The sequence below is a fragment of the Petromyzon marinus genome, chromosome 59 (assembly GCF_048934315.1).
Source record: "Petromyzon marinus isolate PM22_M1 ecotype Great Lakes invasive population chromosome 59, UKy_Petmar_22M1.pri1.0, whole genome shotgun sequence".
Lineage (NCBI taxonomy): Eukaryota > Metazoa > Chordata > Hyperoartia > Petromyzontiformes > Petromyzontidae > Petromyzon > Petromyzon marinus.
In genome coordinates, this window is record NC_133725.1 from 8,729,030 (window position 1) to 8,798,323 (window position 69,294).

The following is a 69,294-nucleotide window of genomic DNA, read 5'->3' on the forward strand; positions in this document are numbered from 1 at the left end:
CACCTGCGATGTTTACACCTGTGATGTTACACCTGCGATGTTTACACCTTGATGTTACACCTGCGATGTTACAACTGCGATGGTTACACCTGCGATGGTTACACCTGCGATGTTTACACCTGCGATGTTACACCTGCGATGTTTACACCTTGATGTTACACCTGCGATGTTACAACTGCGATGGTTACACCTGCGATGGTTACACCTGCGATGGTTACACCTGTGATGTTACACCTGTGATGTTTACACCTGTGATGTTACACCTGTGATGGTTACACCTGCGATGTTACACCTGCGATGTTACACCTGCGATGGTTACACCTGCGATGTTACACCTGCGATGTTACACCTGTGATGTTTACACCTGTGATGGTTACACCTGTGATGTTTACACCTGTGATGTTACACCTGTGATGTTTACACCTGTGATGTTTACACCTGTGATGTTTACACCTGTGATGTTACACCTGTGATGTTACACCTGTGATGTTTACACCTGGCGTCTTTTAAAAAGTCCTAAGATTAATTTAAATAGAGATATCATGCATGCATTCATGTAAATGGACGTCACTTTTAACCTTTGTTAAAATAAATATAACAAACCAATGTGATTAGTTAAAATAAATATATTATTCCTGTGTCCTGACTTTTGGGCCATGCTGCATATAACACGAACAAAACAAAGGTCTCCCGGGAAGCCTTAACAGACTGTAGGGGCAAGTGCTGTTAGCCAGCACCTATGAAGGCCGGCATGGCACACGAGGAGGTGGGTGACCAGCACCACGCCCAGACGCCTTTGTCTCCCCAGTGGCGATGTTTACACACCACTACACCAGGTACTCATTTGAGGCTGAGTCATCCTAGGGGAGGCCCAGGACCGGTCCAAATGATCGTCACCGGTGTTGACCGTGAGCGGAAATCGAACTCGGGTCGCCGGGTTCGTAACCGCTACACGAACCGCTCCCCAACGTAAAACGTCTCTCACACGCGTGCGTGCGTGCGTGCGCGTGCATTGGGCGGACATGGTTCTGAGCACCGCATTTCCCCTGCGATAATGAAGGAACCAGGTTGCCCATTAGCGTCGACCAAGACATCATCGTCGCCAAAAGTCCACGTTGGCCGAAGCATCACGTCTCAATTCGTGCATCCATGGCTGCGACTCCCACTTCATCGATGGCGAGGCAGTTTCATTGATGGCGAGGCAGTTTCATGGATGGCGAGGCAGTTTCATCGATGGCGAGGCAGTTTGATCGATGGCGAGGCAGTTCCATCGATCGCGAGGCAGTTTCATTGATGGCGAGGCAGTTCCATTGATGGCGAGGCAGTTTCATTGATGGCGAGGCAGTTTCATTGATGGCGAGGCAGTTTCATTGATGGCGAGGCAGTTTCATCGATGGCGAGGCAGTTTCATTGATGGCGAGGCAGTTTCATCGATGGCGAGGCAGTTTCATTGATGGCGAGACAGTTCCATCGATGGCGAGGCAGTTTCATCGATGGTGAGGCAGTTTCATTGATGGCGAGGCAGTTTGATCGATGGCGAGGCAGTTCCATCGATGGCGAGGCAGTTTCATTGATGGCGAGGCAGTTTCATAGATGGCGAGGCAGTTCCATCGATGGTGAGGCAGTTCCATCGATGGCGAGGCAGTCCCATCGATGGCGAGGCAGTTTCATCGATGGCGAGGCAGTTTCATTTATGGCGAGGCAGTTTCATCGATGGCGAGGCAGTTTTATTGATGGCGAGGCAGTTCCATCGATGGCGAGGCAGTTCCATCGATGGCGAGGCAGTTTTATTGATGGCGAGGCAGTTCCATCGATGGCGAGGCAGTTTCATGGATGGCGAGGCAGTGTCATCAATGGCGAGGCAGTCCCATCGATGGCGAGGCAGTCCCATCGATGGCGAGGCAGTCCCATCGATGGCGAGGCAGTTTAATCGATGGCGCGAGGTCCTTGAGCCAGAAGACGGCGGCCTGCAACCACAATCTTCTAGGGGACCGTCCATAAATGACGTCACGCACCTGGGAGGGGGTGTGGGGGGGAGTCAGACATTTGTGACGATGTGTGACGAGGGGGGGGGGGGGAGGTTTGAGAAATGTGATGTCACATCTAAATGCGCAACTTTAAATAAATACAGACAACACGTTCTACTTAAATTTCGATTTAAAGCTTTCTGGACTGCAAGGATTCATCTTCTGTGGTTCTTTCGGTAAAGTCACCACGTAGAATGAGAATAAAATAATAAATTTATAAAATAAAATAACACAATAAGAATTGTATTGTGTTGTTCAATTCAATAAGAATTTTATTGTGTTATTTTATTTTATCAATTTATTATTTTATTCTCATTCTACGTGACTTTACCGAAAGAACCAAAGAAGACGTTCTACTCAATTAAATAGACATTTTAATAAATGTTTTCTCCTACAACATCAGAGTGCAGCGCCACATTAAACACGCACTACAATGACAATAGTTTAAAGCGATTTGAAGCATGTTTTATTTTTTAAATATATATATATTTTTTTGGGGGGGGGTGGGGCAGAGCTTTGTGACGTTTATATTTGAGGGGGGGGTCTGACTTTTTGTGACGCCGTGTGACGAGGAGGGGGGTGGGGGGTCAAAAATCGTCCAAAATCGCGTGACGTCATTTATGGACGGCCCGTTAATCTCGCCTCTGCCGCGCCTGTCGAACCCCCTTCCATGCGGCACGGCTCCCTATTGGCTGTGCGGTTGATGGGTTCTGAAGGAAATTGCTTCATTTCGTTTCGTCCGGAGGTAGAAATTACGTGACGGAGACAGCGCCTTGTGTTATTCAAACTCTCCAACAACGACGTCAATGATGATTTTTTTTTTTGAAGTGCGGCATGAACACACAGCACGTGCCCGTTGCAAGTCACGGGGCTCGTCCGACCGATTTGAAACGGACGACCTCTGGTGGCGATTTGAGCGTGTGGGCAACACGACGACTAATGGCGAGGTGTCGTGCTCAGATTGTCAATGTTGGCTCTCCAACACGCCGGTGTGTGCTGGAATTCGTCACCAATTGGTCACGTTCTGTTTGCACGATATCATGGGGGCCGTCCATAAATGACGTCACGCACCTAGGGGGGGGGGGCGGGGTCATCGGACGATGTGTGACGACGGGGGGGGGGGGGCGGTGTTTGAGAAATGTGACGTCACATCAAAATGCGCAAAACTTTAAATAAACATAGACAACACGTTCTACTTAATTAAATAGACTTTGTAATAAATGTTTTCTCCTACAACATCAGAGTGCAGCGCCACACTAAATACGCACTACAATGACAATAGTTTAAAGCGATTTGAAGCATGTTTTTTTTTGGGGGGGGGGGCAGAGATTTGTGACGTCATATTTGAGGGGGGTCTGACTTTGTGACGCCGTGTGACGATGGGGGGGGGGGGGGGTCAAAAGTCGTCCAAAATCGCGTGACGTCATTTATGGACAGCCCCTAAGCCGTACTAGTTGGCTGTGTTGCGTGTTGGCGGGTTTAACGACACATTTATACACATTTATATATTTTCGCGATCTAACCCAAAATACCTCTGTTATGGATGATAATGGTCACGAAAGCCTCCTCCGTGTGAAACTGCGATGTTGTGTCCTGCCGTCTGTCCACAGGAGGGTTCATGCAGGACCCAAACCCTGGGCACCCTAGATGGTCCCACGTCACACAAGTGGATTGCGCCTTGGATAAAAAAACCGCCTTATTATAATCCTTACTCTTTGGTTCTTTCGGTAAAGTCACGTAGTAGGTATAAAATAAAATAAATCGCGACGTTTCGGGCGCAACACAAGCGTCCATCATCAGGTGGGAAAGCCTTGGTCTGCTGCTAAGGCAGACTGTTTTACTGGTAGGAACCTCCTGGTTCCACCAGCCCATAGGGGATTATTGTGTCCGTCCGTCCGCCGTGCATCCAAAAATGGGAGGGGTGGGGCTGGGTGGAGAGGGGAGGGTGGGGAGGGGCTGGGTGGGGAGGGTGAGGAGGGGCTGGGTGGGGGTGGGAGGGGTGGGGCTGGGTGGGGAGGGGCTGGTCACCCCGTGGTGCCCTTATAAAACTCAACGTTTCACCTACTCACGCCGGCTTGTGCCCGCCCTCACAGTCGGGCATATTGTGCTGAATACACCACGTGGTGCCGCCGTTGACCCTGGCCATTGACCGAGCAACCCAACGTTCCTACCAGCTCCCTCCGCAGGAATGTGTTAAAAGGTTTGAAATGGGTGTAGCTCAAGGGTCATAGAGAAGTGGCCGGGGCTAGTGATGTTAATGTGACAAATTAGCATGTTAATGTGAGAAATTAGCATGTAACGGCTAATGCCCCAGTCACCTGGTATTCTATCGCTTCAAAAATATTCTTCCATCTGGGTGGCAGGCTGGTGGGCATGCAGTGGCGACGATCGTGCCTCGCAGCAAGAGGCCCCTGGGTTTGAGTCCCGACTCGAACGCCCATTCTGCATGGCGTTTGTACGTCCTCTCCTCCTGTTCCTCTGAGTGCGTGGGGAGCAGTGGTGGCATGCTTCGTGTACTGCCGTACGAAGCCAGCGACCTGAGTTCGATTCCCGCTCACGGCCAACGTCATTGATACAACTTTGTGAAGGCTATACGAGGGATCTGATATTTTGAGTGCAAGTGAGTTGAGCGGGTGGCGTTTGTGTGTTGTCTCCACGATTTGCATGGGAGTCCCCCTGGGTTTTCTGGCTTCCTCCCACAGCTAAACACGTGGACACAATGTCATTGGTGTTGGCCAAACATTCCAATGTTAGCAGGACCCTCCTGAAAAAAGAGTCTACGGATTCAGTGTGGCTGTCCCGGGTAAGCCAGTGGTTGTCTAAATCACAAGGTGATGCCGAGCTGTGGATTCTTTGCGACATCTTTATTTGCTTTAAAGCTTTCGTGACTGCAGGGATTCATATTCTTGGTTCTTTCATTAAAGTCACGTAGAAGGGAAACAATAAAATAATTTAAAAAATAAAAATATTAAACAAAAACATTATCACGACGTTTCGACTGAAATATACAAACACAGAGACAATTTCAACCGAGAAGATGGATTCTGGCTTAGCAATCATTGGAAGGATTTGATAAACCATTTCGGGTCTTAATTGATTGATCATGCTTAAGGTGGCTTCAGACCGCATCCATTATTTTTCGTCTCCCCCCTCTTTTCCGAGCATAGATGGACTCGTCCATCTGAACAAACTGTCAAATCGCTATCCGTGGTGCTAACGTTAAAAATAACCGCCACTTTTTTCAAAATTTTCTTGTTGTGGTTTTCACATCTGATGATGACTGCTTGTGTTGCAGTCGAAACGTCGTGAGAATTTTATTGTTTTATATTTATATATTTTATTATTATTATTTTATTGTTTCCCTTCTACGTGACTTTACCGAAAGAACCAAGAATATATATCATTGGAAACCTCATTTGCCAGTAACAAAATATGATAATTGTTTTTTTTTGGGTTCCGACCGCAGGTATTGTGGTCAATGTAAGCATGACTCCTTGTAAAAAAGGTGGCAGTTTTGTTGCCAGATGAAAGGGTAAAAAAAACAATTATAAGAATATATATCTTTATTTGCCATATATCCCCGTCTGTTTGCACGGCGCAATAATCACTCTCGTCTCCATTCTCAACGGCTCCGTGACTTAACTTTACTGTGAATGTTTTTCAAGCGATTTGTCCGACCCAATATTCGTTGCAAGAAATGTATTTAATGCAATGCTTATTCGTGCGTGCGCAGTATTTACGATCTGTTTTGTTGTGCATTTGTTTTCGTGCTGATTTCCTTTCGCTTGTCTTGATCTGTACTTTGTAATGAAGTCATTGTTTTTTTTTTCATTATTCTGGTGACCCAATTGGGACTCGTCCCGGTCTCTTCAGTTCACACCCGGTTTAATAAGACAGACATGCGACCTCAGCTTGATGTGGACTGACATTCATCGTTGTGGTTGCTAACGAACACGTAGCTTATTTCACACGCCAAACAAATTAAGTAAAACAAGATTCAGGCCAATCAACCAATTGACCTCCTGGGACAACAATTCCCAGCAGCAACTTTGGTCGAGATTTATTCAAGTGAATGGTGTTGCTGCCACTTTGGTGTAATGGTTTGTACACTGGACTTGCAATACAGAGCTCACTCAGTTGATCTACCCCCGCGTGGCAACTCAGGCACATATGGCAACTAAGGCCCACGTGACAATTCAGGCCCATGTGAAATCACAAGGCCCACGTGAAACCACAAGGCCCACGTGAAATCACAAGGCCCAGGTGAAACCACAAGGCCCACGTGAAACCACAAGGCCCACGTGAAACCACAAGGCCCAGGTGACAATTCAGGCCCACGTGAAATCACAAGGCCCACGTGAAACCACAAGGCCCACGTGAAATCACAAGGCCCACGTGAAACCACAAGACCCACGTGAAACCACAAGGCCCAGGTGAAATCACAAGGCCCACGTGAAATCACAAGGCCCAGGTGACAATTCAGGCCCATGTGACATCACAAGGCCCACGTGTCAATTCAGGCCCACGTGACATCTCAGGCCCATATGACATCTCAGGCCCATGTCACATATTAGGCAACTAAGGCCCATGTGACAACTCAGGTCCATGTGAAATCACAAGGCCATGTGACTACTCAAGCCCATGTGACGTCTCAGGCCCACGTGACATCTCAAGCCCACGTGACATCTCAGGCCCACGTGGCATCTCAATTCCACGTGACATCTCAGGCCCACGTGACATCATAAGGCTCGCGTGAGGTCACAGTGGCGCTGTGTGCTCTTGCTCACTTTGCTTACAGAGCGGAGCACGTGTGCACAGTCCGAGATCCTTCCACATGGACGCCTCCATGGACGTTTTCGCCGGCGGTGATTTCCGCAGAGCAGGCCCTCAGCTGCAGCAGCGATTTGTGAACCACGCGGCCGGAGACGGCGGTGTGGACATTGGGGCTGTGGCCGGCGCTGGCGCCTGGGTTGATGCCGGCGCTGGCGCCTGGGGCGGTGCTGGGGCCGGGGCTGGCGCCAGGGCTGGCGCTGTTGTCGGTGCTGGCACTGGTGACTCATGGCGCAGACGTCGCTGTCGCCCTGAATTTGGCGTCGCGCTGCGCAGAAGCATGCGGGTCGCTACGATGGCGCTGCGGCGCAACCTGCGTCGTTTCCAGCATCAGCTACGGCAGCGGCAGCAGATGGGGCGAGCATAAGTGCAGCATCCACGGTAACACCACTGGAGTGTTTTGTCCAATTAGCTTCATCATTTATGTTTGGTTTAGTCCGCGTGGTAATGATTGGACCAAAAATATGCGAGGTGAAAGCCTCCACCACCCGACAGTTAAAATATTACATTGTCGCTCGGTACACAAGCGTTGAATGACGCGCCAATTGCTATCATTTCAGCTCAACTCACCGGCGAGTGAGTTTGTGAACAATCCTCAACACCAAACTTAGCAAACGTAGGTATTTTAGCACGAGCATTGCTTCTCCAGCAATGAGTGACAACTTATTTTGTTTGGCTGTCGGGTGGTGGAGGGTTTCATGCTACAAATTGGCCAGATCACTCCTACGTGGCCAAGACTAAAAACAAAATCATGAATCTTAATATTAGCGACGAAAACGGACGATGTGTTCAGTCATTTATGTATACGATTGTAGTTGTAGTGGTTGTGTGGAGTTGATTGTTTTTGTGGTACTGATTGTTACTGCCCTGTGTTTCATTCAGAGCCTGTCGAAAGAAAGAATACGAACACAATTTCCCAGACCTGTTGATGATAAATACAAAGATACCCCGTATAGCCTTTAACGGACTGTTGGGACGAGTGCAGTTCGCGAACACTTCATGAAGGCTGGAATGGCACACGAGGGGGTGGGTGACCAACTGCACGCCCAGCCACGAACACTACACAATACAAGTAAACCCACAGTCCTCCCAACCCACACACACCCACATGTACAAAAGTGGTCAACTGATTTAACTAAATAAACTTGAAAATGGAACTTGATATGGACTGTCATTCACTGTCGTTGATAATGAACAACATTTACACGGGGCAAGAGTTCTGTTTTATTTCCTTCTGACCAAAATAAATTACACAAAGCCACATCGAGGTGCATCAGCTAAGGGCCCTTGAGGGCGAATAACTCCTAAGAGCAACTTTCCTTGAGATTAAGTCAACAGGATTCTATTCTACAGTGTTCTTGCACACGATGGCCGCAATATGTTCAGGAGCTAAACGCCAACGTCTGCTGGCCATGACGAGAGGGCTTCCGCGAGGGAGTTCCGTGTCGTTCTCATGTTCCTCTTCCATTGAAGGAACAGCAGACCACAGTGATTCACTTACGTCAGGGGTGGGGAACGTCCGGCCCGCGGGCCGTGTAAGCCCCGCGAAATCATTTGGTGTGGCCCTGCCAAGGCAACCGCAGGCGGGACTCGAAATTCAATAAATCTAGGTAGAGCAAACCTGGAAAAGCAGTTGCGAGTAGCAACAACATCGTCAATACCGGCTAACATCGCCACACGCCTCGCCAAAGAGAAGCAGTCCAGCCCATCGCATTAGGGGCGAGTTAATTAAATGTTTGACCAAATATAACGGGCTTTTTTTAAGTTGATAATTTTGTATGGCCCGCGAATGATGTTATATAAATATCCAAATGGCCCTTGGCAGAAAAAAGGTTCACCACCCGTGACTTACGTGGTCAGGTTGGCTAGCAGCAATCCCTCGCCAACCGTGGGGGTTAGGGCCCTGAAACCCCTGGCCCCGCCCCCCTGCGGTTGGCAAAACCGTGGTTGGCAAGACTGAAGGCTGATGGAAAAAAGGGGGTTAGGTTCCACAGCCACTATTAACTCTCTTATCGAAGCCTAACTACCGCATCCTACGCATTTAGTAAACTTGAGAAATATGTCCAGTACTGTAGAACACACAGTGACTCTGTATGAACAAAATGCAATTTTAATATTCATCGTGAACAAAAAATAATTTAATAACCATTAATATCAATAGTGAAGTCCAGATAACGTTAAGAGTGACGCTGCCGATGATGATGATGACGATGACGTTAGGTGATGGGGGGGGGGGCACTCCGCTCACACAGCCCAGATGCCGCCCTACCGACGCCACAGTCTCTCCACGCATGAGACGATCGAACAAACTCAACCACAACCCTCTCATTGCCCTCTTCACATTACGCGTCACCTTCACCACCATTACCACCACCAGCTTGAAGCTTATGGGGGAGAGGGAATGATCATGGGGACAAAACAATAGTGGCATTGCACAGTAGTTACGGTACAACTTTCACGAGGTAGAAAATACATCACTACTACGCTCTAACTGAATGACGTGGACAAGTACTGTGGCATTCAGGGCAAGCGTGATGGGTAACACGCGCTTGATGCACCCCTGGTGTGGTAGATGCGTGAACAAAACTGGATATTTGAAAGATACATCGAGACATAAACCCAGCGCCGCCTGTTGGCCTAAAATCACGCCACCCCTTCTGGATCACATCAGAAGCCTCACTCCATGCCACAAATACATATGAAGGCGAGAGACGGAAGCAAGTCTGGACTGCGTCCGGCATAAAAAATAAACATCTCTCGCACAGTGATCTTATCGTCAAACCGCCCGGTTTCAACTTTCTGCACCGCCAATGGTCGACCATTAACCGAATCAGGACCGGGACACGTAGCCGATGCGGCCACCTGATGCACAAATGGTGCATCAAAGATTCGGTGTCCTGCGAGTGTGTGGTCACGAATCCCAAACTATTGACTACATTGTAAACACTCTGCAGCTGCTGCTGTCTTTACTCCTTTGAAGGAGGAATGGACGAGATCCACTCTACTTCTGAAAAGAGAATTAAGTGGATAACAAATCTGAAATATGTAAAATCACATCTTTAATCCAGGGTAGCTGGGAAAACCAAACCGTGGTTACGCGAATCAGTCAACCATGGTTAGAAAAAATGGCATACGTAATATTGTGCGTGGATACTTGAAACCGTGGTTGGCAAAATTGTAGTTGGCGAGGTATTGCTGTCCTGTACGTTGAACTTATTTAGCACTGTACATAGTTAACCATGCTAATAGGAGGTGTGGAGGAAGGACAACAAGCTAAATGCAGTTCTAAAGAAATTAGTTTTCAATGAGATTTAAAAGTGCATAGCTCCAGTGGCTTCATAATTTTGTCGCTGTGCTCAGGTTGATTGGAGCGCAACTTCGTGTTAATGACTTAACTAACATGAATGCCCACTAAATAACTTAACGAACATGGACACTCACTAAATTAGTTATTTAGGGAATGGAGGAACTGGTCTCTTGGTAGAGGAACTGGACTCTTGGTGGAGGAACTGGACTCTTGGTAGAGGAACTGGACTCTTGGTAGAGGAACTGGACTCTGGTTAGAGGAACTGGACTATGGGAGAGGAACTGGACTCTTGGTAGAGGAACTGGACTCTTGGTGGAGGAACTGGACTCTTGGTGGAGGAACTGGACTCTTGGTAGAGGAACTGGACTCTTGGTGGAGGAACTGGACTCTTGGTAGAGGAACTGGACTCTTGGTGGAGGAACTGGACTCTTGGTAGAGGAACTGGACTCTTGGTGGAGGAACTGGACTCTTGGTAGAGGAACTGGACTATGGGAGAGGAACTGGACTCTTGGTAGAGGAACTGGACTCTTGGTGGAGGAACTGGACTCTTGGTGGAGGAACTGGACTATTGGTAGAGGAACTGGACACTTGGTGGAGGAACTGGACTCTTGGTGGAGGAACTGGACTCTTGGTGGAGGAACTGGACTGTTGGTGGAGGAACTGGATTCTTGGTGGAGGAACTGGACTCTTGGTGGAGGAACTGGTCTCTTGGTAGAGGAACTGGACTCTTGGTGGAGGAACTGGACTCTTGGTGGAAGAACTGGACTCTTGGTAGAGGAACTGGACTCTTGGTAGAGGAACTGGACTCTTGGTAGAGGAACTGGTCTCTTGGTAGAGGAACTGGTCTCTTGGTAGAGGAACTGGACTCTTGGTGGTGGAACTGGACTCTTGGTGGAGGAACTGGACTCTTGGTAGAGGAACTGGACTCTTGGTGGAGGAACTGGACGGTTGGTGGAGGAACTGGACTCTTTGTGGAGGAACTGGACTCTTGGTAGAGGAACTGGACTCTTGGTGGAGGAACTGGACTCTTGGTGGAGGAACTGGACTCTTGGTAGAGGAACTGGACTCTTGGTAGAGGAACTGGACTCTTGGTGGAGGAACTGGACTCTTGGTAGAGGAACTGGACTCTTGGTAGAGGAACTGGACTCTTGGTGGAGGAACTGGACTCTTGGTGGAGGAACTGGACTCTTGGTGGAGGAATTGGACTCTGGTTAGAGGAACTGGACTCTTGGTGGAGGAACTGGACTCTTGGTGGAGGAACTGGACTCTTGGTGGAGGAACTGGACTCTTGGTAGAGGAACTGGACTCTTGGTAGAGGAACTGGACTCTTGGTGGAGGAACTGGACTCTTGGTAGAGGAACTGGACTCTTGGTGGAGGAACTGGACTCTTGGTGGAGGAACTGGACTCTGGTTAGAGGAACTGGACTCTTGGTGGAGGAACTGGACTCTTGGTGGAGGAACTGGACTCTTGGTGGAGGAACTGGACTCTTGGTGGAGGAACTGGACTCTTGTTAGAGGAACTGGACTCTTGGTGGAGGAACTGGACTCTTGGTGGTGGGACTGGACTCTTGGTAGAGGAACTGGACTCTTGGTAGAGGAACTGGTCTCTTGGTAGAGGAACTGAACTCTTGGTGGTGGAACTGGACTCTTGGTGGAGGAACTGGACTCTTGGTGGAGGAACTGGACTCTTGGTAGAGGAACTGGACTATGGTAGAGGAACTGGACTCTTGGTGGAGGAACTGGACTGTTGGTGGAGGAACTGGACTCTTGGTAGAGGAACTGGACTCTTGGTAGAGGAACTGGACTCTTGCTGGAGGAACTGGACTCTTGGTTTAGGAACTGGACTCTTGGTGGAGGAACTAGACTCTTGGTAGAGGAACTGGACTCTTTGTGGAGGAACTGGACTCTGGTTTAGGAACTGGTCTCTTGGTGGAGGAACTGGACTCTTGGTGGAGGAACTGGACTCTTGGTAGAGGAACTGGACTGTTGGTAGAGGAACTGGACTCTTGGTGGAGGAACTGGACTCTTGGTAGAGGAACTGGACTCTTGGTGGAGGAACTGGACTCTTGGTAGAGGAACTGGACTCTTGGTAGAGGAACTGGACTCTTTGTGGAGGAACTGGACTCTGGTTTAGGAACTGGTCTCTTGGTGGAGGAACTGGACTCTTGGTGGAGGAACTGGACTCTTGGTAGAGGAACTGGACTGTTGGTAGAGGAACTGGACTCTTGGTGGAGGAACTGGACTCTTGGTAGAGGAACTGGACTCTTGGTGGAGGAACTGGACTCTTGGTAGAGGAACTGGACTCTTGGTAGAGGAACTGGACTCTTTGTGGAGGAACTGGACTCTGGTTTAGGAACTGGTCTCTTGGTGGAGGAACTGGACTCTTGGTGGAGGAACTGGTCTCTTGGTAGAGGAACTGGACTCTTGGTAGAGGAACTGGACTCTTGGTGGAGGAACTGGACTCTTGGTAGAGGAGCTGGACTCTTGGTAGAGGAACTGGTCTCTTGGTAGAGGAACTGGTCTCTTGGTAGAGGAACTGGTCTCTTGGTAGAGGAACTGGTCTCTTGGTAGAGGAACTGGACTCTTCGTAGAGGAACAGGACTCTTGGTGGAGGAACTGGACTCTTGGTAGAGGAACTGGTCTCTTGGTGGAGGAACTGGACTCTTGGTGGAGGAACTGGACTCTTGGTAGAGGAACTGGACTCTTGGTGGAGGAACTGGACTCTTGGTGGAGTAACTGGTCTCTTGGTAGAGGAACTGGACTCTTGGTAGAGGAACTGGACTCTTGGTAGAGGAACTGGACTCTTGTTGGAGGAACTGGACTCTTGGTAGAGGAACTGAACCCTTGGTAGAGGAACTGGATTCTAGTCATCTCAATTCGTTATCCCATAACACTTCTGCAGTGTTGTGGCAGATTAGAGATAAAGTGATGAAATAAAATAAGATGATTTTCATATGTTTAATAGCTTATTTAAGTGTTTTTGTTAATAGAATTAATACAAAATTGCAGGCCAATATCATTATCCACCAAGTTTGCTATGCACGGGCATCTGCGTAATTCATCCTTCATCGCAAATAACGAGGGAAGACTGTCAACACATTCTTATGATTCCATGTGTAGGGTTATTTCATATACTTTTGACCCCACTGAAATGCATTCGATAAGAAAAGACTCTGCGGACCCTCGATTTAAGGCAATCAAGGGTCTTGGGCTAGCCACTATTTCAGCAGTTAGAGGTTTTTGTATTTTTTTAGGGTGATTTTGTTGTGATGGTAATTGGGGCTGTTTTGTTTTACTCCTTTGACGACGTTGTCCACCACACCAGGCCGACCAAAATATCTTTCACACAAATCATCCTTCACACATTGCGTTGTAATGCATCCCCATTCTGGAGGTATCTCCGCCTTACCAACCCCATAATGCTGCGCCAACTTGTCGTTGAAATGGTGCAAGACTAACTTCCAGAAGAGGGGGTTTTCCAAGTCTGGATCTGGCGGGATGTTCCAGTCTTTGTACAAATCGCGAAGGTTGTTGAATTTTACGGGCATCTTTCCCGTGTCTGCGTTGCAAAAAGTATGCTCACCCATCCTTCCATTCTTTTTCCGCGCCATGGAGGTGGTGCACACATCGCACATGAACGTCCCGTCATGATGCCTCCTGCCCATGAGCCCCTGGGGATAGTGAATGGTGGCCGCGTGCTCCCTGTGGTTACCCCCTCCGCGATCACAGGGAGCTCCACACAGCGGGCACTGCTGACCACAGCCTCGCAGCATCCACAGCAACTGCCGGTGTGGTCTCACGCGTAGGTCTTGCAATGTATTCTCAATGTCGCAGGTGTCACCGCAATTTGGCTGAACTTTGCAAATGACCACCCCCAGTTGGGCGACGACCATGGCCAAAAGTTTATCGAGACTTTGGGCGTCGACGAGGGGGTACAGATCGAAAATTTTCAGCAGCTCCAAGTGCTGGAACACGATATCTTCGGCAAGGAATTCTTTTAGGCTGCGGAAGAGATCAGCCACCGTCGCTGGGATAGATTGTGCTGCCTTCACTGCCGTCATTGAGTTTGCAATTTTTGATTTGAATTGTTCTACAATGTGTTTTTTCTCCAGGCAGATGTTATGCCAGTTTAAGAATTCACATTCCTTGCAAAAGTGGATGACATAGTTCTTCACCCAGTCGTGTGTGACATCTTGATGAGAACGTATGAAATTTAAAAAAAGAGTAAAGTCTTCCTCCATGAGCACGTATAAGAGGACGTTCATATGTAGGTGTTTACGGCTCGAAAATGCGTTGCTTTTTCCTCTGATAATTTTCACGAGCCTTGTCCCCAACTGCTGATGGATACTTCTCACAAGGGCCGGCTTGATGAAACATTGACAAATGGCGGCAGCGATGTTCTGTCTTTCATCCCCACTTTGGCACATTTGTCCCAAAAGGTCCCGGGCAGTGTTCTTTATGTCCGATAGTCTGTGCTCCAGTAGCGCCTTGTCCAGTCGCGTGAATGCTTCTACAGCGATAGAGCAAACGTACAGCTTGATGTCAACTTTCAGTTGAGAATTGCATCCTTTGTACTCTGCGTTCAACAGCGAATCAATGTGCGCCAGTAGCTCGTCCCACTGCTTGGAACTGTAACTGATCTTCGTGTTGGCGTAGCCTTCTATAAAGGCGGTGCAATCTCTCACGACATCACTCACGAAGGTGGAGATGCTCGTCCATGAACGGTGCATTTCACTTGTTGAAAGTTTGTGTTCCGCATCCCTGATGTTGAATGTTGTTTTCCCCAAGTCGCACAATGGTTCAGCACTTAAGCGTTTTCGACAATTGTCATCTTTGGACAATATTTTTTCAATATCAGCCTGTATTTCCTTATTTTCAAGCAAAGACACTGACTCTGACCAAATCCGACTGAAATCACCTTGAAAAGAGTTTTCGAAAAGTTCAGCGCAATTGTTTTTGTAGTTCTGCAGGAGTTGTTGAATGCACTCAACGATCCGTTGTGTGAAGTGGCTTACCACGAATGCATGAGACTTTTGGCTATTTTCACGCCTATCATATTTTCCAAGAGCTTCAAACCGTTTATTTTCATACTTTTTAAGAGCTTCCAAACGAACATTTTCTGTAAACATTACGTAACTGTCCAAAAAGTCGTCTTTGTATTTCAGAAGCAAGTGTGCATCTGTAGATTTGTCAAATATATCCTGTAACAGCTCCATAAATTGCCCTTCGTTTTCTGAAAATTCTTTCTTCAATTGGCCTTCTAGTTCAGCACACAACTCGTCAAGCTCCGTATGTTTTGAGTTCGAGATTTTGTTTTCTGCGACGTTCAGCCAGGTATCTACCTTGGTGCTGAGCTTCGTCTCCCAGTCAGAGTACTTACTGCACAGTTGGTTGTAGGGGTTGATGACATCGAAGTTCTTGAAACTGAAAATAAGGATTTCTTTCTTCATGGCGGTCCATATGATGTTCAACCAATCACTGAACTCTGACAGAGTGTGAGTGTATTTCTTCGATTTAAAGTTTTCCAAGATGTTCTTTTGTAGATCAAGCACTTTGTCACTGTACTCGGCATTGATGGGCTTCACCAGCAAGCCACTGGTCCAGAGCTCCGGCAAGTAGCAGTTGTCGTTGACCATGTCGTACTCCATGAATTCAGAGAAATGCTTGACGACCGTGTCCCTGCCCTTGAGCTTCATCGCCTCAACCGCGCTCTCTTCCAGCAGCCTGAGGATGCTTTCCCGGCCCTCTGCATTCTTGTCGTGCGCAGACAGATCCCCTGAGCACTGGTGGATAAACATGCAGGAGGGCTTCTTCCCGGCATCAATCATCTGTACAATGGCGCGGAGGGCGGTTCCGAGGATGTCCTTCAGCTCCTCTGCGTTCTCCATCCTGAGGTTGAACAGCACTATGTCGCTCAGGCCGATGAGCAGTGTGGCTAGCTCGGCGTCTCTCTCGCCCGTTGGACGGTGTGGTGAGTCCTCTGGGGAATTTAGCCCCTCCGAGTCGATCACCAGGAAGAAGTCGCATTGCAGTTTCTCCCTCAGGAGGGCGTCGACGGGCACAAGATAAGCGAACATTCCCCGCGTGCAGCGGCCGCTGCTCACGTCGAACTGCAGGCCGAACATGATGTTGAGGAGGGTGGACTTCCCCGTGCTCTGCATGCCGAGCACGGACAGCACGGGCATGCGCACCTCTTCGCCGAGCATGCGGCAGACTTCGTGCAGGACGTCCGTCACCCAATCCATTGGGATGCAGCCGGCCTCGCCGTCCATGAGCTCCAGGGGAAAGCCGTCGAGGAGGAGCTGCGCCATGACCGACGGCAGCGCCTGGGATCCGGGGGGAGCTGCGTCGCAAGCTTTGGACGCCTCGTAGATCTGTGCCAATTCTCGCATGAAATGCTCCACACTCAGCGAAAGCAACAGTCCTGGGGTTCTTGATAACGAATCGAGTTCTACTTTCAAGGACTGAAGAAAGAGCAAGTTCGTTTTGGAAGACTTTGTTAGTTCGCGGACGAATATCTGCATTGGCGGGGAGAGCTCCAGCTTGGACTGCTGCTCCCGAAGTTTGTGTTTCACTGTCTCGATGTTCGCGCGGTATTCTTTACATTTCCTCTTGCTGATCTTGTTCAGGCGCCACTGCTCTTTGTCTAGCTTAGCCCAGTCATGCCACAGCTTGCCCTGACGCGGAAGCATCAGCTCTTTGATGGAGCACGTGCCGGGTTTCATGATGTAATCTGTGACGTTTTTCACCGACTCTCTGATGATGCGTAGATCATTTTCCCCTTCGTCGATGACGATCTTAAGCGCTGAAGCAGTCCCAATGGCTTCTTGCAAACTCTCTTTCTTGGACTCGATGGTCCTCACGGCGTCGACAACGAATTTTTTAAACGTTTCCTTGAACGTAATTCTCGTGAAATCTTCCCCCAAAAAAACGTTCTTTTTTTCCAATTTCAGATGTTTGCAGACGCACAATAGTTTTCTGCGTGTTTCCTCCTCTGCAGCTCTTTCCGAGTCTAGTACAAGAAATGGCTTTGAATTCGGATCGAAATTTGAGGTCAAAAAGGTGCTTTCGCTTTCTCCAACTTTCTCCACGAATACGAAGAGCACCCCCGATGTTCTTTTCAAGAATTCTAATTGGATCGGGCTATCTTTAGCATCACCACGAAGATTAAAAACGGCAACTATATCCCGGAAGAGGTCAGAGTTTTCATTGCCACGTGGCAGGCTAAAGCAAACCTCCACCACACCGTTGGCAATTTTTCTGTCGGAATCCCTGCATATCATGTTTCGGTGAACGAATAAATCGTGCTGGCCATTGCTCAGGAACATGTTGATGACCTCCGATTTGGACACTTTGCAGTTCCCGATCCGCACAAAGGACATCATGGGCATCTTCGCTCTGGCCACGGAATCTTCGACGTGGCCTCGGCTGCTCATTTTTTCGTGAGGTCTCCAAATGTGAGTCACGGAACGCATGGCCCACAGCAAGAAGGTGAGCGTGCCTTTGTTGGAGTCGGGCAGTAACAGAGGCAATGCAAATTGGCACAGAGACATCTTGACCATAATTGCCTGTTGCAAGCACCGGTCGGCACACAGGAAGACCGCCGCTGTCAGATCCAATATGCTGATAGAATTACGCCTAAGGGTTGTGGCTGTGTGGCGTTCGGTTAGAAACGCGAACTCGTCTTCAGCTTTTTCCGGCTGGACCTCAGCTATAACGTTCCCGGAGCTGAGCTCTGTCGTTCGAGAATTTGAATTTGCAGCAAAAATGCCGTGAAGGAAGTGCATGGCGACGTCTTGCAAGGAGTTGGGCTGCTCCTTCTTGGTGTTCCTTTCGGATACTTGTAAGACGTCCTTGAGCGAGAGTTTGTGCGGGTAATATTTCCACAGGTCAAGGTCTTCCAGGAGCGTTTGAAAAGGGGATTTCTTTTTGGCACAATCGGCAAGGCCACGCAGTGCGGAGAGAGCTTCAGTGCTGTCAGATTTAAAGGGAACGAATAACGTCACGAATGTTAATGACACTCTTGACGAATTTACTCAGAATTATAATGTATTTAAACTAAACCTTTTAATGTTATTTTACCAGGTATAAAAGCTCACTCAGCTGTATAGCTATCTTTACCACTGTATTGAACTCGCCTTGTTGTCTTTTTTATATTCTTTCAAATCTTTGGATCTACAGACTCATCTCGCGTAACAATTTAATATTTCATATTCTTTGGTTATTTCGGTAAAGTCAAGTAGATAGAAAAGGTTGTCTACATTATAGACTGCCTGTACACTCACTCAGCTTAATAACCAGGCTACAGTCTACATTATAGGCTGTCAGTACACTCACTCAGCTTAATAACCAGGCTACAGTCTACATTATAGACTGACTGTACACTCACTCCGATTAAGAACCAGGCTACAGTCTACATTATAGACTGACTGTACACTCACTCCGATTAAGAACCAGGCTACAGTCTACATTATAGACTGACTGTACACTCACTCCGATTAAGAACCAGGCTACAGTATTATCTTATTTTTGTATTATTTTTATTCACGTAATTTTTATTTTTCTATCTATGTGACTTCACCGAAAGAACATGAATTCCTGCAGTCACGAAAGTTTTAAGTAAAAAAAAAAGTGCAAGATTTCATTTTAAAAAAACCGGTCCAGGTCCTACCGATTCCTGGGCCTATTGGTGCTTTGACTTTATTTTAATAATTAATGATTTTACATTCTGCCACCCACCCCCCCCATTTCAGATCACGAATGGTTGCGCCCAGAAATGCGCGGGAACTTGTTGTCCAATCACAGCGGCTGTTGGGGAGCCTATGACCAATGAGAGGCGCTTGTCTCAGCGCTCGGTATGGCCCCCAAGTGGCCGCTGATGGCTGCCTCTCAGCGCGCTACCAACAATGGCAATAATAATGATAATCACTACTGTTGTTAAAATAATGACGTAGTTATAATCATAATAAATAGTGTTTTTCGTTTGCTTTGTCACGCCCATTCTGACGCGCCGAGCAGGTGAACGGTGGTCATGATTTACAATTGATTGCCGTAATGCTATCCCTATTTTAATTGCCTAAATGTTCTCATATTGATTGTTGATTGTTTCAATTAAAGGGCTACATCTATGCACTTTAAACAGTGTCGCGATATGCACCATTGTGCATATGCGCGCATTGCTACACCTTTGCAGTCTTACTTTATAGTAGATGCGTCTTACCGTCTTTGATACAGTATAGTACGTAATGAACGCAAATACGATAATTAAACGCGTTATAAGTATCGTGTTGTTCTAATTGTAATTTCGCTACTTGAAATCGGGGTGATCATTCTTCAAATTGTAATAGCCGTGCTTTGTGCTGCGTGCTATCAAAACCTTTCATTTCGTAGACAGTTGTATAGCAATGCGCATGGTTTTATTTATAGTAGGTTCAAGTGTTGACATAGGCAAGCCATAATTGTTGATCTCTACATGGTCGTAAAATATCGACCACTTTGTGCGACGTTCCTGTCATGGCAATGTGTAATCGATGCTGACCCTGACGCCTGCTGTATATTTGGAGTGTTCACGTTCTCCGCGTGGTCGCAGGGATTTTTCTCTGGGTCCTCCGTGTGCTTCGAGTATTTGGCTGCTATAAATAGCCACATGATTCATCTTCTTTGGTTCTTTCGGTAAAGTCACGTAGAATGAGAATAAAATAATAAATTGATAAAATAAAATAACAATAATATTCTCACGACGTTTCGGCCTTCATCAGGTGAAGGGACGAGACGGCCTTCATCAGGTGAAGGGACGAGACTGTCTGACAGACAGTCTCGTCCCTTCACCTGATGAAGGCCGCTTGTGTTGTGGCCGAAACGTCGTGAGAATAGTATTGTTATTTTATTTGATCAATTTATTATTTTATTCTCATTCTACGTGACTTTACCGAAAGAACCAAAGAAGATGAATCATTGCAGTCACGATAGCTTTAAATCGAAATTTAGCCACATGATGATAAGCCACTTCGTTGAGCTATCATTCATTTGTGGCCAGGTTGCGTCTGAAAAAACATCTATAGAGCTCTAGCGGGCCTTACCTGGTAATATAGCATAGCAGTTGAAAAGTTAAACTATGTTTAAAGGTAAAGAAATAGGTAAAGTAACTCGTTTTCAAAGCACACCCTTTTATTTGCACTCAAAATTAGAAATGTAATCATTTTATCCCAGAATTAATACAATTTCACGTGCTAAATAAAGTGGGTGGCTTCCTGTCGATATGTTTAAATTTATGCAAGCCATCCACTTTTATTCAGCACACGAAATCTGATTAATTCTGGGGTCAAAAGAATATATTTTAAAATTGAGTGAAAATAAAAGTGTGTGCGTTGAAAATACTTGTTTGTGACCTCATTCATTTTCAGAAGTGACCTGGTCATCACAAATGGTGGCTCAACGGAGTGCGCTTATTGCGTGGAAATGGACAGCAGCCAAATTTTCCTGAACGTGTGGTGACGTCCGTTCTAAACGTGGCACGAAAAACCAGACGACCCGGAGACAAATTCACGCGACCACCACGGGGAGACAGAGACGCAGAATCCAAAAAGACAACAACAACGGCAGCAGACATCGTCAGGGTGGGGATCAAACCCACTACCTCCTACACACCAGGCCAGGGAGATCATATTTCCTGGGCAAGGGGTATGTAGTACCTAGAGTGATAGGACCAATAGGGGTGGTACCAATAGGGAAAGTCCCAATAGGAATAGTACCGATAGGAAGAGTACTAACGGGAATAGTGCCAACAGGAAGAGTACCAACAGGAATAGGCCCAGTAGGAATAGTGCCAATAGGAATACTGTCAATAGGGATAACACCATCAGATGAGTACAAACAGGAATAGTCCCAATAGGAATAGTGCCAAAATGAATATCTCCCACAATAGGAAGAGTACCTGCTAAACCGTGGAAGTTGTGGGTTTCCGACCGGATCCTCATCGCCATCCGTGGCTGAGTCGTCTCGAGTGAGTGCCCCTAGAACGAGAGCGTGCTTGTGGGTTAGGTGACATGCGATCGCACTGCGGCTGATCTTGCCTTGACTCTCGCGCTCTGGGTTACAAATGCACTTAGCCTGCGATCAACATCCTCGCAGCAGCAGTGGCAGGGGCTGATGGCTGGCTGTAGAACAAAGATGGTCACTGTATCGTGCGCTTTCAGATGCTATCTACACTATAAACTACACCACACTATATATGATGCCACAACATCGCAGTGTCCCTCCCAACAATCGCACCCTGGCCCCCACACCCCCCACCCCAGCCCCCATTGCCCCGACGAGTGAATAAACTCACACACACCAAGTGTTTTGATTGGGATCGACCGGTCTAATAGTCTGGTGTTACTCCGCAGATTCCTCCGAGGAATGTCCAATGGTTTCCTGACGCCAGAATTTGGCTCAACCCCACAGGGCAGTCTACATCGCAACGCCCCTGAATTGGCTTCATAGTGTATGGGCGCAAAAAATATTACCGGGTCGGCTGCGGTGAGTTATACAATCCTGAGAATAGCGTCAGGGCGGGCCGGAGTGAAAAGTTCGGGAAAAGCAGAAAATGAGTCGGGGGAGATCAAAGACAACCGCAGTCCACGTGAGAGGAAAGGCCGCGGATGTGGGCACAGGTAGGCGCACGATTGGTCGCGTGATCCAGGTCCTTTGGAGTTGGGAATAAAAGAAAGGACCTGGGAACGAGGGGGCCATCTCAGTCAGCCCCTCCGCTCTTCGGCGCTCACAGCGTCCGTGCGACGCCAGTGACTGCAGCTACGAGGGAGGACGCTTGGTGGACTGTGCGGGTAGGCAGCGGTAGACGAGGCTTTTCCCGCAATACACACTTGGGTCGTAGCGACTAGATGGCTTACTTTCAAGGGTTTCTTCGCGCCGAAAATAAAGGCATTAGCAAGACGGTATATGACGTGGTGTCACCGGTCTCTGTGTAGATCGTGAGTTTGCACATTGGCGCACGGTGTGGCCCCGGGGTGGTGAGCGCAGCGGTGTGAGAGTGCAGCACTTGTAGTAAAAAAAAAATACGTAGAAAACAGGGGGAACGTAGACATCGAGTGGGGAGAGAGGAGGTAGAGAGAGGAGGGGGGGTGGGTAGAGAGAGGGGGTAGAGAGAGAGGGAAGGGGTTACAAGGAGGAGAGCAGAGCGTGAAATATTTCGTGAAATCTAGTGGACTTAACTATATTTGTGACGCCAGAATTGGTTACCCATGTCACCCCCTTGGACCCACAGAGACCCATATTCATAGAGACACAGACACAGAGACAAAGATACCCATAGAGACAGACCCATAGAGATACATTGACGTCCATAGAGACCCAGATACTTGTCGTCCACAGAGACCCAGATACTTGTCGAGACGCATACTTCTCCTAACGCGTGATGTTGATTCTGAACGTGGAGGGAGAAACCGAACAAATCCATGCGACTGCCATGGGGAGAGACGCAGACTCGCACATAGAAAAGAGCAGCAGCAGGCATCGTCAGGGTGGGGATTGAACCCATGACATCCTGCACACCAGGCGAGGGAGATAACATCTCCTCGCCACACTGCTCATATACTCGCACATAGTAAGGATCGAACCCACATCCTCCTGTACATCAGGGGAGAGAGATAACATCTCCTCGCCACACTGCTCATATACTCTCACATAGTAAGGCTCGAACCCACATCCTCCTGCACACCAGGGGAGAGAGATAACATCTGTTAGTGAATTTTTAACCTCGTTCCCTGCTGCTGTCTCTGCACCTGCGTCGCGTTGCTCCATCGTGTTGGGGTGATTCGAGCCCAGTCGGTTCAGAGATGAAGTAAAATCTTCCCCCGTGTAGCCTGTAATAGAGTGTAGGGGCAAGTGATGTTACACACACAGAGACTCACAAACACAGACTCAACACAGACTTACAGCAATACCCGCCATTCGCCACTAAGTGGCGGTGACTTCACCACGGCGCTTGTGACAGACTGTGCACTTTAAGGCCACGTGTAGGGTCGAACGTCCACTGGCAGGAGGTCACGGGATAGACCCAGCAGGCGCCATGGGTTGGCTGTCTGACATGACTGGCCGATGCACCACCTATTGTGCGAACTTTCTATGTTTTCGCCGCACTGCGCTCCGCTCGTTGTTGGGAGCGTCGCTCCTCTGCCCTCTGTTGCTGGAGGGCGACTGCCTCCCACTGCCCAGCAGCCTCAATGTCCACCTAGCCTGGCACTGCTCAGTAGCGTCCTTCACGAACCTCTTGTGCAGAGGCCGATCTTGACACCGCTGATACCAGTCACCGGCAAGTCCACTCGGCTCCCACATTCTCTTGCACCACATTACTCCATACCTTCTCCAGTCCGTACCGCGCCCATTTAGCCCCTTGTCTCTGGCCAAACAAAAGCTGGTTGGGCATGTGGTGGCTGGGCATGCGGGCTACATGTCGGGGGAGCTCACCGATGGGACTGTGTACAGACTTTTCAAGGATTTGCGAGCTCCTCACACAATCCAACCTGGTTAAAACTAGGCAGGCCAGCCTGAATGTTTATAACCGGCGTAGATGTTCCATAAGGACAGTCTACGTTTCACAAGCATAGTAGCAGGGAGGGCATGACCGTGGCCGAGAAGACCTGCAGCTTTTTGTGGAGCGAGAGACCAGGTAGTTTCCACACGTCATCATTACACAGCCGATGACAAGATAATGCCGCTCGAATTATTCGGAGTGAAACCCCTGCTGCCAAACTAGAACTGGTCATAAGCACACTGCCTATGTATGGAAACTTTTCCAATCTCTCCGCAACTGACCCATCACACACAAGGACTCACGCACAAACACGCAGGCGAACGTATACAGACTCGCACACACAGACTCACACACACAGACTCACACACACAGACTCACTCACACAAAGACACATCCCCCGTATATCCTTAACAGACTGTCCGGGCAAGTGCTGTGAGCAAGCACCTATAAAGGACGGAACGGCACACGAGTGGGTGGGTGGCCAGCACCACGCCCGCCCGTCTTCGTCTCCCCAGTGGCGATGATTTCACACCGCACCAGGTACTCATTCGAGGCTGAGTGGACCGCACACACACACACAGATTCACAGACACAGAAATAGACTCACTCACTGCAGGCGAAGGAAGGCAGTGTGCAGGTTGCGTGCCGTGCCCCCGTCTCTTATATAAGTTGTGAGCCAGAGAGACGGGGAAACCACACCTCCATATCTCGACCTTTGTCGCATATGCTGTGAATGTTATTGGAGGGATATATACATGTTTGTATAATAAATATATAAAGAGTGTTGTAAAGATTTGTCTAACCGGGCTGATGCTACAGCTGACTATTCAGGGGCGCCACGGTGGCTTTGAGATGTTACCTCCCTTGCCTGTTGTGCAGGAGGTCGTGAGTTTGATCCTCACCCAGACGATGCCTGCTGCTGTGTATGTGGAGTTTGCATCTCTCTCCCCTTGGTGGTGGCGTGGATTTGTCCCCAGGTCCGCCGGTTCTTTCTCTCCACGTATAGAATCAACGCCATGCGTTGAGAGCAGTATGGGTTTCTGGATTTCTGTGAGTCGCAATGGGTCTCTATGGGTCTGTTTGCGTCGATATAAGTATCTTGGTCGCTGTGGGTATCTACGAATCTATGTAGAACCATACAGATCTCTAAGGGTCTGTATGGTTCTATTTAAGTCTCTGGGTCTCACTTAACAGCACTTGCTCCGAGAGCCTGCTACACGGGGGATCTTTGTGTGTGTGTAACAGCACTTGCCCATACAGCCCTGCTAGAGGCAACATGAGGGATATTTGTGTGTAATACCATTTGCCCCTCCAGCCTGTTAGAGGCTACTGGGGGAGCTTTGTTTGTGCGTGTAACAGCACTTGTCCCTACAGCCTGCGAGAAGCTACCTGGGAAAGCTTTGTCTGAATGTATGTAACAGGACTTTCCCCTACAGACTGCTAGAGGCTACCTGGGGGAGGTTTGACTATATAATTTGACCTTAAGGAAGGCAAATTCAGACGCAGTGACCGGTCGGGGAAAACCCCTTCTTGTGGTGCTCTACAGCGCAATGTGCTGAGCATTCACTTAGCAGTATATAGTGGCGTAGTGTATAGTGTAGTGTATAGTGGTGTAGTGTATAGTGTAGCGTATAGTGGTGTAGTGTGTCGTGTAGTTTATAGTGGTGTAGTGTATAGTGTAGCGTATAGTGGTGTAGTGTATAGTGTAGTATATAGTGGTGTAGTGTATAGTGTAGTTTATAGTGGTGTAGTTTATAGTGGTGTAGTGTATAGTGTAGCGTATAGTGGTGTAGCGTATAGTGTAGGGTATAGTATAGTATATAGTGGTGTAGTGTATAGTGTAGTTTATAGTGGTGTAGTGTATAGTCTAGTTTATAGTGGTGTAGTGTATAGTGTAGTTTATAGTGGTGTAGTTTATAGTGGTGTAGTGTATAGTGTAGCGTATAGTGGTGTAGCGTATAGTGTAGGGTATAGTGTAGTATATAGTGGTGTAGTGTATAGTGTAGCGTACAGTGGTGTAGTGTATCACGTAGTGTATAGTGGTGTAGTGTATAGTGTAGTATATAGTGGTGTAGTGTATAGTGTAGCGTGTAGTGGTGTAGTGTATAGTGTAGTATATAGTGGTGTAGTGTATAGTGTAGTTCATAGTGGTGTAGTGTATAATGTAGCGTGTAGTGGTGTAGTGTATCACGTAGTGTATAGTGGTGTAGTGTATAGTGTAGTTCATAGTGGTGTAGTGTAAAGTGTAGCGTATAGTGGTGTAGTGTATTGCGTAATGTATAGTGGTGTAGTTTATAGTGTAGTATATAGTGGTGTAGTGTATAGTGTAGCGTGTAGTGGTGTAGTGTATAGTGTAGTATATAGTGATGTAGTCTATAGTGTAGTTCATAGTGGTGTAGTGTATAGTGTAGCGTGTAGTGGTGTAGTGTATCACGTAGTGTATAGTGGTGTAGTGTATAGTGTAGTATATAGTGGTGTAGTGTATAGTGTAGCGTACAGTGGTGTAGTGTATCACGTAGTATACAGTGGTGTAGTATATAGTGGTGTAGTGTATAGCGTAGTGTATAGTAGCGTACAGTGGTGTAGTGTATCGCGAAGTGCATTGTGGTATAGTGTATGGTGGTGTAGTGTATAGTGTAGTTTATAGTGGTGTAGTGTATAGTGTAGCGTATAGTGGTGTAGTGTATAGCGTAGTGTATAGTAGCGTACAGTGGTTTAGTGTAGGGTATCGTAGTGCAGTGGATAGTGTCGTGTTTCGCAGTGTAATCTATAGTAGTGTAGTGTATAGGGTAGTGTATATTAGTGAAGTGTATAGCAGTGTAGTGTACAGTATATTAGTGTATAGTGGTGGAGTGCATAGTGTAGGGTATAGTAGTGCATAGTGTAAGGTAGAGCAAACCTGTCAACCCCTTATCAGACCTATTCAGGCCTTATTGTTCACCCCGTGCCCTTAAAAATCTCAATTTTCATCTTACAAAGTCCCATCACGTTGAAGAAACACAAATACATATGTATGGACCTGAAAACTAAATTTCCCTGTACACGAATACGGGCAAACCGTATGGGTGGACAGGTATGGTATAGTAGTGTATACTGTAGGGTGTAGTGTATAGTGGTGTAGTGTATATAGTGGTGTAGTTTGTAGTGTAGTGTATAGTAGTGCAGTATATCGTGTAGTTTAGTATATTGTGGTGTAATGAATAGTAGAGTACTGTGTATAGTGGCGTAGTGTATAGTGGAGTGTATGTAGTGTAATGTAATGTGTCATGTATAGTGGTGTAGTGTATAGTAGTGTATAGTGTAGTGTATCGTAGTGTATAGTGGAGGGCATAATAGTGTACAGTGTAGGATATAGTAGTGTATGGTATGGTAGTGTATAGTGTAGGCTATAGTATTGTAGTGTATAGTTTAGTGTGTAGTGTATCGTAGTGTAAAGTGGTATAGTGTAGGGTATAGTAGGTTACAGTGTAGTGTATCATAGTGTATAGTGTAGTTGTATAGTGTAGCGTATAGTAGTTTAGTGTATAGTGTAGTATGTGGTAGTGTGGGGTATAGTAGTGTAGTGTATAGTAGTGTAGCGTTTAGTGTAGGGTATAATAGTAAAGTGTATAGTGTAGGGTTTAGTCGTATGCAGTGTAGCGCAGTGCTTCTCAGCTTGACTCAACATGGTTCTGAGAAATAAATGTAAGAATTAATCAACAATATTTTAACCAATTGTTCATTTTGTGACGTTATCCTCACCAGCTAGGAAACTGCAAGCAAATCAAACAAACTTCGACGGATGCTCTGCGTGCATGATGTTACGAGTTCCTGCTCGCCGGTTACTCTTGGACACCGCGTTGTTTACAATCAATGAGTTCAGAAAGGTATGTTATATCGTTCTAGGTTACCATATGGATCCGAATATTATCATAGATATTTTACATTGGCAGATTCATCACACGTGATTTTCATCACCAATGACTCACGTACGATATCATTTGACACGTAGGTTTTTTTATTTTTTTTAGGGGGAGGGGGATAGATCGCGTAAATATATTTTAAAAATTCCAAAATGAATAATATTTGTTGCGAAAGGCTACTCCGTCAGTTTAACACGTAGCAATAGTAGTGCTTTCGCGACCAATATTATCCATAATAAAGGTTTTAGGTTATATCACGTAAATATAAATGCGTCATTAAATCCATCACCTCACGACAGTAATTACAACTAGCATCATCAGCCAGATGGTGCTAGTTCTAACTACTGGCGAAACGTCAGTCCCCGAATTGTCAATGTTTTGGGTTTACTCTCCAACACACAAACCGGTGTGTGCTGTACGAGTAACGAATGGGCACGTTTTGCTTACGTAACAAAACTTACTAATTGGCTGGTGGTGGGTTTAACGACACTTATTTCTACGGGATCTTACCGAAATACCCCCATTATGTGTTAATATCACCTCCCGTTACCCCAAGGGGGTCCCCGTACCCCCACTGACTTAGGAGACTGTTCAACTGTAAACACATTGGGCGACAGAAGAGCCATAGATCATCATCCCTCGCTGCTGCATCGCTATCACTCTACAGCACTCGCTGTGTCAGCAGTACCGGTGAAGAACCTCACCTGGCACCCGCGAATAGACTCAGCCACGAGGCCCCCCCTAGGAGTTACACGTGGGTACTGTGTCGGTGTCTCTACTCGATAACAAAGAGTTATTTATTTATAAATATGATTGACTGTCAATGGGGGTTTTCCCATCGGCTCATATTTCCTCATGACATGCCGATCGGGTCAGCCCTACCTTGAAGCTACGACGTGCCAATCTGTTTGAGCGTCTACTCTCGTTGTATCTGAAACTTGTTATGAATGCTGGGTTTCTAGTGGTGGTGGTGGCTATGATGTGTTCTCTACCTCGTCTGGCGTGCAGGAGGTTGTGGGTTCGATCCACACTGTGTGTGAGTTTAAGGGTTATGGGTGATCTGTGGGTCTCTGAGTATGGGTAACTATGGGTCTCTATGAGTACAGGTCTATGAGTACGGGTCTCTGTCCGTTTATATGAGTGGTTCTCTGAGTATGGGTTTTTGTGGGTCTCTGAGTGTAGGTCTCTGTGGGTCTGAGTATGGGCCTCTATGAGCATGGGCCTCTATGAGTATGGGTCGCTATGAGTATGGGTCTCTGCAGGTCTCTGAGTCTGGGCATCTGTGCGTTTCTATGAGTGGTTCTCTGTGGGTCTGTATAAGCGTGGGTCTCTGAGTATGGGTCTCTATTGGTCTATATGCGTCTGTAATTCCCACATACAATTGTAGTGTAGCAGCGCCGACTGGCGACCGGGGGTGGCCAGTACGGTCGGTGTCTGATGTATCCGACAAGCCGGGGCAGTCGGCTCCGAAAGCTGTGCCTCAGAAAAGTTGCATTGTGCCGCCCGCAGGATCTGAGCCGCTGACATCCGGGAATCCTGCCTAGGCCGCCTCGGGCGAAGGACCCCGGGCGGGAGTCCGATCGAGTCCTTCGAAAGAGTCCAGAGAGGTGCCGAGCCCTTCAGGCTCTTTGTGCGAATCCCCAGAGCCCCAAGGAAAACAAGACCCTGCCCAAGGCGGGGGATCCGGCGTCGAGGACCCGGTCCAAATGTGAAAAGTATCACTGATCAGAGGTCCCATTCCACGTTGGATATTTTGTGCATCGGAATTGTGATTCACCGAACGCCGGGTTGTTGTTTTTTCTACTTTTCTCACCCTTGCGTCGCGTTATTAGTGTTGTGTTGAACCGGGTCGTTGTTCCGTCCTACTCGTGATTGTCTTGTTCTGTGGGATGTTGCTCTGCCATAAATCTTGTTTTTGCTAAATATTAGCCGGGTCGGCTATCTTTCTAAACAGGTGGGGGGGGGGGGGGGGGAGATTATGTAGTGTAGCAGCGCCGACTGGCGACCAGGGATATCAATTACGTGTATACCCACCCAAAGGCAAGATCTGGGGCAAGGGTCACGGAAGGGAGAATAACCGGGCCAAGGGTCGTGGAAGGGATCCATCTTGTAGCCCCCAGGAACCAGCTAGATGGTTTCAGAAGGGGGGGGGGCTTGGACAGAACGGGGCCGGGCCCTGCTGGAAGGATAAAAGAGGGTGAGAGAGGGATCTCGGGGCTGTCTGTGGGAGTCAGGGTCATCCCGTCGTTGCTGCTGTCCTCGTCGCCGTCGTCGCTGACGTCTCTGTCATCGCTCGAAGTCGCCACTGCTAGTTAGCTAGCTATCTAGTCGGTCAGCGCCGTCGTTGCTAGTTGGTCAGTGTTGTGCTAGCGAGTGTAACAGCATGATCCCCGGGGCTGCCAACGAGGAGACCCCGTTGGCAGCCCCGGGATCCATGATCCCGGTCGAGGACCGCGCGGGCATGGGAACGGAGTCGGGGTAGAGGGTTTCAGATCCTCCACGGCCACGCGCTGAGGAAGGAGCAATGAGCTGCCCTAGGTGACTGCCTCCCATCCGGGGTTTTGTCGCGGCGGGAGGAGACTGGGCCGCTTTTGGACGCCACTTTGAGGTGGCTTACCTGTCCGTCAGATGGACAGAGGAGGAAGCTCTGCGGCCTCCGCCTACGGCCCTCAACGACGACGTGCTGGCGGCATTCCGGGCTATCCCTGAAAAATACGGAGCTACGCTACAGTGGCCGTACGTCCACATAGAGGCCATATTTGATCCGCCGTCCAATGCCCGCCGGAGGTTCCTGCAGCAGAGGTGAGGGGAGGCCGAGACGCCTCTCGCCTTTCGCAGTGCACTGTTGATGTTGGGACAGACGGCATACCCGTATATGGACCAGTCAGCACTCGACTCCTTGGCGGTAGAGAGGCTGCTGGCATTGGCGCAGGAGTTGGGCGCCGTGTTGCCCGTAATGGAGGAGGAAGAGCTGACATCCTTACGAGTGGCCCAGTGCGAGCAAGCCGAGAGCCGAGGGGCCCTTGTGGCGGGAGCTGGAGCCTGCGGCGGCGATGTAGGGCCAGGCGCCGTGCAGACAGGACATGGGGTGGCAGCCTCCAGGCTAGTGTCGGGAAAAGAAGAGGCCCCTCTGTCTTGAAGACCAGCCGGTGCCTGTTTCTGATGTGGCCGGCCAGGCCACATTGCAAGAGGATGCCGGAGTGGCATCAGGACATCGGCGACACCTCCGACGCACTCCGCCCCGCTGACGACCGCTCCTCAAGCCCGACAGGCAAGTCGCGACACATCGGACACCCGGCCTCAGCCACCCCCTCATCATCTTGTCATGACGCGCAAACGACGGGTTCCGACGGTAGATGGTTGGCCGGATTCCGGTACCAAGTGAGAGCGGACACGGCGGGCTCGTCGGTGGTAGAGGGATTTATCCAGGGGGTAGGAGTACAGGTCTTGGTTAATACCAGTGCCTTGGCTACCATAATTTTAGATGTGATTTATGAATTGTTGCCCCCAAAGAACCGTTGTATTAGGCCAGTCACGAACGCGTGTGTTGCTGCCCTCAGGGGGAGAATGGGGATTGTCGGGCAAATAGAGGCACACATCAGGATCGGTGAGATCAAGATGTCCAGTCCTGTACTGGTTTCGAGGACGTTAGCGGTTCCTTGCCTCCTGGTTACCGACTTTTTGGGCAAGATGCCCCTGAAAATTTCGACCGACCAGGCCTGTGTTGAGATGCTGTTGTGAGGGCGGTTGCCATTTTTGCGTTCTCCAGGTAGGGTGGCTATGGCCAACGCCACGGTCCAAGCACTGGCGAAGGGAATCTGTTGAGATCCCGCCAGCCGCGCAGATTTTGGTTCCGCTGCGCTACCGTAAGCGGCTGCAGCTCGCCAATTCCGAGGTGGGAGTTCTTTTAAGCCCCTCGAACACAGTGACCGGGGCCTCACGCTACTGGGTGCTCAGACAGTCCTGAGGACGGACCAGGAAGCGTTGCTGTAGGCGTCAAACGTCGAGTTGGGCACAGCTGTTGTCCAGGCCGGCACTGCCTTAACTCACATGACAGCTGCCGACTGTGAAGCTTTCGACCCAGCTGTAGAAAGGGTCGTGGCCATGGTGGACCAGGGAGGCAAGTTGGATAGCACATGGGCAGACAAGTTGTGCGTGGAGAATCCGGACTTATCTCGAGAGCAACAGGACAAGTTGCGTACCTTGCTGCGGGAAATCGCTGATATTTTCAGCCAGGGAAAATTCGATATCGGGCGCACCTCTTGACACTGGTGATGCAGCTCCCATTAGGCAAATCTCGTATAGGCTGAGCCCAAGGGAGAAAGAACATGTTCAGCGGGCAGTTGAGGAGATGTTGACCGCTGACATTTTTTTCCTCTGCCAGCCCCTGGGGGTGCCCGCATAGTGCTAGTTTAAAAAAATACGGTGGCTAGGCATGCGGGCTGTGTGACCCAGCCAAAGCAGCATTGCCTGCCAGAGGAGCTCACCGATGGGACTTTGTCCAGATCTTTCAAGGAATTGTGAGCTCCTCACACAATCCAGCCTGGTTAAACCTAGGCAGGCCAGACTGAATGTTTTTAACTGGCGAAGATGTTCCATTAGGGAAGGTCCACGTTTCCGTATGACTGTGGCCGAGAAGACCCAACGCTTCTTGTGGAGTCACAGACCATGTAACTTCCACATAGTGTTACACAGCCGATGGGCAAGATAATGCTGCGTGGATGATTCGGAGTGAGACCTCTGCTGTCACAAGCACACCGTGTGCATGTATGTTGAACATCTTTCATACCGTACGTAGCCAACCGCGCTAATCGGAGGTGCTTGGGAATGACAACAAACTAAACAAAAAAAGCACTTCTAAAGAAATTCGTTTTCAAAGAACACTGCCCAGGTATGGAAACCTCTCCACTCTCACCACAACTGCACCGTCACCAACGGGAAGTTGAGGGGGTGGAGTGTTTGATGGCACAACATACCCAGGAGCGGGTGCTTCGTTTTGGTTGGGGCCGATGGTCAGGCCCCACCTTAGCAGCGCCTCCAACTCCTTGTCTGAGGTCGCCGCAATGACCGGACCATGAGCGTACATGCCGCGGTCGTATGATGCAGGCTGATGATCTGGTGGAATGTTCGAACGCGCACACCGCACACACGCGTGTACGCAGACCAAGGCCACAATTATTATTTCTATTGGGGGGGACACATTCCCCCCCAATATTCAAATATGCTCAAAATGTCCCCCCGAATATATTCCTATAAAATAGATTTATGTTTATATCAATCTATATTATAGCAATATTGTGGTTATGGTTGTACTTTATTAATCCCTGATCTCTGCCATTACATACAATGAAACAAGAAAAGGAAAAAAATAAAAAAACAGAGCAATGTAATACAATATACACTATTAGACATTATTGTAAAAATAAATAAAAAGTCCATCCTACACACGTGTGTACACTCACCAAAAGACAAAGATCCCCCGTATAGCCTTAACAGACTGTAGGGGCAAGTGCTGTTAGCAAGGACCTATGAAGGCCGGAGCGGTACACGAGGGGGTGGGTGGCCAGCAACACGCCCGACCGCCTTTGTCTCCCTAGTGGCGATATTTACACACCGCACCAGGTATTCATTTGAGGCTGAGTCGACCTAGGGGAGGCCCGTGACCGGTTCAGATAATCGTCACTGGTGTTGGCCGTGAGCGGGAATCGAACCCGGGTCGCCAGGTTCATAGCGCAGCACGCTAACCGCTACACTACTCCCCACAAAAAAGAAATAAAAAGTCCATCCTACACACGTGTGTACACTCACCCACACATGTACACACATACGTGTGTACACTCACCCACACATGTACACACACACGTGTACACTCACCCACACATGTACACAGCCCACACGTGTATACAAATACACACGTGTGTACACTCACCCACAAGTGTACGCACACACGTGGACACTCACCCACACATGTACACAACCCACACGTGTATACACATACACTTTCCCACACGTGTACACACACACGTGTACACCCCAAACACGTGTACACTCATCCATACGTGTACACACACGTGTATACTCACCCACACGTATACATACACACTCACACGTGTGCACTCATCCACACCTACACGTGTACACACACACGTATAAACTCACCCACACGCACACACACGTGTACACTCACCCAAGCGTGTACACTCCCCCACACGCACACACACGTGTACACTCACCCACGCGTGTACACTTACACTCACCCACACGTGTACGCTCACCCGCACACACACACACGTGTAAACTCAACGACGCGTGTACACTCACCCACACGCACACACACACGTGTACACTCACCCACGCGTGTACACTCGCCCACAGGCACACACACACACACCTGTACACTCACCCACGCGTGTACACTCACCCACACGCACACACACGTGTACACTCACCCACGCGTGTACACACCCACACGCACACACACACACATGTACACTCACCCACGCGTGTACACTCACCCACACGCACACACACGTGTACACTCACCCACGCGTGTACACTCACCCACACGCAAATGTACACTCACCCACGCGTGTACACACACGCACACACACGTGTACACTCACCCACGCGTATATACTCACCCACGCTCACCTACGCGTGTACACTCACCCACACGTATGTACTCACACTCACACACACGTGTGCACTCACCAACACGTGTACATCCACACGTGTACACCCACACGTGTATACACACACACGTGTGCACTCAGCCACACGTATACACACGTGCACACTCACCCACGCATGTACACTCACCCACACGCACACACACACGTGTACACTCACCCACGCATGTACACTCACCCACACGCACACACACACATGTACACTCACCCACGCATGTACACTCACCCACACGCACACACACGTGTACACTCACCCACACGTATGTACTCACACACACACACGTGTACACTCACCCACGCATGTACACTCATCCACACGCACACACACGGAGAGAGAGGACTTGTGGTAGTAGTAAAACATATGTACAAAGCAAACAGTGGGAACATAGAGTAGGGAGAGAGGGGGTAGAGAGAGAGGGTATTAGAGAGAGGGGGTAGAGAGAGGGGGGGTAGAGAGAGAGGGGGTAGAGAGGGGGGTAGAGAAAGAGGGGGGTAGAGAGGGGAGGGGGGGTAGAGAGAGAGAGGGGGGTAGAGAGGGGGGTAGAGAGAGGGGGTAGAGAGAGGGGGTAGAGAGAGAGAGGGGGTAGAGAGGGGGGTAGAGAAAGAGGGGGGTAGAGAGGGGAGGGGGGTAGAAGAGAGAGAGGGGGGTAGAGAGGGGGGTAGAGAGAGGGGGTAGAGAGAGAGAGGGGGTAGAGAGGGGAGGGGGGTAGAGAGAGAGAGGGGGGGTAGAGAGGGGGGTAGAGAGAGGGGGAAGAGAGAGGGGGGGGGAAGAGAGAGGGGGGGGGTAGAGAGAGGGGGGGTAGAGAGAGGGGGGGTAGAGAGAGAGAGGGGGGGTAGAGAGAGAGGGGGGGTAGAGAGAGGGGGGGTAGAGAGAGAGGGGGGGTAGAGAGAGGGGGGATTAGAGAGAGAGGGGGGGTAGAGAGAGGGGGGGTAGAGAGAGGGGGTAGAGAGAGAGGGGGGTAGAGAGAGGGGGGGTAGAAAGAGGGGGGGTAGAGAGAGGGGGGGTAGAGAAAGTGGGGGGGGGGTAGAGAGAGGGGGGGTAGAGAGAGGGGGGGTAGAGAGAGATTGGGGGTAGAGAGAGAGGGGGTAGAGAGAGAGGGGGGGTAGAGAGAGAGGGGGGGGGGTAGAGAGAGGGGGGTAGAGAGAGGGAGGGTAGAGAGAGAGGGGGTAGAGAGAGAGGGGGGTAGAGAGAGGGGGGGTTAGAGAGAGAGGGGGGGGTAGAGAGAGAGGGGGGGTAGAGAGAGGGGCGTAGAGAGAGAGAGGGGGGTAGAGAGAGAGGGGGGTAGAGAGAGAGGGGGGGTAGAGAGAGGGGGAAGAGTTGAGAGAGAGGGGGGGTAGAAGAGAGGGGGGTAGAGAGAGAGAGGGTAGAGAGAGAGGGGGTAGAGAGAGAGGGGTAGAGAGAGAGGGGTAGAGAGAGGGGGGTAGAGAGGGGGGGGGTAGAGAGGGGGGTTAGAGAGAGGGGGGGGGGTAGAGAGAGAGGGGGTAGAGAAAGAGGGGGGTAGAGAGAGAGGGGGGGTAGGAGAGAGGGGGGGTAGAGAGAGGGGGGGTAGAGAGAGAGGGGGGTAGAAAGAGGGGGTAGAGAGAGAGGGGGGGTAGAGAGAGAGGGGGGTAGAGAGAGAGGGGGTAGAGAGAGGGGGGGGTAGAGAGAGAGGGGGGTGAGAGAGAGAGGGGGGTAGAAGAGAGGGGGTAGAGAGAGGGGGGGTAGAGAGAGGGGGGTGAGAGAGAGGGGGGTAGAAGAGAGAGGGGGGTAGAGAGGGGGTAGAGAGGGGGGGTAGAGAGAGAGGGGGGGTAGAGAGAGAGGGGGTAGAGAGAGAGGGGGTAGAGAGAGAGGGGGGGGGGGTAGAGAGAGAGGGGGGTAGAGAGAGGGGGATAGAGAGAGGGGGGGTAGAGAGAGGGGGGTAGAGAGAGGGGGGGGTTGAGAGAGAGGGAGGTAGAGAGAGAGAGGGGGGGTAGAGAGAGGGGGGGTAGAGAGAGAGAGGGGGGTAGAGAGAGAGAGGGGGGTAGAGAGAGGGGGTAGAGAGGGGGGGTAGAGAGAGGGGGGGGTAGAGAGAGAGAGGGGGGGGGGTAGAGAGAAGGGGGGTAGAGAGAGGGGGGTAGAGATAGAGGGGGGGTAGAGAGAGAGGGGGGTAGAGAGAGAGAGGGGGGGTAGAGAGAGAGGGGGTTAGAGAGAGAGGGGGGGTAGAGAGAGAGGGGGAGGGGTAGAGAGAGGGGGGGTAGAGAGAGAGAGGGGTAAGAAGGAGGAGAGCAGAGCGTGAAATTTTTCATTTAAACAGGGGGCGGGGGGGGCACATGAAGCAAAGCATTGAAAAAAAATCGAAATGATGAACGAAGCAAAGTGCCGACTACACCGAGCATCTGCTTATTTCCTCTGATCGTAAACAACAAAGAGAGAGGAGAGAGATCATTTCCAACGCCACAGAGCGGCTCACCAGCCAAACGGCTTCACCAATTATGTTTATTTTTCTAATACAACAACAGCAGCAGACGGATTCGAGGAGGGGTAATTGCAGGCACTCGCTAATTACAGCAGCGATCCATGTTCATGGCGCCCTGCGCGCTAATGCAGTGGCAAATTAAGGGGGTGACGCGTGATGCCATTAGACAATGAACACCGACACGCCAGTGTGTGTGTATCACCTGTATCACACATTGTGTGTATCACCTGTATCACACCTGTGTGTGTGATACAGGTGATACACACACTGTAAGTGTGTCACCTGTATCACACACAGTGTGTGTATCACCTGTATCACACACAGTGTGTGTATCACCTGTATCACACACACTGTGTGTATCACCTGTATCACACCTGCGTGTGTATCACCTGTATCACACACACTGTGTGTATCACCTGTATCACACACACTGTGTGTGTCACCTGTATCACACAGAGTGTGTGTGTGTGTGTCACCTGTATCACGCATAGTGTGTGTGTCACCTGTATCACGCACAGTGTGTGTGTCACCTGTATCACTGTGTGTGTATCACCTGTATCACACACACAGTGTGTGTATCACCTGTATCACGCACAGTGTGTGTGTGTGTGTCACCTGTATCACACAGTGTGTGTGTGTCACCTGTATCACACAGTGTGTGTGTATCATTTATATCACACACAGTGTGTGTGTGTCACCTGTATCACACACACAGTGTGTGTATCACCTGTATCACACACAGTATGTGTATCACCTGTCTCTCACACACACACAGGTGTGTGTGTGTGATACAGGTGATACACACACAGGTGTGAGAGACGGGTGATACACACACACACACCTCTGTGTCTCACTTGTATCACACATTACCTGTGTGTCTATCACCTGTATCACACACTACCTGTGTGTGTATCACCTGTATCACACACTACCTGTGTGTGTATCACCTGTATCACACACACACACACACTGTGTGTGTCTTACCTGTATCACACACTGTGTGTGTCTTACCTGTATCACGCACTGTGTATCACCTGTATCACACACACACTGTGTGTGTATCATCTGTATCACACACACACTGTGTGTGTATCACCTGTATCACACTACCTGTGTGTGTATCACCTGTATCACACACTACCTGTGTGTGTATCACCTGTCTCTCTCACACACACACCTGTATCACACACTACCTGTGTGTGTATCACCTGTATCACACACACACTGTGTGTCTTACCTGTATCAAACACATACACTGTGTGTGTATCACCTGTATCACACACACACTGTGTGTATCATCTGTATCACACACCTGTGTGTGTATCACCTGTATCACACACAGTGTGTGTCACCTGTATCGCACAGTGTATGTATCACCTGTATCACACACACAGTGTGTGTATCACCTGTCTCTCTCACACACACACACCTGTATCACACACTACCTGTGTGTGTATCACCTGTATCACACACACACACTGTGTGTGTCTTACCTGTATCACACACTACCTGTGTGTGTATCACCTGTATCACACACCTGTGTATGCCTCACCTGTATCTCACACAAACACACTGTGTGTGTCTAACCTGTATCACACACTGTGTATCACCTGTATCACACACACTGTGTGTGTGTATCATCTGTATCACACACCTGTGTGTGTATCACCTGTATCACACACACAGTGTGTGTGTCACCTGTATCACACACACAGTGTGTGTATCACCTGTATCACACACACAGTATGTGTATCACCTGTCTCTCACACACACACAGGTGTGTGTGTGTGTGATACAGGTGATACACACACAGGTGTGAGAGACAGGTGATACACACACACCTGTGTGTCTCACTTGTATCACACACTACCTGTGTGTGTATCACCTGTATCACACACACTGTGTGTGTATCACCTGTATCACACACTACCTGTGTGTGTATCACCTGTATCACACACTACCTGTGTGTGTATCACCTGTATCACATACACACTGTGTGTGTTTTACTTGTATCACACACTACCTGTGTGTATCACCTGTATCACACACTACCTGTGTGTGTATCACCTGTATCACACACCTGTGTATGCCTCACCTTTATCACACACACACACAGTGTGTGTCTTACCTGTATCACACCCTGTGAGTGTCTTACCTGTATCACACACTGTGTATCACCTGTATCACACACACTGTGTGTGTGTATCATCTGTTTCACACACACACTGTGTGTGTGTATCATCTGTATCACACACACACCTGGGTGTCTCACTTGTATCACACACTACCTGTGTGTATCACCTGTATCACACACATAGTGTGTGTGTGATACAGGTGATACACACAAACACAGTGTGTATCACCTGTCTCTCACACCTGTATATGTGTGTATCACCTGTATCACACACCTGTGTATGCCTCACCTGTATCTCACACAGACACTGTGTGTGTCTTACATGTATCACACACTGTGTGTGTCTTACTTGTATCACACACTGTGTATCACCTGTATCACACACACACTGTGTCTTACCTGTATCACACACTACCTGTGTGTGTATCACCTGTATCACACACCTGTGTATGCCTCACCTGTATCACACACACACACTGTGTGTCTTACCTGTATCACACACTGTGTGTGTCTTACCTGTATCACGCACTGTGTATCACCTGTATCACACACACACTGTGTGTGTATCATCTGTATCACGCACACACTGTGTGTGTATCACCTGTATCACACACTACCTGTGTGTGTATCACCTGTCTCTCTCACACACACACCTGTATCACACACTACCTGTGTGTGTATCACCTGTATCACACACACACACTGTGTGTCTTACCTGTATCACACACACACTGTGTGTGTGTATCACCTGTATCACACACACACTGTGTGTATCATCTGTATCACACACCTGTGTGTGTATCACCTGTATCACACACAGTGTGTGTGTCACCTGTATCACACAGTGTATGTATCACCTGTATCACACACACAGTGTGTGTATCACCTGTCTCTCTCACACACACACACACCTGTATCACACACTACCTGTGTGTGTATCACCTGTATCACACACACACTGTGTGGGTCTTTTCCTGTATCACACACTACCTGTGTGTGTATCACCTGTATCACACACCTGTGTATGCCTCACCTGTATCTCACACAGACACACTGTGTGTGTCTTACCTGTATCACACACTGTGTGTGTCTTACCTGTATCACACACTGTGTATCACCGGTATCACACACACACTCTGTGTGTATCATCTGTATCACACACCTGTGTGTGTATCACCTGTATCACACACACACAGTGTGTGTGTCACCTGTATCACACACACAGTGTGTGTATCACCTGTATCACACACAGTGTGTGTATCACCTGTCTCTCTCACACACACACCTGTGTGTGTGATACAGGTGATACACACACAGGTGTGAGAGACAGGTGATACACACACACCTGTGTGTCTCACTTGTATCACACACTACCTGTGTGTGTATCACCTGTATCACACACACTGTGTGTATCACCTGTATCACACACTACCTGTGTGTGTATCACCTGTATCACACACTACCTGTGTGTGTATCACCTGTATCACATACACACTGTGTGTGTCTTACCTGTATCACACACTACCTGTGTGTGTATCACCTGTATCACATACACACACTGTGTTTTACTGGTATCACACACTACCTGTGTGTATCACCTGTATCACACACTACCTGTGTGTGTATCACACACCTGTGTATGCCTCACCTTTATCACACACACACAGTGTGTGTCTTACCTGTATCACACACTGTGAGTGTCTTACCTGTATCACACACTGTGTATCACCTATATCACACACACACACACTGTGTGTGTATCATCTGTATCACACACACACACCTGTGTGTCTCACTTGTATCACACACTACCTGTGTGTATCACCTGTATCACACATAGTGTGTGTGTGATACAGGTGATACACACAAACACAGTGTGTATCACCTGTCTCTCACACCTGTATATGTGTGTATCACCTGTATCACACACACACTGTGTGTGTATCACCTGTATCACACACCTGTGTATGCCTCACCTGTATCTCACACACAGTGTGTGTATCACCTGTATCACACACAGTGTGTGTATCACCTGTCTCTCTCTCACACACACACACAGGTGTGTGTGTGTGATACAGGTGATACACACACAGGTGTGAGAGACAGGTGATACACACACACCTGTGTGTCTCACTTGTTTCACACACTACCTCTGTGTGTATCACCTGTATCACACACACTGTGTGTGTATCACCTGTATCACACACTACCTGTGTGTGTATCACCTGTATCACACACTACCTGTGTGTGTATCACCTGTATCACACACACACTGTGTGTTTTACTATATCACACACTACCTGTGTGTATCACCTGTATCACACACTACCTGTGTGTGTATCACCTGTATCACACACCTGTGTATGCCTCACCTGTATCACACACACACACTGTGTGTCTTACCTGTATCACACACTGTGTGTGTCTTACCTGTATCACACACTGTGTATCGCCTGTATCACACACACACACACTGTGTGTGTATCATCTGTATCACACACACACTGTATGTGTGTCATCTGTATCACACACACACTGTATGTGTGTCATCTGTATCACACACACACCTGTGTGTCTCACTTGTATCACCTCTATCACGCACACACGGTGTGTGTGTGATACAGGTGATACACACAAACACAGTGTGTATCACCTGTCTCTCACACCTGTATGTGTGTGTATCACCTGTATCACACACTACCTGTCTGTGTATCACCTGTATCACACACACACTGTGTGTATCACCTGTATCACACATTACCTGTGTGTATCACCTGTATCACACACCTGTGTGTGTATCACCTGTATCACACACCTCTCTGTGTATCACCTGTATCACACACACACTGTGTGTGTATCACCTGTATCACACACACACTGTGTGTATATCACCTGTATCACACACACACTGTGTGTATCACCTGTATCACACACACACACCTGTGTATGCCTCACCTGTATCACACACACACCTGTGTGTATTGTCTGCATGTGCTAGGGTCGCATGGTCGTTATCGCCCCTCGTCATTGTCGGAGATTATTTACGTCCTGATAAACAAGCGCTTGTGAATGGATAAACAAACCATTAACCCTCCGGTAAACACCCAATCGGGCGTAATTGATAGCGAGCCAAACCCGGCGCTCGGCTAATTGGCAATGCCGATTGCATGACGTCACCGCGTTCATGAGAACACACGGGTAGAAGGGATTGAGATGGAACAGATGGAAATTAGTCCACACACGGGTAGAAGTGCGTGAGATGGAACAGATGGAGATTAGTCCACACACACGGTGTAGAAGGGAGTGAGATATAACAGTTGGAGATTAGTCCACACACGGGTAGAAGGGAGTGAGATGGAACAGATGGAGAGTAGTCCACACACGGGTAGAAGGGAGTGAGATGGAACAGATGGAGAGTAGTTCACACGCGGATATATGGGTGTGAGAGGGAACAGATGGAGATTAGTCCACACACGGGTAGAAGGGAGTGAGATGGAACAGATGGAGATTAGTCCACACACGGGTAGAAGGGAGCGAGATGGAACAGATGGAGATTAGTCCACACACGGGTAGAAGGGAGTCTCACAACTCCATCCGTGCGTGATCCACCAACTCCCTTCTGCTGCTGCCTCCACAGCACGGCAGGATTCCAGGCAGGCGCGCCACGTGCAGCGTTTCCACCACCACTGGATTTCTATATCGCGATAATCGCCATACCGTGACGATTATCGTATCGACCATCCTAGCACTGTTGATGCAGCAGATCGGGTTCAAAGAAAAAGATCGCCCATGAAGCCTTAACAGACTGTTGGGGCAAGTGCTGATAGCGAATAGTACATATGAAGGCAGCGAAGACACACGAGGGGTGGTGGCCAGCAGCACCACGCCCGGCCGCCTTTGTCTCCCCAGTGGCGATGTTTCCTGCACACCGCACCAGGTTTTCATTTTGAGGCTGAGTAGACCTAGGAGAGGCCCAGGGCCGATTCAAACAATCGTCACTTGTATTGGTGGCCACTCCTCAAAACCAACACCAACAGACGCCATTTGCCACGGCGCCCGTGCCAGGCAAGGTGCACATGGGATTGAACGAATTAGATGACTGAAAGATGCACCACCAGCTGACTGAGATGACTGAAAGATACACCACCTACTGACTAAGATGACTGGTAGATGCACCACCTACTGACTGAGATGACTGAAAGATGCACCACCAGCTGACTGAGATGACTGGCAGATGACTGGCAGATGCACCACCTACTGACTGAGATGACTGGCAGATGCCACCACCTACTGACTGAGATGACTGAAAGATGCACCACCAGCTGACTGAGATGACTGGCAGATTCACCACCTACTGACTGGGATGGCTAAAAGATGCACCACCAGCTGACTGAGATGACTGGCAGATGACTGGCAGATGCACCACCTACTAATTGAGATGACTGGCAGATGCACCACCAGCTGACTGAGATGACTGGAAGATGACTGGCAGATGCGCCACCAGCTGACTGAGATGACTGAAAGATGCACCACCTACTGACTGAGATGACTGGCAGATAACTGGCAGATGCACCACCTACTGATTGAGAGGACTGGCAGATGCACCACCAGCTGACTGAGATGACTGGAAGATGACTGGCAGATGCACCACCTACTGACTGAGACGACTGAAAGATGCACAACCAACTGACTGAGATGACTGGAAGATGACTGGCAGATGCACCACCTACTGAGATAACTGGCAGATGCCACCACCGACTAACTGAGATGTCTGGCAGATGCACCACCTACTGATTGAGATGACTGGCAGATACACCAAGAGCTGACTGAGATGACTGGCAGATGCCACCAATTGCTGATTGATGTGACTGGCAGATGCCACCACCTACAGACTGAGATGTCTGGCAGATGCACCACCTACTGATTGAGATGACTGGCAGATGCACCATCTACTGACTGAGATGACTGACATGCCACCACCAGCTGACTGAGATTACTGGCAGACGCCACCACCTACTGATTGATATGACTGGCAGATGCCACCACCTACTGACTGAGATGACTCGCAGATGCCACCACCAGCTGACTGAGATGGCTGGCAGATGCACCACATACTGACTAAGATGACTGGCAGATGCCATCACCAGCTGACTGAGATGACTGGCAGATGCCACCAACTACTCATTGAGATGACTGGCAGATGTCACCACTACTGACTGAGATGACTGGCAGATGCCACCACCAGCTGACTGAGATGACTGGCAGATGCAACCACCTACTGAATGAGATGACTCACATGCCACCACCAACTGACTGAGATGTCTGTCAGATGCCACAACTAGCTGACTGAGATGACTTTCAGATGCCACCACCAGCTGATTGAGATGACTGACATGCTACCACCAGCTGAGATGACTGGAACATGACTGGCAGATGCCACCACCAGCTGACTGAGATGACTGTTAGATGTCACTACCTACTGACTGGGATGACTGGCAGATGCCACCACCAGCTGACTGAGATGACTGGCAGATGCACCACCTGTTGACTGAGATGACTGGCAGATGCCACTACCTACTGATTGGGATGACTGGCAGATGCCACCACTTATTGACTGAGATGACTGGCAGATGCACCACCTACTGAATGAGATGACTGGCAGATGCCACCACTTACTGAGATGACTGGCAAATGCCACCACCTACTGACTGAGATGCCTGGCAGATGCACCACCAGCTGACTGAGATGACTGGCAGATGCACCATGTACTGATTGAGATGACTGGCAGATGCACCACCAGCTGACTGAGATGACTGGGAGATGCCACAACCAGCTGACTGAGATAACTGGCAGATGCACCACTACTGACTGAGATGACTGGCAGATGCACCACCAGCTGACTGAGATGACTGGCAGATGCACCACCTGCTGACTGGGATGACTGGCAGATGCCACTACCTACTGACTGGGTAACTGACATGCCACCACCAGCTAACTGAGATGACTGGAACATGACTGGCAGATCCACCACCTACTGACTGAGATGACTGGCAGATGCACCACCTGTTGACTGAGATGACTGGCAGATGCCACCACCTGCTGATTGATGTGACTGGCAGATGCCACCACCTACAGACTGAGATGTCTGGCAGATGCACCACCTACTGATTGAGATGACTGGCAGATGCACCATCTACTGACTGAGATGACTGACATGCCACCACCAGCTGACTGAGATTACTGGCAGACGCCACCACCTACTGATTGATATGACTGGCAGATGCCACCACCTACTGACTGAGATGACTCGCAGATGCCACCACCAGCTGACTGAGATGGCTGGCAGATGCACCACATACTGACTAAGATGACTGGCAGATGCCATCACCAGCTGACTGAGATGACTGGCATATGCCACCAACTACTCATTGACATGACTGGCAGATGTCACCACTACTGACTGAGATGACTGGCAGATGCCACCACCAGCTGACTGAGATGACTGGCAGATGCAACCACCTACTGAATGAGATGACTCACATGCCACCACCAACTGACTGAGATGTCTGTCAGATGCCACAACTAGCTGACTGAGATGACTTGCAGATGCCACCACCAGCTGACTGAGATGACTGACATGCTACCACCAGCTGAGATGACTGGAACATGACTGGCAGATGCCACCACCAGCTGACTGAGATGACTGTTAGATGTCACTACCTACTGACTGGGATGACTGGCAGATGCCACCACCAGCTGACTGAGATGACTGGCAGATGCACCACCTGCTGACTGAGATGACTGGAAGATGCCACTACCTACTGACTGGGATGACTGGCAGATGCCACCACTTATTGACTGAGATGACTGGCAGATGCACCACCTACTGAATGAGATGACTGGCAGATGCCACCACTTAGTGAGATGACTGGCAAATGCCACCACCTACTGACTGAGATGCCTGGCAGATGCACCACCAGCTGACTGAGATGACTGGCAGATGCACCACGTACTGATTGAGATGACTGGCAGATGCACCACCAGCTGACTGAGATGACTGGGAGATGCCACAACCAGCTGACTGAGATAACTGGCAGATGCACCACTACTGACGGAGATGACTGGCAGATGCACCACCAGCTGACTGAGATGACTGGCAGATGCACCACCTGCTGACTGGGATGACTGGCAGATGCCACTACCTACTGACTGGGATAACTGACATGCCACCACCAGCTAACTGAGATGACTGGAACATGACTGGCAGATCCACCACCTACTGACTGAGATGACTGGCAGATGCACCACCTGTTGACTGAGATGAATGGCAGATGCCACCACCAGCTGACTGAGATTACTGGCAGACGCCACCACCTACTGATTGATATGACTGGCAGATGCCACCACCTACTGACTGAGATGACTCGCAGATGCCACCACCAGCTGACTGAGATGGCTGGCAGATGCACCACATACTGACTGGGATGACTGGCAGATGCCACCACTTACTGACTGAGATGTCTGGCAGATGCACCACCAGCTGACTGAGATGACTGACAGATGCACCACCTACTGACTTAGATGACTCAAAGATGCACCACCTACTGACTGAGATTACTGGCAGATGACTGACAGATGCACAACCTACTGACTGAGATAACTGTCAGATGCCACCACCAGCTGACTGAGATGACTGGCAGATGCACCACCTACTGACTGAGATGACTGGGAGATGCCACAACCAGCTGACTGAGATAACTGGCAGATGCACCACTACTGACGGAGATGACTGGCAGATGCACCACCAGCTGACTGAGATGACTGGCAGATGCACCACCTGCTGACTGGGATGACTGGCAGATGCCACTACCTACTGACTGGGATAACTGACATGCCACCACCAGCTAACTGAGATGACTGGAACATGACTGGCAGATCCACCACCTACTGACTGAGATGACTGGCAGATGCACCACCTGTTGACTGAGATGAATGGCAGATGCCACCACCAGCTGACTGAGATTACTGGCAGACGCCACCACCTACTGATTGATATGACTGGCAGATGCCACCACCTACTGACTGAGATGACTCGCAGATGCCACCACCAGCTGACTGAGATGGCTGGCAGATGCACCACATACTGACTGGGATGACTGGCAGATGCCACCACTTACTGACTGAGATGTCTGGCAGATGCACCACCAGCTGACTGAGATGACTGACAGATGCACCACCTACTGACTTAGATGACTCAAAGATGCACCACCTACTGACTGAGATGACTGGCAGATGACTGACAGATGCACCACCTACTGACTGAGATAACTGTCAGATGCCACCACCAGCTGACTGAGATGACTGGCAGATGCACCACCTACTGATTGAGATGACTGGCAGATGCACCACGAGCTGACTGAGATGACTGGAAGATGGCTGGCAGATGCACCACCTACTGACTGAGATGAATGAAAGATGCACAACCAGCTGACTGAGATGACTGGCACATGCACCACCTACTGACTGAGATGACTGAAAGATGCACCACCAGCTGACTGAGATGACTGGCAGATGCACCACCTACTGACTGAGATGACTGAAAGATGCACCACCAGCTGACTGAGATGACTGAAAGATGCACCACCTACTGACTGAGATGACTGGCATATGACTGGCAGATGCACCACCTACTAATTGAGATGACTGGCAGATGCACCACCAGCTGACTGAGATGACTGGAAGATGACTGGCAGATGCACCACCAGCTGACTGAGATGACTGAAAGATGCACCACCTACTGACTGAGATGACTGGCAGATGACTGCCAGATGCAACACCTACTGATTGAGATGACTGGCAGATGCACCACCAGCTGACGGAGATGACTGGAAGATGACTGGCAGATGCACCACCTACTGACTGAGATGACTGAAAGATGCACAACCAACTGACTGAGATGACTGGAAGATGACTGGCAGATGCACCACCTACTGACTGAGATAACTGGCCGATGCCACCACCTACTGACTGAGATGTCTGGCAGATGCACCACCTACTGATTGAGATGACTGGCAGATGGACCAAAAGCTGAGATTACTGGCAGATGCCACCACCTACTGACTGAGATGACTGGCAGATGCCACCACCTACTGACTGAGATGTCTGGCAGATGCACCACCTACTGATTGAGATGACTGGCAGATGCACCATCTACTGACTGAGATGACTGACATGCCACCACCAGCTGACTGAGATGACTGGCACATGCCACCACTTACTGACTGAGATGACTGGCAGATGCCACTACCAGCTGACTGAGATCGCTGGCAGATGCACCACATACTGACTAAGATGACTGGCAGAGGGCCATAACCAGCTGACTGAGATGACTGGCAGATGTGACCAACTACTCATTGAGATGACTGGCAGATGTCACCACTACTGACTGAGATAACTGGCAGATGCCACCTCCAGCTGACAGAGATGACTGGCAGACGCCACCACCAGCTGACTAAGATGACTGACATGCTACCACCAGCTGAGATGACTGGAAAATGACTGACAGATGCCACCACCAGCTGACTGAGATGACTGTTAGATGTCACTACCTACTGACTGGGATGACTGGCAGATGCCACCACCAGCTGACTGAGATGACTGGCAGATGCACCACCTGCTGACTGAGATGACTGGCAGATGCACCACCTACTGAATGAGATGACTGGCAGATGCCACCACTTACTGAGATGACTGGCAAATGCCACCACCTACTGACTGAGATGTCTGTCAGATGTCACCACCAGCTGACTGAGATGACTGACAGATGCACCACCTACTGATTGAGATGACTGGCAGATGCACCACCAGCTGACTGAGATGACTGGCAGATGACACTACCTACTGACTGAGATGACTGGCAGATACCACGACCAGCTGACTGAGATGACTGGCAGATGCACCACCTGCTGACTGGGATGACTGGAAGATGCCACCACTTACTGACTGAGATGTCTGGCAGATGCACCACCAGCTGACTGAGATGACTGGAAGATGACTGGCAGATGCACCACCTACTGATTGACATGACTGGCAGATCCACCAACTACTGACTGAGATGACTGGCAGATGCCACAACCAGCTGACTGATATGTTTGGCAGATGCACCACCTACTGATTGATATGACTGGCAGATGCCACCAAAAGCTAAATGAGATGACTGACATGCCACCACCAGCTGACTGAGATGACTGGCAGATGCCACCACCAGCTGACTGAGATGACAGGCAAATGCCACCACAAGCTGACTGAGATTGCTGACAGATGCCACCACCAGCTGACTGAGATGACTGGCAGATGCCACGACCAGCTGACTGAGATGACTGGCAGATGCCACCACCAGCTGACTGAGATGATTGACATGCCACCACCAGCTAACTGAGATGACTGGAACATGACTGGCAGATGCACCACCTACTGACTGAGATGACTGGCAGATGCACCACCTACTGACTGAGAGGAATGGCAGATGCCACCATCAGCTGACTGAGATGACTGGTAGATGCACCACCTGCTGACTGAGATGACTGGCAGATGACACTACCTACTGACTGGAACATGACTGGCAGATGCACCACCTACTGACTGAGATGACTGGCAGATGCACCACCTATTGACTAAGATGAATGGCAGATGCCACCACCAGCTGAATGAGATGACTGGCAGATGCACCACCTGCTGACTGAGATGACTGGCAGATGCCACTACCTACTGACTGGGATGACTGGCAGATGCCACCATTTACTGACTGAGATGTCTGGCAGATGCACCACCAGCTGACTGAGATGACTGGCAGATGCACCACCTACTGACTGAGATGACTGGCAGATGATTGGCAGATGCACCACCTACTGACTGAGATGGCTGGCAGATGCCACTACCTACTGACTGGGATGACTGGCAAATGCCACCATTTACTGACTGAGATGTCTGGCAGATGCACCACCAGCTGACCGAGATGACTGGCAGATGCACCACCTACTGACTGAGATGACTGGCAGATGATTGGCAGATGCACCACCTACTGATTGATATGGCTGGCAGATGCCACCACCAGCTGACTGAGATGAATGGCAGATGCCACCAACTACTCATTGAGATGACTGGCAGATGTCACCACAACTGACTGAGATGACTCACATGCCACCACAAACTAACTGAGATGTCTGTCAGATGCCACCACCAGCTGACTGAGACGACTGGCAGATGCACCACCTACTGCTTGAGATGACTGGCAGATACACCACCAGCTGACTGAGATGACTGGAAGATGACCGGCAGATGCACCAGCTACTGACTGAGATGACTGACAGATGCACTACCTACTGACTGAGATGACTGGCAGATGCACCACCTATTGACTGAGATGACTGGCAGATGCCACCACCAGCTGATTGAGATGACTGGCAGATGACACTATCTACTGACTGGGATGACTGACAGATGCCACCATCAGCTGACTGAGATGACTGGCAGATGCACCACCTGCTGACTGAGATGACTGGCAGATGCCACTACCTACTGACTGGGATGACTGGTAGATGCCACCACTTACTGACTGAGATGTCTGGCAGATGCACCACCAGCTGACTGAGATGACTGGAAGATGACTGGCAGATGCACCACCTACTGACTGAGATGACTGGCAGATGCACCATCTACTGACTGAGATGACTGGCAGATGCCACCACCTGCTGACTGAGATGACTAACATGCCACCACCAGCTGACTGGGATGACTGGCAGATGCCACCATCTACTGACTGAAATGACTGACATGCCACCACCAGCTTACTGAGATGACTGGAAGATGACTGGCAGATGCACCACCTACTGACTGAGATGACTGGCTGATGCACAACCTACTGACTGAGATGATGGGCAGATGCCACCACCAGCTGACTGAGATGACTGTTAGATGTCACTACTTACTGACTGGGATGACTGGCAGATGCCACCACCAGCTGACTGAGATGACTTTCAGATGCACCAGCAGCTGACTGAGATGACTGAAAGATGCACCACCTACTGAATGAGATGATTGGCAGATGACTGGCAGATGCACCACCTACTGATTGATATGACTGGCAGATGCCACCACCAGCTGACTGAGATGACTGACATGCCACCACCAGCTGACTGGGATGACTGGCAGATGCCACCATCTACTGACTGAAATGACTGACATGCCACCACCAGCTAACTGAGATGACTGGAAGATGACTGGCAGATGCACCACCTACTGACTGAGATGACTGGCTGATGCACAACCTACTGACTGAGATGACCGGCAGATGCCACCACCAGCTGACTGAGATGACTGTTAGATGTCACTACTTACTGACTGGGATGACTGGCAGATGCCACCACCAGCTGACTGAGATGACTTTCAGATGCACCAGCAGCTGACTGAGATGACTGAAAGATGCACCACCTACTGAATGAGATGATTGGCAGATGACTGGCAGATGCACCACCTACTGATTGAGATAACTGGCAGATGCACCACCAGCTGACTGAGATGACTGGAAGATGACTGGCAGATGCAACAGCTACTAACTGAGATGACTGGCAGATGCCACCACTTACTGAATGAGATGACTGACAGATGCCAACACCTGCTGACTGAGATGACTGGCAGATGCCACCAAAAGCTAAATGAGATGACTGACATGCCACCACCAGCTGACTGAGATGACTGGCAGATGCCACCACCTACTGACTGGGATGACTGGCAGATGCACCATCTGCTGACTGAGATGTCTGGCAGATGCACCACCTACTGATTGATATGACTGGCAGATGTCACCACCAGCTGACTGAGATGACTGACATGCCACCACCAGCTAACTGAGATGACTGGAAGATGAATGGTAGATGCACCACCTACTGACAGAAATGACTGGCTGATGCACCACCTACTGACTGAGATGACTGGCAGATGCCACCACCAGCTGACTGAGATGACTGTTAGATGTCACTACCTACTGACCTGGATGACTGCAGATACCACCACCAGCTGACTGAGATGACTTTCAGATGCACCACCTGCTGACTGAGATGACTGGGAGATGCCACCACTTACTGACTTAGATGACTGGCAGATGAACCACCTACTGAATGAGATGACTGGCAGATGCCACCACCTACTGACTGAGATGACTGGCAGATGCCACCACCTACTGACTGAGATGACTGAAATATGCTGCACCTACTGACTGAGATGATTGGCAGATGACTGGCAGATGCACCACCTACTGATTGAGATGATTGGCAGATGACACTACCTACTGACTGGGATGACTGACAGATGCCACCATCAGATGACTGAGATGACTGGCAGATGCACCACCTGCTGACTGAGATGTCTGGCAGATGCACCACCAGCTGACTGAGATGACTGGAAGATGACTGGCAGATGCACCACCTACTGACTGAGATGACTGGCAGATGCACCATCTACTGACTGAGATGACTGGCAGATGCCACCACCTGCTGACTGAGATGACTAACATGCCACCACCAGCTGACTGGGATGACTGGCAGATGCCACCATCTACTGACTGAAATGACTGACATGCCACCACCAGCTTACTGAGATGACTGGAAGATGACTGGCAGATGCACCACCTACTGACTGAGATGACTGGCTGATGCACAACCTACTGACTGAGATGATGGGCAGATGCCACCACCAGCTGACTGAGATGACTGTTAGATGTCACTACTTACTGACTGGGACGACTGGCAGATGCCACCACCAGCTGACTGAGATGACTTTCAGATGCACCAGCAGCTGACTGAGATGACTGAAAGATGCACCACCTACTGAATGAGATGATTGGCAGATGACTGGCAGATGCACCACCTACTGATTGATATGACTGGCAGATGCCACCACCAGCTGACTGAGATGACTGACATGCCACCACCAGCTGACTGGGATGACTGGCAGATGCCACCATCTACTGACTGAAATGACTGACATGCCACCACCAGCTAACTGAGATGACTGGAAGATGACTGGCAGATGCACCACCTACTGACTGAGATGACTGGCTGATGCACAACCTACTGACTGAGATGACCGGCAGATGCCACCACCAGCTGACTGAGATGACTGTTAGATGTCACTACTTACTGACTGGGATGACTGGCAGATGCCACCACCAGCTGACTGAGATGACTTTCAGATGCACCAGCAGCTGACTGAGATGACTGAAAGATGCACCACCTACTGAATGAGATGATTGGCAGATGACTGGCAGATGCACCACCTACTGATTGAGATAACTGGCAGATGCACCACCAGCTGACTGAGATGACTGGAAGATGACTGGCAGATGCAACAGCTACTAACTGAGATGACTGGCAGATGCCACCACTTACTGAATGAGATGACTGACAGATGCCAACACCTGCTGACTGAGATGACTGGCAGATGCCACCAAAAGCTAAATGAGATGACTGACATGCCACCACCAGCTGACTGAGATGACTGGCAGATGCCACCACCTACTGACTGGGATGACTGGCAGATGCACCATCTGCTGACTGAGATGTCTGGCAGATGCACCACCTACTGATTGATATGACTGGCAGAGGCCACCACCAGCTGACTGAGATGACTGACATACCACCCTTAGCTGACTGGGATGACTGGCAGATGCACCATCTGCTGACTGAGATGTCTGGCAGATGCACCACCTACTGATTGATATGACTGGCAGATGTCACCACCAGCTGACTGAGATGACTGACATGCCACCACCAGCTAACTGAGATGACTGGAAGATGAATGGTAGATGCACCACCTACTGACTGAGATGACTGGCAGATGCCACCCCCAGCTGACTGAGATGACTGTTAGATGTCACTACCTACTGACCGGGATGACTGCAGATACCACCACCAGCTGACTGAGATGACTTTCAGATGCACCACCTGCTGACTGAGATGACTGGGAGATGCCACCACTTACTGACTTAGATGACTGGCAGATGAACCACCTACTGAATGAGATGACTGGCAGATGCCACCACCTACTGACTGAGATGACTGGCAGATGCCACCACCTACTGACTGAGATGACTGAAATATTCTGCACCTACTGACTGAGATGATTGGCAGATGACTGGCAGATGCACCACCTACTGATTGAGATGATTGGCAGATGACACTACCTACTGACTGGGATGACTGACAGATGCCACCATCAGATGACTGAGATGACTGGCAGATGCACCACCTGCTGACTGAGATGACTGGCAGATGCCACCACCTACTGACTTGGATGACTGGCAGATGCCACCGCTTACTGACTGAGATGTCTGGCAGATGCACCACCAGCTGACTGAGATGACTGGAAGATGACTGGAAGATGCACCACCTACTGACTGAGATGACTGGCAGATGCACCATCTACTGACTGAGATGACTGGCAGATGCCACCACCAGCTGACTGAGATGATTGGCATATGCACCACCTACTGATTGATATGACTGGCAGATGCCACCACCAGCTGACTGAGATGACTGACATGCCACCACCAGCTGACTGGGATGACTGGCAGATGCCACCATCTACTGACTGAAATGACTGACATGCCACCATCAGCTAACTGAGATGACTGGAAGATGACTGGCAGATGCACCACCTACTGACTGGGATGACTGGCAGATGCCACCACCAGCTGACTGAGATGACTTTCAGATGCACCAGCAGCTGACTGAGATGACTGAAAGATGCACCACCTACTGAATGAGATGATTGGCAGATGACTGGCAGATGCACCACCTACTGATTGAGATGACTGGCAGATGCAACACCAGCTGACTGAGATGACTGGAAGATGACTGGCAGATGCAACAGCTACTAACTGAGATGACTGGCAGATGCCACCACTTACTGAATGAGATGATTGACAGATGCCAACACCTGCTGACTGAGATGACTGGCAGATGCCACCAAAAGCTAAATGAGATGACTGACATGCCACCACTAGCTGACTGAGATGACTGGCAGATGCCACCACCTACTGACTGGGATGACTGGCAGATGCACCATCTGCTGACTGAGATGTCTAGCAGATGCACCACCTACTGATTGATATGACTGGCAGAGGCAACCACCAGCTGACTGAGATGACTGACATGCCACCCTTAGCTGACTGGGATGACTGGCAGATGCACCATCTGCTGACTGAGATGTCTGGCAGATGCACCACCTATTGATTGATATGACTGGCAGATGTCACCACCAGCTGACTGAGATGACTGTTAGATGTCACTACTTACTGACTGGGATGACTGGCAGATACCACCACCAGCTGAATGAGATGACTTTCAGATGCACCACCTGCTGACTGAGATGACTGGCAGATGCCACCACTTACTGACTTAGATGACTGGCAGATGGACCACCTACTGAATGAGATGACTGGCAGATGCCACCACCTACTGACTGAGATGACTGAAATATGCACCACCAGCTGACTGACATGACTGAAAGATGCACCACCTACTGATTGAGATGATTGGCAGATGCAACACCAGCTGACTGAGATGACTGGCAGATGCACCAGCTACTGACTGAGATGTCTGGCAGATGCACCACCTACTGATTGAGATGACTGCAAGATGCACCACCAGCTGACTGAGATGACTGGAAGATGACTGGCAGATGCACTTCCTACTAACTGAGATGACTGGCAAATGCCACAACTTACTGAATGAGATGACTGGCAGACGCCACCACCTACTGATTGATATGACTGGCAGATGCCACCACCTACTGACTGAGATGACTGGCATATGCCACCACCAGCTGACTGAGATGACTGGCAGATGCACCACCTGCTGACTGAGATGACTGGCAGATGCACCACCAGCTGAATGAGATGACTTTCAGATGCACCACCTGCTGACTGAGATGACAGGCAGATGCCACCACTTAATGACTTAGATGACTGGCAGATGAACCAACTACTGAATGAGATGACGGGCAGATGCCACCACCAGCTGACTGAGATGACTGGCAGATGCACCACCTGCTGACTGAGATTACCGGCAGATGCTACTACCTACTGACTGGGATGACTGGCAGATGCCACCACTTACTGAGATGACTGGCAAATGCCACCACCTACTGACTGAGATGTCTGGCAGATGCACCACCAGCTGACTGAGATGACTCGCAGATGCACCACCTACTGACTGAGATGACTGAGAGATGCACCACCTACTGACTGAGATGACTGAAAGATGCACCACCTACTGACTGAAATGACTGGCAGATGACTGGCAGATGCACCACCTACTGACTGAGATGACTGGCAGATGCCACCACCTACTGACTGAGATGACTGAAAGATGCACGACCAGCTGACTGAAATGACTGGCAGATGCACCACCTGCTGACTGAGATGACTGAAAGATACACCACCAGCTGACGGAGATGACTAGCAGATGACTGGCAGATGCACCACCTACTGACTGAGACGACTGAAAGATGCACCACTAGCTGACTGAGATTACTGAAAGATGCACCACCTACTAACTGAGATGAATGACAGATGACTGGCAGATGCACCACCTACTGAATAAGATGACTGGCAGATGCACCACCTACTGACTGAGATGACTGACATGCCACCACCAGCTGACTGAGATTACTGGCAGACGCCACCACCTACTGATTGATATGACTGGCAGAGGCAACCACCAGCTGACTGAGATGACTGACATTCCACCCTTAGCTGACTGGGATGACTGGCAGATGCACCATCTGCTGACTGAGATGTCTGGCAGATGCACCACCTATTGATTGATATGACTGGCAGATGTCACCACCAGCTAACTGAGATGACTGGAAGATGAATGCAGATGCACCACCTACTGACAGAAATGACTGAGTGATGCACCACCTACTGACTGAGATGACTGGCAGATGCCACCACCAGCTGACTGAGATGACTGTTAGATGTCACTACTTACTGACTGGGATGACTGGCAGATACCACCACCAGCTGACTGAGATGACTTTCAGATGCACCACCTGCTGACTGAGATGACTGGCAGATGCCACCACTTACTGACTTAGATGACTGGCAGATGGACCACCTACTGAATGAGATGACTGGCAGATGCCACCACCTACTGACTGAGATGACTGAAATATGCACCACCAGCTGACTGACATGACTGAAAGATGCACCACCTACTGATTGAGATGATTGGCAGATGCAACACCAGCTGACTGAGATGACTGGCAGATGCACCAGCTACTGACTGAGATGTCTGGCAGATGCACCACCTACTGATTGAGATGACTGTAAGATGCACCACCAGCTGACTGAGATGACTGGAAGATGACTGGCAGATGCACTTCCTACTAACTGAGATGACTGGCAAATGCCACAACTTACTGAATGAGATGACTGGCAGACGCCACCACCTACTGATTGATATGACTGGCAGATGCCACCACCTACTGACTGAGATGACTGGCAGATGCCACCACCAGCTGACTGAGATGACTGGCAGATGCACCACCTGCTGACTGAGATGACTGGCAGATGCACCACCAGCTGAATGAGATGACTTTCAGATGCACCACCTGCTGACTGAGATGACAGGCAGATGCCACCACTTAATGACTTAGATGACTGGCAGATGAACCAACTACTGAATGAGATGACGGGCAGATGCCACCACCAGCTGACTGAGATGACTGGCAGATGCACCACCTGCTGACTGAGATTACCGGCAGATGCTACTACCTACTGACTGGGATGACTGGCAGATGCCACCACTTACTGAGATGACTGGCAAATGCCACCACCTACTGACTGAGATGTCTGGCAGATGCACCACCAGCTGACTGAGATGACTCGCAGATGCACCACCTACTGACTGAGATGACTGAAAGATGCACCACCTACTGACTGAAATGACTGGCAGATGACTGGCAGATGCACCACCTACTGACTGAGATGACTGGCAGATGCCACCACCTACTGACTGAGATGACTGAAAGATGCACGACCAGCTGACTGAAATGACTGGCAGATGCACCACCTGCTGACTGAGATGACTGAAAGATACACCACCAGCTGACGGAGATGACTAGCAGATGACTGGCAGATGCACCACCTACTGACTGAGATGACTGAAAGATGCACCACTAGCTGACTGAGATTACTGAAAGATGCACCACCTACTAACTGAGATGAATGACAGATGACTGGCAGATGCACCACCTACTGAATAAGATGACTGGCAGATGCACCACCTACTGACTGAGATGACTGACATGCTACCACCAGCTGACTGAAATGACTAGCAGATGCCACCACTTACTGACTGAGATGACTTGCAGACGCCACCACCTACTGATTGATAAGACTGGCAGATGCCACCACCTACTGACTGAGATGACTGGCAGATGCCACCACCAGCTCAATGAGATGACTGGCAGATGCCACCACCTACTGACTGAGATGACTGGCAGATGCCACCACCAGCTGACTGAGATGACTGGCAGATGCCACCAACTACTCATTGAGATGACTGGCAGATGTCACCACAACTGACTGAGATGACTCACATGCCACCACCAACTGACTGAGATGTCTGTCAGATGCCACCACCAGCTGACTGAGATGACTGGCAGATGCACCACCTACTGCTTGAGATGACTGGCAGATGCACCACCTACTGACTGAGAAAACTGACAGATGGTCTACCTACTGACTGAGATGACTGGCAGATGCACCACCTATTGACTGAGATGACTGTCAGATGCCACCACAAGCTGACTGAGATGACTGGCAGATGCCACGACCTACTGACCTGGATGCCTGGCAGATGCCACCACCAGCTGACTGAGATGACTGGCAGATGCACCACCTGCTGACTGAGATGACTGGCAGATGCCACTACCTACTGACTGGGATGACTGGCAGATGCCACGACTTACTGACTGAGATGTCTGGCAGAAGCACCACCAGCTGACTGAGATGACTGGAAGATGACTGGCAGATGCACCACCTACTGACTGAGATGACTGGCAGATGCACCATCTACTGATTGAGATGACTGGCAGATGCCACCACCAGCTGACTGAGATGATTGGCATATGAACCACCTACTGATTGATATGACCGACAGATGCCACCACCAGCTGACTGAGATGACTGACATGCCACCACCAGCTGACTGAGATGACTGGCAGATGCCACCACCAGCTGACTTAGATTACTGGCAGATGTCACCACCAGCTGACTGAGATGACTGACATGCCACCACCAGCTAACTGAGATGACTGGAAGATGACTGGCAGGTGCACCACCTACAGACTGAGATGACTGGCTGATGCACCACCTTAATGACTGAGATGACTGGCAGATGCCACCACCAGCTGAATGAGATGACTGTTAGATGTCACTACCTACTGACTGGGATGACTGGCAGATGCCACCACCAGCTGACTGAGATGACTTTCAGATGCACCACCTGCTGACTGAGATGACTGGCAGATGCCACCACCAGCTGACTGAGATGACAGGCAGATGCCACCACCAGCTGACTGAGATGACTGGCAGACACCACCACCAGCTAACTGAGATGACTGACATGCCACCACCAGCTAAATGAGATGACTGGAAGATGGCTGGCAGATGCACCACCTACTGACTGAGATGACTGGCTGATACACCACCTACTGACTGGGATGACTGGCAGCTGCCACCACCAGCTGACTGAGATGACTTTCAGATGCACCACCTACTGAATGAGATGACTGGCAGATGCCACCACTTACTGCGATGACTGGCAGATGCCACCACCTACTGACTGAGATGACTGAAAGATGTACCACTACCTGACTGAGATGACTGGCAGATGCACCACCTACTGACTGAGATGATTGGCAGATGACTGACAGATGCACCACCTACTGATTGAGATGACTGGCAGATGCACCACCAGCTGACTGAGATGACTGGCAGATGCACCACCTACTGACTGAGATAACTGGCAGATGCCACCACCTACTGACTGAGATGTCTGGCAGATGCACCACCTACTGATTGAGATGACTGGCTGATGCACCACCTAATGACTGAGATGACTGGCAGGTGCCACCACCAGCTGATTGAGATGACTGTTAGATGTCACTACCTACTGACTGGGATGAGTGGCAGATGCCACCACCAGCTGACTGAGATGACTTTCAGATGCACCACCTGCTGACTGAGATTCCTGGCAGATGCCACCACCAGCTGACTGAAATGACAGGCAGATGCCACCACCAGCTGACTGAGATGACTGGCAGACACCACCACCAGCTAACTGAGATGACTGACATGCCACCACCAGCTAAATGAGATGACTGGAAGATGGCTGGCAGATGCACCACCTACTGACTGAGATGACTGGCTGATACACCACCTACTGACTGAGATGACTGGCAGATGCCACCACCAGCTTACTGAGATGACTGTTAGATGTCACTACCTACTGACTGGGATGACTGGCAGCTGCCACCACCAGCTGACTGAGATGACTTTCAGATGCACCACCTACTGAATGAGATGACTGGCAGATGCCACCACTTACTGCGATGACTGGCAGATGCCACCACCTACTGACTGAGATGACTGAAAGATGTACCACTAGCTGACTGAGATGACTGGCAGATGCACCACCTACTGACTGAGATGATTGGCAGATGACTGGCAGATGCACCACCTACTGATTGAGATGACTGGCAGATGCACCACCAGCTGACTGAGATGACTGGCAGATGCACCACCTACTGACTGAGATAACTGGCAGATGCCACCACCTACTGACTGAGATGTCTGGCAGATGCACCATCTACTGATTGAGATGACTGGCTGATGCACCACCTAATGACTGAGATGACTGGCAGATGCCACCACCAGCTGATTGAGATGACTGTTAGATGTCACTACCTACTGACTGGGATGAGTGGCAGATGCCACCACCAGCTGACTGAGATGACTTTCAGATGCACCACCTGCTGACTGAGATTCCTGGCAGATGCCACCACCAGCTGACTGAAATGGCAGGCAGATGCCACCACCAGCTGACTGAGATGACTGGCAGACGCCACCACCAGCTGACTGAGATGACTGGCAGATGCCACCACTTACTGACTTAGATGACTGGCAGATGGACCACCTACTGAATGAGATGACTGGCAGATGCCACCACCTACTGACTGAGATGACTGAAATATGCACCACCAGCTGACTGACATGACTGAAAGATGCACCACCTACTGATTGAGATGACTGGCAGATGCACCAGCTACTGACTGAGATAACTGGCAGATACCACCACCTACTGACTGAGATGTCTGGCATATGCACCACCTACTGATTGAGATGACTGTACGATGCACCACCAGCTGACTGAGATGACTGGAAGATGACTGGCAGATGCACTTCCTACTAACTGAGATGACTGGCAGATGCCACCACTTACTGAATGAGATGACTGGCAGACGCCACCACCTACTGATTGATATGACTGGCAGATGCCACCACCTACTGACTGAGATGACTGGCAGATGCCACCACCAGCTGACTGAGATGACTGGCAGATGCACCACCTGCTGACTGAGATGACTGGCAGATGCACCACCAGCTGAATGAGATGACTTTCAGATGCACCACCTGCTGACTGAGATGACAGGCAGATGCCACCACTTAATGACTTAGATGACTGGCAGATGAACCACCTACTGAATGAGATGACGGGCAGATGCCACCACCAGCTGACTGAGATGACTGGCAGATGCACCACCTGCTGACTGAGATTACCGGCAGATGCTACTACCTACTGACTGGGATGACTGGCAGATGCCACCACTTACTGAGATGACTGGCAAATGCCACCACCTACTGACTGAGATGTCTGGCAGATGCACCACCAGCTGACTGAGATGACTCGCAGATGCACCACCTACTGACTGAGATGACTGAGAGATGCACCACCTAATGACTGAGATGACTGAAAGATGCACCACCTACTGACTGAAATGACTGGCAGATGACTGGCAGATGCACCACCTACTGACTGAGATGACTGGCAGATGCCACCACCTACTGACTGAGATGACTGAAAGATGCACCACCTGCTGACTGAGATTCCTGGCAGATGCCACCACCAGCTGACTGAAATGACAGGCAGATGCCACCACCAGCTGACTGAGATGACTGGCAGACGCCACCACCAGCTGATTGAGATGACTGGCAGATGCCACCACTTACTGACTTAGATGACTGGCAGATGGACCACCTACTGAATGAGATGACTGGCAGATGCCACCACCTACTGACTGAGATGACTGAAATATGCACCACCAGCTGACTGACATGACTGAAAGATGCACCACCTACTGAATGAGATGACTGGCAGATGCACCAGCTACTGACTGAGATAACTGGCAGATACCACCACCTACTGACTGATATGTCTGGCAGATGCACCACCTACTGATTGAGATGACTGTAAGATGCACCACCAGCTGACTGAGATGACTGGAAGATGACTGGCAGATGCACTTCCTACTAACTGAGATGACTGGCAGATGCCACCACTTTCTGAATGAGATGACTGGCAGACGCCACCACCTACTGATTGATATGACTGGCAGATGCCACCACCTACTGACTGAGATGACTGGCAGATGCCACCACCAGCTGACTGAGATGACTGGCAGATGCACCACCTGCTGACTGAGATGACTGGCAGATGCACCACCAGCTGAATGAGATGACTTTCAGATGCACCACCTGCTGACTGAGATGACAGGCAGATGCCACCACTTAATGACTTAAATGACTGGCAGATGAACCACCTACTGAATGAGATGACGGGCAGATGCCACCACCAGCTGACTGAGATGACTGGCGGATGCACCACCTGCTGACTGAGATTACCGGCAGATGCTTCTACCTACTGACTGGGATGACTGGCAGATGCCACCACTTACTGAGATGACTGGCAAATGCCACCACCTACTGACTGAGATGTCTGGCAGATGCACCATCTACTGATTGAGATGACTGGCTGATGCACCACCTAATGACTGAGATGACTGGCAGATGCCACCACCAGCTGATTGAGATGACTGTTAGATGTCACTACCTACTGACTGGGATGAGTGGCAGATGCCACCACCAGCTGACTGAGATGACTTTCAGATGCACCACCTGCTGACTGAGATTCCTGGCAGATGCCACCACCAGCTGACTGAAATGGCAGGCAGATGCCACCACCAGCTGACTGAGATGACTGGCAGACGCCACCACCAGCTGACTGAGATGACTGGCAGATGCCACCACTTACTGACTTAGATGACTGGCAGATGGACCACCTACTGAATGAGATGACTGGCAGATGCCACCACCTACTGACTGAGATGACTGAAATATGCACCACCAGCTGACTGACATGACTGAAAGATGCACCACCTACTGATTGAGATGACTGGCAGATGCACCAGCTACTGACTGAGATAACTGGCAGATACCACCACCTACTGACTGAGATGTCTGGCATATGCACCACCTACTGATTGAGATGACTGTACGATGCACCACCAGCTGACTGAGATGACTGGAAGATGACTGGCAGATGCACTTCCTACTAACTGAGATGACTGGCAGATGCCACCACTTACTGAATGAGATGACTGGCAGACGCCACCACCTACTGATTGATATGACTGGCAGATGCCACCACCTACTGACTGAGATGACTGGCAGATGCCACCACCAGCTGACTGAGATGACTGGCAGATGCACCACCTGCTGACTGAGATGACTGGCAGATGCACCACCAGCTGAATGAGATGACTTTCAGATGCACCACCTGCTGACTGAGATGACAGGCAGATGCCACCACTTAATGACTTAGATGACTGGCAGATGAACCACCTACTGAATGAGATGACGGGCAGATGCCACCACCAGCTGACTGAGATGACTGGCAGATGCACCACCTGCTGACTGAGATTACCGGCAGATGCTACTACCTACTGACTGGGATGACTGGCAGATGCCACCACTTACTGAGATGACTGGCAAATGCCACCACCTACTGACTGAGATGTCTGGCAGATGCACCACCAGCTGACTGAGATGACTCGCAGATGCACCACCTACTGACTGAGATGACTGAGAGATGCACCACCTAATGACTGAGATGACTGAAAGATGCACCACCTACTGACTGAAATGACTGGCAGATGACTGGCAGATGCACCACCTACTGACTGAGATGACTGGCAGATGCCACCACCTACTGACTGAGATGACTGAAAGATGCACCACCTGCTGACTGAGATTCCTGGCAGATGCCACCACCAGCTGACTGAAATGACAGGCAGATGCCACCACCAGCTGACTGAGATGACTGGCAGACGCCACCACCAGCTGATTGAGATGACTGGCAGATGCCACCACTTACTGACTTAGATGACTGGCAGATGGACCACCTACTGAATGAGATGACTGGCAGATGCCACCACCTACTGACTGAGATGACTGAAATATGCACCACCAGCTGACTGACATGACTGAAAGATGCACCACCTACTGAATGAGATGACTGGCAGATGCACCAGCTACTGACTGAGATAACTGGCAGATACCACCACCTACTGACTGATATGTCTGGCAGATGCACCACCTACTGATTGAGATGACTGTAAGATGCACCACCAGCTGACTGAGATGACTGGAAGATGACTGGCAGATGCACTTCCTACTAACTGAGATGACTGGCAGATGCCACCACTTTCTGAATGAGATGACTGGCAGACGCCACCACCTACTGATTGATATGACTGGCAGATGCCACCACCTACTGACTGAGATGACTGGCAGATGCCACCACCAGCTGACTGAGATGACTGGCAGATGCACCACCTGCTGACTGAGATGACTGGCAGATGCACCACCAGCTGAATGAGATGACTTTCAGATGCACCACCTGCTGACTGAGATGACAGGCAGATGCCACCACTTAATGACTTAAATGACTGGCAGATGAACCACCTACTGAATGAGATGACGGGCAGATGCCACCACCAGCTGACTGAGATGACTGGCGGATGCACCACCTGCTGACTGAGATTACCGGCAGATGCTTCTACCTACTGACTGGGATGACTGGCAGATGCCACCACTTACTGAGATGACTGGCAAATGCCACCACCTACTGACTGAGATGTCTGGCAGATGCACCACCAGCTGACTGAGATGACTCGCAGATGCACCACCTACTGACTGAGATGACTGAGAGATGCACCACCTACTGACTGAGATGACTGAAAGATGCACCACCTACTGACTGAAATGACTGGCAGATGACTTGCAGATGCACCACCTACTGACTGAGATGACTGGCAGATGCCACCACCTACTGACTGAGATGACTGAAAGATGCACGACCAGCTGACTGAGATGACTGGCAGATGCACCACCTATTGACTGAGATGACTGTCAGATGCCACCACAAGCTGACTGAGATGACTGGCAGATGACACGACCTACTGACCTGGATGCCTGGCAGATGCCACCACCAGCTGACTGAGATGACTGGCAGATGCACCACCTGCTGACTGAGATGACTGGCAGATGCCACTACCTACTGACTGGGATGACTGGCAGATGCCACGACTTACTGACTGAGATGTCTGGCAGAAGCACCACCAGCTGACTGAGATGACTGGAAGATGACTGGCAGATGCACCACCTACTGACTGAGATGACTGGCAGATGCACCATCTACTGATTGAGATGACTGGCAGATGCCACCACCAGCTGACTGAGATGATTGGCATATGAACCACCTACTGATTGATATGACTGACAGATGCCACCACCAGCTGACTGAGATGACTGACATGCCACGACCAGCTGACTGAGATGACTGGCAGATGCCACCACCAGCTGACTGAGATTACTGGCAGATGTCACCACCAGCTGACTGAGATGACTGACATGCCACCACCAGCTAACTGAGATGACTCGAAGATGACTGGCAGGTGCACCACCTACAGACTGAGATGACTGGCTGATGCACCACCTTAATGACTGAGATGACTGGCAGATGCCACCACCAGCTGAATGAGATGACTGTTAGATGTCACTACCTACTGACTGGGATGACTGGCAGATGCCACCACCAGCTGACTGAGATGACTTTCAGATGCACCACCTGCTGACTGAGATGACTGGCAGATGCCACCACCAGCTGACTGAGATGACAGGCAGATGCCACCACCAGCTGACTGAGATGACTGGCAGACACCACCACCAGCTAACTGAGATGACTGACATGCCACCACCAGCTAAATGAGATGACTGGAAGATGGCTGGCAGATGCACCACCTACTGACTGAGATGACTGGCTGATACACCACCTACTGACTGAGATGACTGGCAGATGCCACCACCAGCTGACTGAGATGACTGTTAGATGTCACTACCTACTGACTGGGATGACTGGCAGATGCCACCACCAGCTGACTGAGATGACTTTCAGATGCACCACCTGCTGACTGAGATGACTAGCAGATGCCACCACTTACTGACTGAGATGACTGGCAGATGCAACACCTACTGAATGAGATGACTGGCAGATGCCACCACTTACTGAGATGACTGGCAGATGCCACCACCTACTGACTGAGATGACTGAAAGATGTACCACTAGCTGACTGAGATGACTGGCAGATGCACCACCTACTTACTGAGATGATTGGCAGATGACTGGCAGATGCACCACCTACTGATTGAGATGGCTGGCAGATGCACCACCAGCTGACTGAGATGACTGGCAGATGCACCACCTACTGACTGAGATAACTGGCAGATGCCACCACCTACTGACTGAGATGTCTGGCAGATGCACCACCTACTGATTGAGATGACTGGCAGATGCACCACCAGCTGACTGAGATGACTGGCTGATGCACCACCTAATGACTGAGATGACTGGCAGATGCCACCACCAGCTGACTGAGATGACTGTTAGATGTCACTACCTACTGACTGGGATGACTGGCAGATGCCACCACCAGCTGACTGAGATGACTTTCAGATGCACCACCTGCTGACTGAGATTCCTGGCAGATGCCACCACCAGCTGACTGAAATGACAGGCAGATGCCACCACCAGCTGACTGAGATGACTGGCAGACGCCACCACCAGCTGACTGAGATGACTGACATGCTACCACCAGCTGAGATGACTGGAACATGACTGGCAGATGCACCACCAACTGACTGAGATGACTGGCAGATGCACCACCTACTGACTGAGATGACTGGCAGATGCCATTACCAGCTGACTGAGATGACTGTTAGATGTCACTACCTACTGACTGGGATGACTGGCAGATACTCTTTGGTTCTATTGGTTAAAGTCACGTAGGTGAAAATAAAATAACAAAAAATCACGACGTTTCGGCCACAACACAAGCGGCCTTCATCAGGTGAAGGGACGAGACTGTCTGGAGGACAGCGCTGGAGTGGAAGAAGCCACGCTTAGATCACGACCTTTAAGCTGTATAAGAAGAAAAAGGCCAAGCGCCTTGAAAAAGGAATTAGCATATAATTTAGCATTGAAATGGCTCATTGAAATAGCTAATTTAAAGTATACACATCCGCAGAGGTACCCCTTGACAAAGGAATTAGCGCTGGAGTGGAAGAAGCCACGCTTAGATCACGACCTTTAAGCTGTGTGAGAAGAAAAAGACCAAGCACCTTGACAAAGGAATTAGCATATAATTTAGCATTGAAATGGCTCATTGAAATAGCTAAGTTAAAGTATACACATCCACAGAGGTACCCCTTGACAAAGGAATTAGCATCGAATTTAGCATTGAAATAGCTGAGTGATTAGCTTGTAACTGGTCACAGAAATAGCTGTGTTAAAGTTAGAGCATATACATTCACCGAGGCACCTAGTACTCATCAAACAGGAGAATTTAGCGAAACACAACCACGCTCAGACATCGGACCTGTGTGCGAGCAAACAAGGTGTTCTGACATAGAAATTAGCATAATAATTAGCATTTCATTGGCGGATTTTAGTAAAGAGGTGATGTACGTGCTGGTGGTCTTGCGTTTGCCGCGGGGGGGGGGGGGGTGGAAGGGGGGAGGGGGAGTTTACCTATTGATGGTGTGAAAAGGGGGAATTTTTAAGAGCTGCGAAAGTTTGGGGTACCACTAATATACTGTACCATTGAAATTAGTTTAATGTTTAGTTCGATTTAGAACATCTTTGCAATGGTTGCTTAATTTGAAACCATCCTCTCGGTTGAAATTGTGTCTGTGTTTGGAGATCTGAATTGCTTCATGAACAAATCTCTGATAAAAGCCCGTGGGTTTGCAAAGAACCTTGGTATCGGAGAAATTATATCGTGATCCCCCACAGCATTGTAACAGTGATCAGCCACGGCAGAAGAATTCGTTTTGGTAAACTCCCCCTCCCCCCCCCCCCCCCGCGGCAAACTGCGAGTCCACCGGCACGTACACCACCTCTTTCCTTAAATCCGCCAATCAAATGCTAATTTTTATGCTAATTTCTTTGTCAGAACACCTTATTTGCTCGCACACAGGTCCGATGTCTGAGCGTGGTTGTGTTTCGCTAAATTCTCCTGTTTGATGAGTACTAGGTGCCTCGGTGAATGTATATGCTCTAACTTTAACACAGCTATTTCTGTGACCAGTTACAAGCTAATCACTCAGCTATTTCAATGCTAAATTCGATGCTAATTCCTTTGTCAAGGTGCTTGGTCTTTTTCTTCTCACACAGCTTAAAGGTCGTGATCTAAGCGTGGCTTCTTCCACTCCAGCGCTAATCCTTTGTCAAGGGGTACCTCTGCGGATGTGTATACTTTAACTTAGCTATTTCAATGAGCCATTTCAATGCTAAATTATATGCTAATTCCTTCTTCAAGGCGCTTGGTCTTTTTCTTCTCACACAGCTTAAAGGTCGTGATCTAAGCGTGGCTTCTTCCACTCCAGCGCTGTCCTCCAGACAGTCTCGTCCCTTCACCTGATGAAGGCCGCTTGTGTTGTGGCCGAAACGTCGTGATTTTTTGTTATTTTATTTTCAACTACGTGACTTTACCCAATAGAACCAAAGAGTATGGATCCTAGCAGTCACGAAAGCTTTAAATCTAGAAATGACTGGCAGATGCCACCACTTACTGACTGAGATGACTGGCAGATGCACCACCTACTGAATGAGATGACTGGCAGATGCCACCACTTACTGAGATGACTGGCAGATGCCACCACCTACTGACTGAGATGACTGAAAGATGTACC

General features: G+C 49.7%; 1 protein-coding gene and 1 long non-coding RNA gene across 2 annotated transcripts; one reads left to right on the top strand and one right to left on the bottom strand.

Moving 5' to 3' along the window:
- Positions 1 to 12,810: 12,810 nt before the first annotated feature.
- On the bottom strand, positions 12,811 to 18,502 carry LOC116955431 (interferon-induced very large GTPase 1-like). The gene has a single exon (XM_032976507.2). The coding sequence runs from the start codon at positions 17,949 to 17,951 to the stop codon at positions 13,395 to 13,397; it is 4,557 nt and encodes a 1,518-aa protein (XP_032832398.2). The 5' UTR covers positions 17,952 to 18,502; the 3' UTR covers positions 12,811 to 13,394.
- Positions 18,503 to 18,774: 272 nt separating this feature from the next.
- On the top strand, positions 18,775 to 29,525 carry LOC142905836 (uncharacterized). Its single transcript, XR_012929834.1, has 4 exons — positions 18,775 to 19,182; positions 24,113 to 24,238; positions 27,443 to 27,564; positions 29,110 to 29,525. It is a non-coding gene; the product is annotated as an uncharacterized LOC142905836 (long non-coding RNA).
- Positions 29,526 to 69,294: the final 39,769 nt, after the last annotated feature.

What these genes read in the sequence shown, in the direction of transcription:
- LOC116955431 (XM_032976507.2), bottom strand. Translation starts at nt 17,951, where the DNA reads ATGCACTTCCTTCACGGCATTTTTGCTGCAAATTCAAATTCTCGAACG.